Source organism: Centroberyx affinis, unplaced genomic scaffold (assembly GCF_046629955.1).
Source record: "Centroberyx affinis isolate AG114_WGS23_722 - 3 ecotype Tasmania unplaced genomic scaffold, CSIRO-AGI_Caff_v1 ptg001080l_1, whole genome shotgun sequence".
NCBI classification, from domain to species: domain Eukaryota; kingdom Metazoa; phylum Chordata; class Actinopteri; order Beryciformes; family Berycidae; genus Centroberyx; species Centroberyx affinis.
Window position 1 is genome coordinate 184,286 of NW_027279627.1, and position 72,089 is coordinate 256,374.

A 72,089-nucleotide genomic window follows, 5' to 3' on the forward strand; every position below is an offset into this window, starting at 1 on the left:
AATAAGCTGCATAGTAATGTTCTACTTTGACGGTATCAGAATTAGCCTACAGCACTTATGAATTTTATACGAATTAGAAAATTCTCTAAAAGCTCTGAAAGTGAGGATGAAGGCGATGTCTTATCTTGCCGATTTCCACGGACAGCCATTTTTAATAAGCAGGCATGGAATGCGAGTTGATCTCTCTCTCTCTGTTCTCTCTCTGTCTGATCGCCGTTGACGCCACAGCTTCGCATTCATGAGGCTTTGATCACTGACAGGCTTGAACTGTGCGGTAAAGACCGCCGACTCCTCAGCGGTAGTAATGGGCAGATGAAGGCCGATGCCCGTCTCTGTGCCTCGTTGAAGCGCCTATGTAAAGCCGGAGCGAGCTAAAGTTAACAGTGGCCTTCAAGCTGTGATCTGGCTCTGCACATACGTCACATTGATCACAGATCAGATGCAGTCTGGTATTGAACGGGCTCAGTCAGATGGAGGCCGCCTCTCCAGAGAGACTGAGAGAAGAGGAGACGGGAGTAGCTTCTTGAGCATTATTGATTAGCGAGCAGGGGAATTCTCCCTGACCCGCACCGAGCCGTAAACGAGGGCTGGCAGTCAGACAGGGAGAAAGGAGCTCCTGTGCCACAAAAGCAACACATCACACACACACATGCACAGGAACATACACACACTTCATCAATCCCCTTGTTGGATGCTGCCTATACCAGAGGCAATGTTTATACACCTGGGATCAGAGTGCTTTCTTCTGTGGCGCAGGAGAATTATCAGCTCCAGCACTGTAGAGAGTCCCAGGATTTCCTGCTTGCCTCCTTCCTCGTGACTGAACCCCGCTGAGGCCACCGACACATTAAGCCTGTCAGTCAACTGTTTCTGCCTCGCACTGCAGAGGTTCCTTGTAGGGTCGGGGACATGAGGGGAGAAACGCCTCACCTTCAGCAAGCAACTCTGGAGCAGAACAACTCAAAGAAAGTGAGAGAAAGTCGCAATGTGCCATCAATATGCTACGCATGTGAGAGAGAGAGAGAGGAAGAGTTTGACAGAAATTAATTTTTAATGTCAAATGTGAATGTTAAGAGAGATCATTAATGTCGGGGTGTTAAACAGTGGAGATAGAGAGCAGACAGCTGATGCTTGTTCCCATTTGATCACAGAGAGACCAAAGAGATGGAAGGGAACTGAGTCTGTGTGTTTGATGAGTCTGAGATTGTATCGTTACCTGATGGTAACAGCTAGCAGCTCTGATTTCCTCAACTGCACCTGTTTGAACACTGTATTTGAATCTCCTTCTAGCCAGGTCTAGGAGAACAGTTTCTCCCCCACAATTAGTTCTGAAATGATTAGTCGATTAATCGATTAGTCAATCAACAGAAAATTGATTATAATTTTGATAATCCATTAATCATTTTAGTCATTTATCAAGTAAAAATACAAAAAATTTGCTGAATACAGCCAATAGGTAAAGTGACACATGCAGTTAATTTTCATTTCAATAGTAAAGGGGAAAGATATTCCTTTGAACATCTGCTCTCATGACTTTCCTCTGTATTAGTCGGTGTGCACGGTCACATGAGTGAGCGTCTAACCTTGCTCTTCTCTGGATGGAATACCAAAATTTGTCTACTTCTTGACACAGTAATAATTCAGGTGAAAAATACATGACCGCACACTGTGGCACTTACTCTGTCATCTGTGACCCTTGTATTCATGATGAAAAATGACAGTGTCATTTTGTCAAACTCAACTGGCTCTAACACATAGACTGTGGATAAAAATCAAACAAAAAAAACAAACAAAAAAAACAGATGAATGCTGAAACTGTTTAATCCTCTTTATTACTTTCATTCATCCATGTGTTATTGCTGTTTTATCTCCCCGTTACATGTGATGTTGAGAAAAGCCTCTGTTTTGGATGTAATAAGTGTTAAACACCCGCACCGTGACACCACCCTTCTTCACTCCTGACACCTCATCTCCTTTTCCTCTCCCTTCCATCTATTGTCACTTCTACCTGACATCTATGTAGGTTACACCAGTGCACTTAATTGAAAAAAACACTATTAACAGATGCAGTGATATCTTGCTACTTGCATGTAATGAAAAAGAGCCCTGGATTAATATTGTGGGCTTTGAACAGCTCCATGCAGTCCATGTGTTTCCCACTCTTTTTCATCAGCATTCATGATTACAGGCAGCAACTGCTGATTTTAGTCACTCAGTATTTTTAAACTTGCACTCACTTTCTTTTTCTCTTTCTGTTTTCTACACTCAAGAACAACAGCAGTTAGGATGTCTCATGATATGTTCTGTTTGCAATTGGATTTGCAAAGCAATTATTGGTTTACTATATTATTTTGTCATAATATTAGGAATGAAGTTAAAACAATGTTGCCAAAGTTTAGACTAGGCTACTTACACCAACACAAAATAGTGCATGTGTTGCAAGTAGTAATATTGACTTGACTGACACTGAGAGCTGTAACTCAAGAGGATTTGGTGTCAGTCAGGACCTCACAAAGTGAGAGTCAGAAAAGAGAAAATCCATCAGCGAATTTGTCTTTTCTACCAGGACCTCTTTGATCCTCCAATTATCTTTCCATTCAGTCTGCGTGTTCATTTTATAATGGAAAGTCAGTGAATGGACTCACCATTCAGACAGGTGCAATCAAAAGCTTTCATAGTGGTTCACTGATTCTTATTTTAACGTTAGAGGGTTCACTGTGTTTCTGTGCCGTTTCTCAACAAAAAAAAAACATATTTAAAATTTTCAATCTGGAAATCTCTTTGTTCTGAATGGTTACAGCCATGCTACGTACAGTACTCCCCATACAAAGTACAAAATGTCTTCTGCCCCCATTCCAATTTTTACAGCACTGCATTGAAGCCCACAAGAAAAACCCAGCTGCCAAAAGTAACACAAAACATTCTCAAACCAACTCGACCCTGTTAATACGAAAACACACACAGCCACAAATGGATGTGCATACACACAAACAACTACATGTGCTCACTTCTCTTCTCTCCTCCCTTTTTCCATTCTCTGACTTTCTTGTTCCTTTCTTCCCAGTCCTCAACCGGTAAGGTGCTGCACAGGGGGCGAGGCTCTTCCCAACACCACAGCATCTCGGCCCCACAAGGACCGTGGCGTTATGCTGAAGCAACATTCATGATAGTCATCACTCCATGAAGTCTGCATGTTTGTACCACAGCAAAGCATCATACAAAATAATGTTTTAATATTGACTACTAGCAAAAATAAAATGTGTTCCCTCATTGGCTTTGAACTCTACGGTACAGTATTATTATGTGACTTTAACAGTGCAAGAAATGCTACATATATTCTGCTTAACATTCTAATCACTAAAATGTAAATCAGATCATTACTCTCTCTATAAAAATACTAAAATCTGTCAATTGCCTAATAATTTATACAATAGATTATTTTCCAGTAACTGGTATATGTTATGTCTGCGGATAGAATAAGTAAGAGTCCTGAAATCAAGCCCAATGCACACACAGGAGCCGGGTCTGGAAGTGAGTATTGCATTAAAAGGTGATTGAAGAACATAGTGTAACGTCTCCAGCGGCCCATCCAGCCCATCCTCCTAACTCCGCTGTGGGACACTGGGGTCTTCTTGGCTGCTGTCCAGCAGCTCATCCTCAGAGAAACTGATGTGAAGGCAGGTATCGTTGATGGCGGAGGAGAAGGTCAGTGTGTGCTCAAAGCGGTCCGAATGTGTGGCGAGGGCGGGGGGAACAGCGGGACACAAGGAAGAAGAAGAAGAGGGAACCATTTCACTTCTGTCTTCCAGAGGACTGTCACAGCCACTGGAGGCTGTTAGAAAAGTCCCACGGTCCCCAAACGGGTCCTCGTCGTCGCGCAGCGGCGACACCAGGGACTTGGTCTCGGAGCGGACCCCAGAGTCCTCGCTGGCTGAGCAGGAGCTGCTCTCCCCGTTGCTGAGGGAGTGGAAATCAGCGGACGACAGCGAGCTGGGGGTCATGTCTGGGAAGGAGAGGCTGCTGCTGCGACTGGGAGCCACGCCGTTGCCGCCGACCTCCCCGAGCATGGGCATGGCTGTGACCTCTGACCCCGGAGACAAGGTCCTACTGGCTCGCTTACGGTTCAGGGAGGGTGGAGGAGGGTCCAGCTTGGGGATCGTCTGTTTACACCTGCCAGTGAGAGAGCAGAACAACTGCTTAGTGGAGTTCGACAAAATAGCTTTTTGTTCTTGAAATTAGATGAATGAACCAACACAAGTCTGAATGTAATGATGGTGATGGATGCAGTGAATGGGCCATCCTATCCATACTGTGCAGTTACTGTATGTGAGGGTGTGTGGCTTCCTCTACACTAAGCAGAAACATTTAAGAGTGTGGGAATAAGCCTCGAGCCAGTTCTCTCCAACACTCGCATTCTTAAACCCAGCACACTTTGACGTAAGCTGTTACTAGACAGGACAGTAGCTCTGTCTCTCTTTCTCTCTCTCCCTCTCTCTCCCTGTTGTTATGGCTGTCTAGGCACTTATCTACATCCCACAGCTCCCCTGTTGAGAGAAAAGAGGGACAGAAAGAGAAAGAGAGCCAGAAAAAGACAGCGGGGGAACAGAATAGAGGAGCGAGCTTCAGGCTTTCCCCTCCTCTGCTGATCGCACCAAAACACACACACACACACTATAAATAGCTACACTGCAGTCTCTCTGATTGTACCACAGCAATACCATGACAAGCACCGACACACACACACCGACACACACACACACACACATAATCACAGTCTTTCTCTTGGAAAACAAGCCCTGACACCAAGCCACTAACAAGCCCCGGTTCCTCCCTGACTCCTCCCATTTACAGTATACTGGTGGCTGCTAACTTGGTTCCCTGGTGAAATCTGGTTTGTGGTTGAATCCTGGTTTCAATAATGAACTTATGGGCTGTGACTTGGTGATATATTTAGTGTGCCTCTGTAGGATGCTGGTGTTCACAACAACAGTAAGTACAGCCTTGTTATAATGGTGCAGCATGCGACAGCGCAGGGAAACTAATTTCCTCCAGGAATGATTATCAGCGGTTTCCCCACTAACACTTGATGTCACAGCTCCCATTTGCTGGCATTTTGCAAACAGCCATTTTGTGTCCCGGCGAGCATTTGTTTAATTCACAGAATTAACATTAGGGACATGAAGTTGCGTGAGTGAAAGCTGCAATTGTTGTTTTATTATTTCTAAGTTTATTAAATGGGGACCACTTACAATAAAAACGCAAACTTCTAAGAGGCTTTATGCATCGTTTTCATGAAAGCTGCCAATAGTGCTTCTAAAACAAAATCAAACACCGTGGACATAAGAATTATATTATTGTTTTATTCCCAGGGGAAATAGTTGCTCTGTAGTTTATATTGATTTACAGTACAGTTAAAAGTTGGATTCTGCTGTGGTTTCTTCTGCTTTTATTTTTAGTCTGGTGGTGTCACTAAAACGAATTTGCAGCCCGATCAAGATTAAAAAAATAGTGTTTTGTTGTGTGGCACGCTGCCTCTCTCCTTCCCAGTGTCATTAACATACGTCTGACTCAGCACTCCTCTTTTCTGTCACAATGTTGACACGCCTCTCTGCCTCATTGCCCTATCTCCCTCTCTGCTCTTTCTTCTTTCCATTTTTCTACCTCTCCCTTTATTACCCCATCTCTGTCTCCTCTCTGCTCATCTCCCTCTAGCCGCAGTCAGCCTACCTGTCATATATCTCTGCTGTTCTCTTACTGACATCTTTCTCGTTTCCCTTTTCTCTGTCTGTTTATCCCCAAGCCTAATCTCTGTCTGTATTTCTGTTTCTCACTTAGTCTTCCTCCAATTTTGCTCCCTCCCTGAATTCTGCCTGACACAGCTAAATAACAAATGCGAGCACAGAGGGATTGATTTAAAGGGCGATGCCACTTTCTTAATTTAATAATTCATACCTTATTTCTATGATCTTTGACAGTTCAATCAATATTTGTGAACAAATATGGCTTAATCCCAAAGATAGAATCAAAAATTGCCAAAAGTCACATATGTCATGTTATCAAAATGGATAACTAGCTTTTCTGTAGCAAAGAATAGGACTCAAATTTTTGTTTGAGCCTTAATACCGAAATTGGGGTTACTTTACTGTATCTTATTCTAGATACTATCACAGCAACCTTTTCCAAATCCTTATCAGGGGGGTTGTACATCAGTGTGGCATCAGTGAAACATACAGTATTCAGGTTAAAGAAGACAGTAATAAATGTTCACTGAAACTCCACAGAGATTTGTGTCATTGTCCATCTCATACCACCGGAGTTCAACCAGCTTGTCTTGGAAATCAAACAGTTTGAATTAGTGTCTGTGACCCCGAATGGTTTGGAATGGTCCTTCACGCCTCTCACACTGTATCATGTGCTCTTCTGTCAGTGCCGACTCCCCCATATCTGCAGAGTCAGCAAAGACTCAGCTTGAGGTTGATCGGGCCTAAAATTGGACTAAAAGTCGTGTAGTGAGAACCTGTCATTAATAAGATTTAGCAGTGCAGAGCATACACATCACAAATGCATGTGGAATAGACCATGTTTACAAATAAACAAGATGCAATTTTACCTTGTGCTGTTAGACTAGGATTAGCACATCAATTACTGTGTATACCTGGCTTGAATGAAGAAGGATGGGTGAGGATGGGTGTGTTACTGGGTTATCAAGTGGGAACCTCCCATCACTAGTGTTGGGGGTAGCCAACCTTACAAAGTAACATGTTACTGTAATCACATTACTTTTTCCTGTAACGGAGTAAAGTAAGGGATTACTGTTTCAATTTCAGTAATCACATTACAGTTACTGATCTAACAGATAAGTAAGTTTACATTCTTTAGCCTCTTTCAGCTGTTGAATCTATTGAAAGATTTCCCTTGTCTTATCCTGCCTTCAAGTAATTTCGGAAATATTGGAGTTACAGTCGAGTGCACATGAACGAGTGGTAAATACAACTCAGAAAGTCTGAATTTAAAGCTGTAGGCCCTATCTTTATCTTCTGTCATTATTTAGATACTTCTGCTGGTAATGTGGGCTTAGGCCTACGATATTTACTGGACCAATGAACACAAGTAAGCCTAGCACAATCATTTTAGGGTGTAACGCAAAAGTAATGTAAAGAGTAGTGTAACTAATTATTTTTCTCTGGGAGTAATAAGTAAGGTAATTAATTACTTTGAATAAACTTGACAAGCAATGTATAATTTATTCGTTTTTTCCAGTAACGACCCTAACACTGCCAATCTTTGTTGAATTAGGTCAACACTCTCAACACTGATCAGACCTTTACTCAACTACACTACACCTATACTACACTGATACAGTCTCTATATACCGAACTGTATGAGAGAACAGTGTAGAGAACAGTGGACTCGACTTTGTAAAAACAATCATACCAGGAGCTGAGCACTGATGCACTACTGTGCCATGATATGATGATATGATGATATGATTGGTCAGAGTCCTATCTTAGTCGTGAGATGGATTTTCTTACTTTAGTCACCAACTGGCATCCAGCCACAGCCACTCTTTGTGGATGGTTCAGAAGCTGCCTTAACGGTCTGAAGTAACCATAAATCCCTAACTCTCTGAGTAAACTGGAAGTGTATTGGGCTGCACATCTATGAAACACCAATTCTGCAACAACTTATTTCACTGTATCTAAGCTTCTTCATTAATGGCTCATCTAAGACATTGCTATGAGTTGGACAACGATATCAGGTAAGTTGTCCGGCTGTATCTGCTCATATTTTCCAATCTCTAGCCACACCCACCTGTCCTCAATTTAACACTTGGATACACCGCCAAGTGTATTGACCTTGTAAATACTAAGTTGGAAGCTGAACAGGATATTGCTAAACGTTGCTGTGTCTGACCACAGGGGACATTCACCTTGCCACTGGTGGAGATTTTTGGGTGATTGCAGCACATCATACGTTGGTCTAATAATGAATCTACTCCTAGATTCCCACACTGTTTTCCACTAAGCCTCTTCCTCTCTGTGCTTTTCCAGCCCATCCATTGTCCCTGTTTAGCTTAAAAACTACTTTGATCTGCCATGCTACTTTCTCTGAATATTCTCTACTACAATTTTCCTCTTTTCTAATAGGGTTACATAAATGTTCCATAATGGTTTGCTTGAGCCAAGACCAAGGCCTCCACGACCCTGCTGCTCTTGCCCTACAAATCCCTATGCCCGAAGCCTTGTTCCTTTTAACTCTGTGTCACCTCCAGTCTTACTTATGTGAATTTGAATTCCCCTGCTAGCCTAGACTTCAAGTACCCCTCCCCATACATTGTTATATTTCTAACACAACGTGGGATTCCAAACTATTTCTTAACATACAAGCCAATAAATTGTCCAAGGCCACATCAGCAGGAGCATCAGCTCAGGCTGTACACATCAGAATTTTGGCTTGGAGAAAGAATCCGAGGAACTTTACAGCTCTATGCCAAGATTTGCTTCTCCCATGCTTCTTTTATGGGCTTCCATTAAATCTCTTGTATCACACTTTTGTATACCCAATAGGGGAAATTAGGCGTTGATCACTAACTTCTACTCTGCTCTCTATTTCAGTGAACTAACATCCATTTGGTGTTCTGGGTCATTGACTGGTGGGATATTTGGAGAAAGCCCTACCTCCCTATGCCTTTACTATCTGTGTGCTCTTCTCCATGGTGATGAGCTCTGCACCTCTATTTACATGTAGTACAGTGATACTTTCTATCTCAACTGTGATGCCTTCCTTCATTACTTTTAAACCTGCTTCTTCTCCTGCACTGGTTACCACTTGCTGGCATCTAAACCTCTTTGGTTCAGAGACTGCCTTTTCTCTTTATTGTAAACTCTAGTATATCCTTTCCTTTTTGCCTTTCTTGCATTATTTTCAAATCTGTATTAGCTGACACCCATTCCCTAATTTCCCTGCAACCTATAAAGCAGCTCTTCTTGACACTTTGTTGTTAGTTGTTGTTAGTTGTTCAGATTCTGCCAGCCACAAAGGCAAACCGTGAGTTGCTTTCCTTCCTACTGGCTGCTGGTCAAACATACAGTAGCATAGTGAGGTCTCTGAAGCCCTAAGCCTGAAGCTAGACGCTATTTCTTTCTCTATCTAGGAAAAGGTGATATAGTGAGATTCGGACACACACACACCCACACTGGACAAACAACCCTGTCACACAGCGAGTGAATGATCAAGACAGGGACATCTAGAGTTGCATCTGTAGTACTTCTGCCGGTCTGTTTTCCTGTTCATGTCCAACTCAAACACCTCCCTGCTGGACCAGCGACTCACACAATATTTGATTCTGAAAGAACATTCCCCATATTCTTGCAAAAGTACAAGAGACAAAACAAACACACACAGTCTAGCAAAGTGTGGCAAACACAGTGTTACAGTATATAAGACAAGGTGACTCACTGATTAAGTCTATGCTAATGTGGTTATGATTTTGCAGAACCACATCCGCACAGAATTGGATGTTATTATGCCGTCATTAGGAGAGAAATCACTCGTGAAACCGACACACAGGCAGACGGCAGCAGACGACACCCACACTGTTAATCCACCACATGCCCAGTCCCATGCTTGTGCCACACACACTGCTTCCACATGCTTGTTGTCATGTATAATACTCACATAGAGGGAGGAGAAGGGGCAGAGAGGAGAAGAGGAGGAGGAGGAGGAGAGGAAAGGGGGCTAGGCAGTGGCAGGGAGCTCCCCAGGCTCCTATAGGGAGAGGCAGGCTGGTGCGGCGTACGATGAGAGTGACAGGGACGCGGACGGGACGATGGAAAACGTTAGCTATGGGTTTAAAGCAGGGGGGCTGCCAGGTGGGGTTCAGTTTGTCGGTTAGGGCTGGGACAGATTGGCTGACTGATGACAGTATTGATTTGCCTGGGAAAGGGGATATCTCATTGGAACATGAGGGATGGTTAGATGAGGAAGAGGATGAGCAGGAGAGGGTCCTCGCACCTGTACCAAAGAGAGGCAACAGTTAGACTAGAGGTACCTATGAAGGGGAATAAGCCTGCTGAATTTAAGGTCTCACGTTTTTTGTTAAATAGAGAGGTGCATGAGGCTAATCACTGCCGAGTACACTTGCCTATTCGTGGGTTAAATCTCTTTGGGGTTTTTTGCAGTGTGCGGAATCAACCTTTTTCCTGTTACCTAACTCAATAGCTTAAAATGTCACACTGAAATCAATACAGACCAAAACAACAAAGATGTGAAAATGGGCAACCTATGGAGTCCGCTGTACATATGACTCATACGCACAGCCTGCTTGTTTACTTCACCATTCAATAAGCAAGAAAAAAAGCACCCACTCAAGAGAATACGATTAAAAATATCAGTCTGGTTCGATTTCTTATTTTTAAAACAATCTGCAGGGGCTCCGCAGACGCACAGTTGGAGACGGATGAAAATAAAAATGGTCAATGAAACACCTGAATTTTCCACATTTGGTCATGTTACTGGAAGGAACTGTTGCCCATAAATCTTTTACTATTGAGTCTTCGAGACAGACGGATGGATGGACGCACGCACGCACGCACACACACACACACACACACACACACACACACACACACACACACACAGAGTTAACATACAGCAGGACATCACACCCTGCTGTTAGTCACAGTTGGAATACCTCTAAGAGGCAGACGTGTCTGATTGGCCAGTCTTAACCAAAACTGACTGGTCTGTAAATCTCCATTAGGTGAGCAGCACTTGGATTGGATGCTTCACTTGGTTACCGAAGGTCGGAGAACTGTTAAGCCACATCATGTGAAAGACAGGAGGGTTTTGTGTAGGTACTACACACAGAAAAATAAAGGTGCCGGAATTGTTTGTTCGGAAGAAGAACCGTTTCTGGTTCCACAAAGAACCGAGGTTCTTCAAAAAAACATTTCTGCACTGCTTTGCTTAGACACCTGCATTGTGTTTTTGTTGGTCTGCCCTTGTATAGCCTCATTTGCATTTGCACAATATCTACTATGGAGGGGTTTGGTTATTTTCTGCATTTATGCCATCACCCACCACCCAATAAAGAATTAAGAACCTTTTAATATCCCAAAGAACTGAGAAAAAAAGTTCTTTGGGATACTAAAAGGTTCTTGAAAGGTTCTTTGTGGAACCAGCAATGGTTCTTCTATGGCATCACTCCGAAGAACCATTTTCGATTCAAGTTTGCACCTTAATTTTTCTGTGTGTACCTCTGGGTAGACTGGGCCGTTGTAATAGCATCTTGCTTTTGTTAAGACATTAACAAACTGCACCCAGCTGAGTGTGTGTGAGCGTGTATGTGTGTGTGTGTGTGTGTGTGTGTGTGTGTGTGTGTGTGTGTGTGTGTGTGTGTGTGTGTGTGTAATGTCTGTGTGGGATGTCTAAGCATGTGGGTGGATGAATGTGAAAGTCTACAGAGAACTGCAAACTGCCTATAAAACTAAAGCTCCAAGCAATTCTATAATAAATGCGGAACCCTGACAGGCAGAGTAACTGTCAAACATTATTCAGAATGACTGACAGGCCGGCTTCAACTTTCCAAATATCACATTCAGTCACACTTGGGTCTGAGAATGCGGGTGAATCTTTGTGTGAAAAACGAGCAGCCGCTTTCTGAACAACGGCGCACAGCGGTGCGTAAGTCTGGCTGACAGAACCAGCGCCGCCACGAACGCTGGGAAACATCATCCATTACGCTCCCATCATATCGCTGTATCCACGCAATTAAATTAGCGGCCGACGGGGCTGCCGGCACAGGAGTGGCACACAGCGGGCTAACGTTAATGATGGAGAGGACAGACAAAAAAATGATAGAGGGAAGATTACAAGGGAATTGGTCAGGAAATACCATTACGCCATGTACAATATTGACATGGGCGGGTGGACGAGAGAAAGAGGGAGAGAGAGAGAGAGAAAAAAAACATGGTACATATCGTGCCGGAGGTTAAAAAAAAAATGACTCACTGGTGAATAATATATACTTGGGCGTTCATGTAAGCAGGTCACCATATGTATCTGTTTTTATACTGTGTAGGCATGCTACATTGTTGTTTGTTTTCATGTGTCAGACAGAGGAGGTTGATGACTCAAAAAGTTGACAGGCCTCGGTAAATTGCACAGTAAAAAGGTATGCCCAAAAAAGTGTACTCCAAGTCTACTATCACGACTGAACATCCGCTTTTGATTTTTGTGTTCGTTCTATGCCAACGTACCATGTACAGCGCTCATATAACAAAAGCTCAGTGGGCCAGCTGGAGAGCGCGCATGGCTATGATCCATGTCAAGGGGATAATGCCCGGGTGATTTAGAGCTAAATTGCACTAATAATGTGAAGGGAATCGATTCCATCCCTCTGTTACTGTGTGACCAAAGCTGGACCCGGGGACTGGCAGAGGGAGGAGGAGAGGGAGGGAGGAGAAGGGGGGTGGAGAGAGGGGGGTGGGAAGAGGGGCGGAGGGGGGGGAGATAGACGGAGATGGCAGAAGAGTATCTGTCTGCGAGCTCTGAGAACATAAAATAAGGCCACTCAGGCTGTAAACATTGATTCGCTGGGGAAATCCAGAAAACAAAAGCAAATGGAGGCAATAAAATATGCTGGGTGTTGGGGGGGGGGGGGCTACAGCAGTCTGACTGTGTCAAAGGTAATGCCAAGGAGTTTGGTGGGGGGAAACGGAAATTACACAAAAGGACTAAACTTTCCATTTCTCCACTCCACTCATTTTTTCCCCTGTTTTAGTTAGTCTGATAATATGATCCAGTTTATTCCCGTAGGCTGCACAACCCTAACGTTTCCAAACACCCTAACCAAAGGTCGCAGTTTTTGCCACACACAGATAACACACGCTCATGCCCTTCTAGAAAATATCAATTTCTGTGTGTGTGTGTGTGAGCTTGTGTGTGTGTTTCTCCGTCAGCCAGGAAAATAATTATTAGTGTTTTTCTCTGTGCGGTAATAACCTGATGATGTTCCCCTCACTTTTCGTTATTTTTATATGCCATTGGTGGATAAGCGCAGCACAAGATTTTATGATTTTCATTTACATAAGTATGATGTCACTCAGGGGAGGAGGCAAACATACAGACGTAAAGGAGGGGGAGGATGGCATAGATGGAAAACGAATTCAGGAAAAGAAGTAATAATGCTCCGGTGGTAGATTTCTAAGCTGTAGCCTTTGAGACAGAAAATAGGAGATGCGGTGGGAAAGTCAGGAGGAAGAGTGGCAGAGAGAAAGGATGTGCTGGTCGTAATATGATTATAAATGAAGGGGGACAGGGGGTTTAAGCCTCTGCTGTCTCCTTCAAGGCAGGCACACAACACACTCCCAGATGAAACTCATGTTAATTTGGAAATGTAAAGTAACAAGATGCCTCTCTTTGGGAGAAACAAAGGAGGTTTGAAGTTTCCCTTCGAGGTTTCTTTTGTTTTTCCTCTGAAAACCTTTTTTTTTTTTTTGGTCATAAGCTGACATATGCAAGGGGGTAGGGTTTCAGGTTGTGTGGGGATGTGAGCTGGGATTGGTTAGCAGGCTGTGCTACAGGAAACCACAGGATGTGAGTCTGGCCGTAGGGGCTAAGCTACAGTCTGAGAAACACACAGCCACTCACACACACACACACACACAAAGATACGAGCACCCGAGCAGACACACAAAATGACACAATGATACTATATACACACTGCACAGCCTAGTCTATTCCAAATCCTCATTTCTCTCCTTGCCTCTTTTGTAATCAGCTTTAACATGCCCTCCTTGGAGATTTAAGTCCTCGCTTGCTCTCAGAGAACGAAGAGAGACAAATTAAGTGAGAGAAAAAGAGAAGAGAGAGAGAAAGAGAGGGTGTCAGGGGAAAAGAGGGGAAAAGCAGGACTAAAGAGTCTGTTCTGCTTGAGAGCGCTGCTTGATCTCATACAGTAAATGTTCTTACTGTAGCTGCTCTTTGCGATGGAACCGATAACAGGAGATTAAAAGCTCATTAAGAGGCAATTATATAGCTCCCGTATATGCATTCAAGGTAGAGGTTGCTTGTGTGTGTGTGTGAGTGTGCGCACGCATGCCTGTGAATTCAGACGTTACATCAAAGTCAAAGGCAGGGAGAGCACAAAGACTGCGTGAGGAACAGTGAGAAATATAGACTCGGGGTCTCAATACAACACCCTTGAAATGTTAAAGGGGAGCAGAATGTTTCACTATACAAAACACACACATTCATCACAAATAATTCCATTTTGTTCTCTTTACTCTCTCTGCATACTTCTCTAATGCCTATTCAAAATGAGTTATTTCATTAGGTGGGAATTAGAAACACACTGGGATGGAGTCCCGAGGGGAACCCGCCACATGTTAAAGCTGATGGAGTTCCAGTGTTTTTCTAAATCCCATTCTCTCTCACTAGCCTTTCTCTTTCCTGCTCTACCTCTTTCAACCCCAAACCCAATCTCCTCTTTCCCACTAACCCCACCTTTTTCTCTCTTTCTTTAAGGCTCTTCTGTAATCCCCTGATTATAGTCGCACTTCCATTAGCTGTAGGCTGTTTCTGCTGAGTTGAGCTTTCTCCACTAATAGCAGTAATAGCTAGTGGCTCTGTCTGTCATTCTGTAGCCTGGTCCCATAGAACAGCAACTGACTGGTACCACACTGGGAGTGTATGTGCGTGTGTGTTTGTGTGTGTATGTACTGTGTGTGCACACATGTAGGTTAATGCACAATGGCTTGATTTCAAAACGATGTGCCTAGCCAAGTGGGCAGACTTTGTTGATCTCTGTGGTATAAAGTGTGGCAGTTGTCATAGATGAGGATGGTTATCAACTCAAAGTTTAGTCTATGAGTGTCTTCTTGTGTGTTTCTGTATAAGAGCCTGACCACAGTGTAATTAACGTTATCGCTCGCTGTGTAATAAGCATTCAAATGATCATCTTACTTCTCATCCATGTTGGCAGAGTCTTTCGATGTGAACGGGACAATCTCGTTGCAGGTCACTTCAGAGCCCTCCTTGTCTGCTTTCCCATTGGTTCTGATGAAGGGGTCCAGCTCCCCGTTTACGGAGGCAGGTGGTTTGGTCCCGTTCTCCAGGTTCAGCAGGTTGAGATAGGACTCGGCACAGTCCACCTGGGAGGGGGAGAGGGGGGTGTTTTGGAGAACCCATGCGGGCGTGGAGGTAATGGGCTGGTCCAAGGTCTGGCTGTAGTGATTCTTCAGATTCAGAGACAGAGACCGTGATGATGTGGAAACTGAGCTGCATGACGACTCCTGGCCATCTGGAATAAACAAAATCAAATCAACAAAATTTCACAATTAAAGACAACAGTGAGAGACATGCAGAAGAGGAGGGTCACAGATCCAATCACAGACCACTTGTGATCTATTTCTCTTTTAAACATTTGATGTCTTTGTAAATCTCCCTCTTGTTCTGGCCTACACTAACTCTCATTACAGAAAAGAGGAGTTGGCACAGCGCCAGTCGCAGCTATTAAGCCGACCATGTCTAAGATTAGCAAGATTAGCATTTTCTAGCAGAGGGGCTAACATGATTAATACAAGCGTGAAACATGATGTGTCACTTTCTAAACAAATACACACACAAACACACATATAAGAGCTACATACATAAACACTGATAGATTCACACACATAAACACACTCACAGACACACTCACATATACACACATCACATATGCACACATATGCACACCCACGCTAACACATGCATCCAAGCACACACACTTACACACACACACATGCAAAAACACAAACTCGCACACACCTCTAGCCTTTGTGGCTTTTCATTATTTTGGCAAGAATGGGAGTTCTTTAGCTACTGTAATTACAACCCTCCCCAAATAGCTCCCCTTTGGGACACTGTGTGTGTGTGTGTGTGTGTGTGTGTGTAAGTGTGTGTGTGCACTGCGCCGGCACGGATATATCCAACATAATGGTAATGGTGTTAACACAATCAAAGGTCTCTCCTTGAGCACAGTCTGTGAGTGTGAGAGAACAGCACCTAAACCCATATTGTCTCTTAGTTTAGATCTATATAGCTGAGCTGATTATAATAACATAGTGTATATGCTGTCAGTGACTCCATTCACAGTATTATGCTATGTGCTGATACTGTGACCACAAAAGCTCAAGTGATCTCTCTATGTTACTGACAAAAGTCGCCAACTGTTAATGCATGGTTGTTTTGATTATCAGGGTTATATATCATCTACATAAACATTTCAAAATTAAATCTTTAGATGAAAATCCACATAATTACATTCTGAAATGTTTTCAATGATCAACATAATTGTAGTTGTATATTCAGTGCAACTCATTTAGTGTGATAATATAATATAATATAATATAAAGACTATATATCACCTGAGAGCACAAAACCTTTTTTTTCCTCAAACTATTACATGCGGCCAGTATACATCTTCCGATTCGTTCAGAAATACTGTAACACATGGTAGACCAGTTAGCTCACTATCAATTAGCATGCATTAAGGCATTGAATTAGTCTTCATTACCCTTGACTTAAGTGCAGCCTTTGATACTGTGATCAAAGTATTCTCAATGTTTAAAAAACCTTGCTGGCATCCACAACACTGCTCTAAACTGGTTTCGCTCATACCTGCCTAAAAGATCCTAACTTGTTCCTAGTTCCTAGATCCTAGATGGTAACATGTCTGCCTGTTCTGAGGTCTAATTCAGCATCTCCCAGAGTTCAGCTCCCCTCAGCAATATTATCTGCAAGTACAGAGTTACTGTGTCACTCCTTGCAGATGATACACAAGTTTACATAGCAAGGAAATGTAATGATACACAGCTAAATAAAAGGGAATCCTTTATTTAGAAACAGATGGACTTTTTTCTCCTAAATGCAGATTAAAGTAAAATGCTCATTTTTATAGTCGGCCCTAAGCTGCAACACACTCATATATATGACCTCTCTTAATTTCAATGACTGTACAATTATCCCAAAGGATTCTGTCAAAAATCACCCCTCCTTTGAGGCAGTATCCAAAGCAGCATGTTTTCCCTGAAGAACTATCTCCAGGATTATTTCTCCTACCTTGATGACCTAGAAAAAACAATTATTGCTTTTGTTCCCTCCAGAATCAACAACTGCAATTGCAATGCATTACTCTCTAGCTGCCAAACAACTTCTAATTCTAATGTGAACCAGAAAACAAAACCATACTACTGCTGTCTTAGTCTCTATTCACTGGCTTTCTGTGAATGCTTGTATTGATTATTAACTCTTAACTTACATTGTAACATTGCATGTCCTTATGACTCATTATATCACTGAATTACTTACTCCCTGTAAGCCTACCCACACCCTCCACTAACAGGAGGCAGCATGCAACTCCTTGTCAATACATGCAAGAAGGCTGAGCCATCTCTGTATCAGGGAATCAGACACTGTCTCAGTAGTTAAGTCCAGACCCATTTATTCAGCAAAGCCTACAACTGAACTCCCACCTTACAGTAACAGCTATTCCTTTTTCTTACTTTCATTCAGTCTGTGACTGACTTGGTGGATTGCTGACTGTGGATTGCCTGGAATAGTTGTCATATGGAATGTTCTCATATCCACTCAGGCACACACAGAAAACACATAGGCATGCTCACACACACACACACACACACACACACACACCCTATTTCTTGGTGTTTGTGATGTACTTGTTCTGTGTATTGTTAGAGGTGCCCAGTAGGAGTGAAAAGCCATAATTCCTACACTTTAAGTCTGACTGACACACAACTTCAGGACAATACACATATCCAGCTGTCCTTGATCTACAAATTTATCTGAGGGACCCACAGAGTCCGCCATATTTTTTTTTTTTGCTGATTTGTATCTTTTGAAATTTAAATATATTTTTTCCCCCTAACACTTTTTCTGTTTTTGACTGATTAACAGCAAAGTTGATACACATGCAGAAGAGACCTAAATACACAAATTAACAAGTTCATTAACCAATGAACTTCACAAAGGTGTGGCCTAATACATACAAGGCCATAACTCATCAACTCTTTTTCGAATCATCACATGGTACATAAGTTCAGCAGAGGTACAGAGCCATGTCTATAAACATACTTTAAAATTGGCCCATAGGGAGCACCACAACAACTGATAATGTATATCTTCCATTGATTGATGAAATTTCATGAAATTTGGTGCACATACTTAATAGTCATATATGATCAAAATCTAAAGTTTGGTTGTAATTGGCATGTATGGATGTAGCCTAGGTGCATTTGGTGTGGTCTTTCAACTGTTTCTACCAGTCAACTAGCCAGTCCCTTACTCTGTGTGTGTCTTTTCGCTTGAGACTCCTGTTGTTGCTGTCCTGGTTGTGTTGACTGTGGGGAGTGGGCCTCCAGCTCTTTGAGCTGCTGCACAAGCAGGGCAAGGTGCTGAAGCAAATCCCTGTTCTGGAGCAGCAGCTGGTGCACACGAGCCTGGGCCTCCATACGAGCCGCAGTCTCCGCCGCCATCTGATCCTTCAGCAGCTGCACCTGAGGTGTGGAGAGTGAGCCAGGAAAGTGGAGGATTAGAGCAGGGCTTAGGACACAGTAGTGTGGGTGTGTGTGTGGTGTGTGTGTCTGTGTGTGTGTATGTGTGATTTGTTTTCTATGCAAAAACTAGATGTGACATCCATTAGTGATGGAGAGACAGAAAGAAAGGCCGACTAAGAGACAAACACACAGGGAGTGACGATACAAATGTAACAAACATACAATACAAACACTGAGAAACTTTACTTCTGTTTATGAGTGTGTTTGTCAGAGTTTGTGACTGTTCTGTGTCTGTGCCTTTGAAGGATTCCTTTTTCTATTTCATGCCTCAGTTCCACCCTGGCTCCCCCCACAGAGTGACTATAATCCTCATTATAGGAAGAAAAATGTCCTATCCCAAAACCTGAAATTGAAAATAATCATGGGCTGGCGCTATTTGTGTACATAATTCACTGTGTGGTGGATTTTGCTCTGACAATGGCTGTCTGTGAATATAATCAATTGGAATGGAAGTGAAAAAATAAATAACTATGCATTTGGGTTGAGGATCCTCAGTTGACCTTAAAAGTAGGATTCAATCTTCAGTCTTGAGACGTATTGTTACAAACTTCTGTGCATTCATCTGTGTTTCTGGCTTCTGTTTCATCCCAGTTTGTGTCTTCTACCACTGCACTGACTGTGCCTCCATAACTGCGTTGGCACTGCCCCCTAGTGGTATAGCATCATAAAGACAAATACATCGATAGGGAGGGGGAGGGGGTGGGGAGTTTGCCAAATGAAGCCCGTGCTGCAGCCTGCCCTGTTGGCCCTTGACTGTGAATAACAAACTGAGACTTGATAGAGTGTGTTGTACACTGGTAGTGAAGGTAAAGGTCGTCTCCAACGGTTTCTATCCTGCTGGACAGTGAGCGCAGTAGCAGGGCCTCAAGCATATAACAAGTGGACTATGTCTACTGTATATCTTGTCCTAAGTTAAGCACTCTGCAGGAGGAAACCTAAATAGCTGTGTTGTATGTGTTTAGGAAGATTAATAAAGAACTCTAGGCTCTGCTTTTGATTTGCCTGCATCTGATCATTAAACCAGGGATCCCCGTTTCTGGCATGTTTTTAATTCTGTCAGAGAGGCCCATAGATCTGCACAGATTTCACAAAATCTGACAATCTATACAAGTACGTCCAAAAAGTATTATGGAGTTTTGTGTCCCTTCCCTTCCTGGGAGACAGCATTACAAGTCCAGTTGATGATTCCAGTTTCATGTTATACCATAATCCATGTAGGCTTCCACAAGCTAACTGAAATAAAAATGAAATGGTGCAACATAACAGGATCTCATCATATCTCATCAATGCTAGCATAACTGAAAAAGCCTGGAATTGTAGTGAGCCAAATAATAATTGCGAACTTTAACTCTTGTTTGGATGATCCAATGACTGAATCCATGACCCACTGACAATGTTAAGAGTCAAGTTCAGCTGTAAGTACTGAAACCTGCCAAATTGGAGGCTGCAAAGAGCCAAAGCACTTTGCAAAATGGAAAGATACACATGCCATGTGAGTGGCTGGCTTTCACTAAAAGTGGGTGAGTATGGAGTTCAATTTGTTTATGACTTTGATCTCCTCACTAAAGAGAGACTATTGACTCTGCAATGAACCTATCAATGGAATAAGAGTAAAAGAGAAAAAAGTCAGAAGAAGCAAGCATGCAAAGTGTCTCATTTGTAATGCATTGAAATAGTGAAAAGGAAAATAGGAAAAGCAATGTAGGGCTAACAGAAGGTTCAAACTCACTTTCAAATTTGGTCATACTGTTTTTAGAAGTGCAAAATTGCTCCAAAAATCCCCACACGGCATTGTTTTACACAAACTGCACAGTGTTTAAAATCGTCTGTGCATCTCTCTCACCTGTGCCACGGCCACCTGTGTGTGCTGCTGTTGCTGCTGTAGCTGGTGCTGGAGGAGCTGGAGGTAGTGTTGCGACGCCAGCGGTGTGACAGATGGAGAGCAAGGGCTGCTGGGAGAAATGCCTTGGGATGTCACCGTGAAGAGGGACCTCCGATCAAAGTCCTGGCCACGCGAGGAGACACACACACACACACAAAAAGTGCTATTTAATCTGGCATGACTAGGACTAGGACATAATGAACAGGCAGGTCATGGACAGTCCCTGGACCATCAGTTGTACTAAAAACAAGCCTGGTGGGAAATTTCACTCCATCTCTTCTTATTCTTAAGATATATATATATATATATATACATATAAATATAGATGTATATATATATATATATATATATATATATACACACACACATATATATGTATGTATGTATGTATGTATGTATGTGTGTGTGTGTATATATATGTATATATATATATATATATATATATGTATGTATGTATGTATGTATGTGTATACGTATATATATATATATAGTAGTCCCAGGTTCTTCCTCTACTTTATTTTTTCTCTCTGTAGTTCTCTCTCTTTCTCTCTCTCTCTCTCCATCCATTGGTTGGGAGCCTCTCTGCTAATCCCTGAAGATAGTTTTATGTTTATTACATTGTGGGTACATGGCACACTCTCATACTTCAATGTGGGCCTTTCCAAACAGCTAAGCAATCAGACAGTTTGGTTTAATTCAGCAATATAATATGTAAAAATAGGCTCTATGTGTGACTGGTCTGCAGGTCTCGGCCTTCTGTCAGCTGCTGCTCAGATTTCTGTATGAATTGAGTTGAAGAGGGAATACCAATGCATTTATTTAAGCTCATACATTATTTCTCTTCTCTATGACAGTTAATATAATTTGTGAACTTGAACAACTCTCCAACAGAGCCAAAAAAATATATAACAATAATTAATGTGGTGATGTCATGAAGCTCCTCCATAGAAAATGAATGAATGGAAAAGAGAAAGGTGGCTGTGAGGAGGAGCACCCAGGGGGATTTTCTGAGGATAAGGGTGCAGTTTCTAGTCCATAACAGATCAGACTCAAGTGCGGTAGAGCACATTTAAGTATAAAATCTCAAATAAAATTTTAATGGGTCCACAAAGTCTCATTCATTGTGAATCCCATCCCATTCGCCCCTTATTGTACAGAATTCTTATTTCTCTTATTTCTATATTATTATTATTATTTTTATTCTCACTGTTATATATTGTAGTATAATGCACATATTTTACATATTTCTTACTTTCGTATTTCTATTTTTCTTATAATTTCTTATAATTTCTCTACGCTTGTATATATTCACTTCTACAATGTGAGCAGCTGCAATGTAACCCAATTTCCCCTCGGGGATCAATAAAGTATTTCTGATTCTGATTCTGATTCTGATTCTGATTCTGATTCAGAGTCACTGTCAACACAGAAGCTACAGATGTTGTGGAGATGTTGCATCTTGATGACATCACAGGTTTGAGTCTTGGTTCTCTGGTTTCCGGCTCTGGGAGAGAACTGCTCAAGTTCACAAATTTTGACTGGACTTTCCAAGGCACCATATGAATAAATATTCTTAAATTGAGTGGTATTCCCCTTAGGTATAGCCACGTCCTCACCATATTCCCTGAGGTAGGTTCCTACCTGTGGTCATCTAGAGCAGTGCTTCTCAATCCTGGCCCTCAGGACCCAGAGCCATGCTGGTTTTCATTCTAGCCATCTAATCATGGACCTGGGATGCCAGGTGAGTGCAAATAAGCAGGATTGAGATCACAGATCTAGGGACCCCTGATGTTAGTCCTAAATCTCAAACCTCACACACTCACTTTTCTCCTGTCTTGTTGGTGGTGTGTTGACCTTGTGTCAGTGTCATCATCAGTCACTGAAACTGATGAAGCCCTGATGAGCGAAACATCTGACAAATAAACCAGACTTTTTTTATCTGCATTTCACTTCTCTTGATAAATTACCATACAGAAAGCATCAAGAAAGTATCAAACCCTCCACAGCTTCTCCAAAACATTTGACTCAGCTATCTCCCTCTCCCCAGTCTCTTTCTCTGTCTGTTTCCATTTCTCTCTATTTCTCTCCCTCTCTCTCGCTCTCCTCCCTCCCTGCACTTCTCCATGGACGTTTAGATGATTTTCCAGATGATCTCTAGTGGCACAAATGTTTCCTGGAGAAATAGGGCTTTCCCTAAGCAGCTTTTCCCCTCATCTCCCACTTCCCCAGTGTAGGGATAGAGCTATTGCATTTGTGTTTCTGTCTCCAGGGATATCAACACAAACCAAGAGAGATGGGTTTAGTGTGTGTGTGTGTGTGTGTGTGTGTGTGTGTGTGTGTGCGTGCACGCGCCTATGTGTGTGTATGTCTCTAGTGAGATAAACAGGAAAAAGTCATGTCAAATGTGATCAAGTCATAGGCAAACAAATAGAATTCATGCAGGTATCATCCCTGTTGATATTGCTGTCATGAAAAATAATACTGCATATTGTAACTCCTAAATCACACCTCTAGAGGGAGGACTAGCACACTGTGAAATGCAGCAACTGCAACTGCAAGAGAAGGGAGGATATCAGAGAGAGAGGGCCAGTCAGGGCACCAATAGTTGAACATGACTTAAAGAAAGAGGAGTGAGACAGATGAAGAGAACAGCAAAGAGGAGTGAGACAGATGAACAGAGGAGAACAGCTATGATGAAATTAAGTTTTAATGGAAAAACTGTTTTGTGAAGTGAAATTTCTTGTTTGGAAATTGACATTATTGTCATTACAGAGACTAATGATGTAACTTTAAAAGGGAGTAAAAGGGAAAACTTAAATCAACATGAAAATAAGTTATAGCTTGTTGTAATATATCTATAGGAGAAATCACTGCGCTCACCCTTGCTTTATCTGGTGCGTAAGAACAAATCAAATATCTTCAGTGGAAAAAATGGTTTGCACTCAAAAAAGGAATTATATTATATTATATTCTTTTATTTTTTTTATTTTATTTTTTTAAATAAATGCAGAAGGGAAATCATGCACAGACATTTAGGCACTTTTCCACTGTGATATTACCATGAAATTACCAAAAATGTTTGGACCTGAAATTTACATAATGATGATTTTCTGGGTTGTTTCAAACAGAAAATACAACACCAAAACTGATTTAACTTGATGGAATCTAGTCTTAATGTGCTTCAAAACTGACCTGATAATTAAATTTAACATTAAATCATATTCATCCAGTTTCCCATTGAAACTGAGGACCTTATAGAACAAAAACCATACTGACCTTACATAATTATACGGTTCTATCTGTGTTTGATATTCTGCATTCAGAGTGCCATGGGGGTGCAGGCCCTGTTGAGCTACAAAGATAGATTTCACTAGCCTACATAACAGTTTTGCCAGCTGGGATGTCAAAACTTTGATGCTCAGTATCTCAGAACTGCACTCCACCCAGATAGAGCCTCATAACTCCAAGCTCAAGACTATCCCTCTGCTGTGGGTTTCCACTTGAACAGCTCTGTCTTGGTCTTAAATGATGACATGTGAGCAATGTTTTGCCGCAACTGGAATATTCCCTTCTGCTTACACAGGAATGGCGTTAGGTATATGGAACTGGCATTTGGCTTGCATGCAGCCTTTCTAATGCTGGTATGTTGGAGGCACCAGACACAAGACACGCTCCCCTGTCTCTCAACACTGCCAGTTTTCCACCTGTCTCCCCCCCTTCTTTGCGTACTCCAGATCTTTCTGACACTCCCTCTTTCCTCTATCCTAGTCTCTCATTCCCTCCTTCTTTCTCTCTCTCTCTCTTACCCATTCCCTTGCTCCTCGCTTATCTCCATGGAGCAGATGTTCATGAACCTCTCAATGGGATTATGGTGGCGTTTCTCAAAAATCAAAGGGAACGTCCTGGGTTTTGGGATTAGGTGTCCTGCTTTCACAGCCACCAGGAATATTCAGGTTCTCCGCTCCACTTCCACTCTGTTCTACTCATTTCTAGCAGCATGACAGCAGCTGTGCCACTGCGTCTACTGCACTGACTCCGGTGACAAATCCAAAGCAACACACCGTGGCTTGTTCGCATCTTTTCATCTTATCAGTGGCAAAATATTAGTGAAAGGTAAGCGGAAACACAGAGTTAAAAGAGCATAATAGTCATAATAATTTAACATTACGTCATAAGGATTCAAAGTCTGCCAACCCTAAAACACAGTGGAACAAAAACGCATTACCTGATGCAATAGGGTTGAAGTCATTTTGCTACTTATCAGATGCCAACTTGGAACTGTGACTAGATATGGAGAACAGCAGCCAATGATCTAGTCTGGTACTGCAGTAGATGACAAAGCACTGTACTGTATTTCCTCAGGCTCAATGAGCCCTTTGGCAGCACTATGCACAGATAAAAGCATCAAAACGCCGCTACAGTCAATGCAATGAATCAAGGCAGAGCCAGTGTCCTGTAGCTAAGGAGAGAAGCAGTCTAGAGCAAAGACAACTCTAATCATTTAAGTGTGGATGGATGCTACTGCTACCTCGTCCCTGACCTGCTGCTGGGGTGAATAATGGAGGGGAACCTTCGCCACAACTGTAATTTGTAGGCTCCACAGGGGAGTTGAGAGTGAACATGACACAATTCCACCATTACGCACACTTTCACTAATCAGGAAATCACAGAACTATTTTTCTCTGCTGCAGCACAGACTGCTGTGGGGTGAAAGTGCGTTGCTGGCAGTGTGATCTAGTTTTGTAGACGGTCAGGTCACATTATAAACAGTAGAGGTTGGTAGAAGACTATGCAATGAGTGGAAATGGTGCGGTGCTGCTGCTTTCCGGGCTGGGAATATAAATATACCAGGTGGTCGCTTCTCTTCAGTTGGCATTATTCATCCCAGTGTGTGTGTGTGTGTGTGTGTGTCGTGCGTGCGTGCATTCTGTCTTACTATGATGGTTTGTCCCGGTTTGACCATGTTCAGTTCAGCCAGACTCTGGAGTATTTCACTGACTGCCTGTTCACACAGCGAAGCTCCTGCTGAAGGCTCTTCTCCTCCTCTTCTTCCTCCTCCACCATCTTTTCCACCCTCCTCTTCCTCCCCTCGCTCGGCTCCCGTCAGTTTACGACCTGGAGACACAAACACCACAGTGTTACCATCATCTAAAGCGTTTACTGCGTGTAAGAGCTGGTGAGTTGCATGGCTGGATTGTGTTGGGAACAGTAAAACTAAAGATACTGAATGACACTAAGGCCTGAGAGAAAAACCATTAAATCTGTTTACAGTCCAGTATAACTGGACAGCTCTGTTGCAACTGTTTGATCACCAGTCTAAAATAATGAGCCAGTGAGGTTGGACCGTTCCATTTAAGCCGTGAATTGGCATATAATTGCGGTAAACCGGGGCAAGGTCAAACATTGGTCAGGGGGCGGAGGGAGGTGAGGGACGGCCCGAGGAGACAATGAGGGGAACTCGATACCCAGTAACGACCCTGGACGTGTCCCCATGTGTCCCCACTTGAAAATGACCAATGAAGGCTCATGAAAACCACACGTTCAACAATGACATTGTTCAGCTCTGATGTTTATGGGGCTTATGGGGTTTGTGGGGCAAGCGTTACCTTGTGAATTTGAAAATGCATTTTGTGCAATTATTGTGATTATCGAAGTGATTATTGGTTTTACTTCGCTATTTGTGTGAATCGCTATTTCAGAGAATTTCTTAAAGTTAGACCATGAAGAGATGGGAGATGAGAAAGATGTTAAGGTAGTTTGTTTCGGGAATACATGAAACAGATTTTTCTTTGCTTGTTATCAACCCAAAATGCCACTACAATCTGAGAAAATGAGCAAATATCTTAGCAGCAAGACAGCATTAGTAAAGCAGTTTGGTGTTTGTATGGTATTTCTTCTGTTTGGCCTACTTTGTGTTTTTGTCTAGGAAGGATTAGCTCAACTCTTGGAAGGCTGAGGGAAGCAGCAGATACAGGATTTGCACATTGCTGAGCAGCAGCACAAGTTTGCAAAGGGACTATGACTCTTAAAGATAGCTGTGAACAAAGATGAAATATTGGTTGGCTGTAAGATTTGAAGATTTTAGCTTTAGCTTTTAAGGCTTGCGCTAGATCTCAGACCTTTTAACCCTTTATAAGCCAGAACGCAAGCAAGGCTCTCTTGGCAGCTCTTCAGTCCAGGCTGAACGGGCTTTCGCTGTCAGCCTGTCAGAGTCCCCAGGCTGTGAAATGCCCTGGTTGATGAGGTTAGACGGGCTAAATCAGTGTCACTTCTCAAGACCCCTTTTCAGAATTTTACTTGCATGTTTTATACCAAACACAATTAGCTTAATTAATTGTATTATATTGTTATTCTTACCAGGGTTCCCACACTCAACTGGCAACCAAATTCAACGATTTTTCAATTACTTTCAAGGTCCGGTTAGTTGAAATTCAAGGACTCAAAATTGGCGTGTTTTGAGGTAAGACATTAAACTGGTCAAAAGTAGACATCACAGGTCTCTTTTTATACTCATGATACTGTCATGAAATCATGGTGAAATGCATTTTAACAGCTGCTATATCAACACAAGTCTCCATCGCATGGTTTTCCTTCCTTTTTTTAATCAAGTCAATCAAGGCTATCCATTTATTTAAAAAAAAAACTTTTAAGGCCTTATTTTATTTTTCTCAAATCTACAAACTTTCAAGGAATTTTAAGGCCCATGGGAACCCTGTTTTACTTTCCTGATTTTTTTTGCTAACAGGAAGTCAGTGTTTGTTTTGTAACATCTATTTTGCTATATAAATATAAATATAAATATAAATATTTATTATTATTATTATAAATAACAATATAAATCTAACTCCACATAAATATGCCAAAACACTTGGTTTTAGTCATGCAATTAGCCATGATATAAGCAGGATAATAACCCTTGGTGTGTACATAATGATTTGAATGGACTCTGTAAAGGCAACACTGTGCATCAACCATTCAAATAATTTAATGTACAGTTATCTCATCAGGTAGGCCTATTATCCCTTACTTATGTCTTGTCACATACAGCCTAAATGTGTAAGAGAAGGCATATGTTTGTGTCTGTGTGTGTGTATGTGTGTGTGTGTGTGTGTGTTCGTGTGTGTGAATCAATCTCTCACCATGACTGGTGGCCTCCTCTGTGGACTTGTCACTCTCTCCATCCGCCTGTCCGTCTGCTTCCTGCTCAGCATGCTGCAGACTGAGCTTATGACAAACCTCAAAGGCCTGACCGACCGTCCGCACAATACGCATGGCCTGGGTCTGACAGAGAGAGAGAGAGAGAGAGAGGGGGTGGGGGGGGTGGGAGAGAAAGAGAGAGAGAGGCAGAGAGAGAGGTGGAGCAGTGGAGTGATTGAGGACAAATGTCAAAAGACAGTCTGGAGTGTAATCCTATCCGTCTCATTACAGCTCACTGATAATACCAGGCTTCTGGGCCAAAACAGCCAGACGCTTGCAGGGAGAAACACAGACAGGTACTGTACATATCATCAGTTTAGAAGGAGGCAGAGTGAGAGATTGCTGATAACGGGTCTGCCTCTCTAGAATATATAGTCGTAATCATCTTACTATTTACTCTGTATTCGCTGCAGCCTATGCATTCTCAAATTCTGTAGTACTGAAGTGTTCTGAAGCACAAATGATATCAGAAGCAGATAACTGTCTTATTTCAGAAAGTCAAATTTTTTAAAACCTTGATAATAAGTGGAATTGAAAAATAAAGAATCAAAGCTGGCAAAACCAGTCTATTGCTGACTGAACATAGCTAATGAAAGTTCTGAAACTATAAATGGTAATATTTATATTTTGTGATTAAAAGTGGTAATTTATCTTTTTGCTGCATCTACTTTTCCTCAACCTGACTCATTTTCTAGATTTCCCAGAATTCCTTTTAGCCACAGCTGAACTTGTTCCATTCAGCTGTGGTTTTCACATGTAGGTGGAGAGCATTAGTGAAAGTGATAGCAATAGAATGAGCAGGCGAGAACGTTTTTTTTGATGTCCAATTATGTTTAGTAAACCAGATATATAATAAAAAAGAAAAAATTGCATATTCTATCTGTATTAGTGTAAGAGTGGACATGCAAAGACAAGAAAACTGTCATTGCATGGTAAAAAAAATACCTTTAACAAAACTAAAAAACCTTAAATTTAGACAATTTATTTTAGATTTTGCATGGATGGACTCTTACCTTCTTTTTGGATTTGAAGACATTACACCTAAAGGAATTACTGGAGCCGTCTCTAGCAATGTAGCTGAAGATCTTTAGGTCCTGGGAGTCATGAGACACGTAGAAAATCCTGGAAGACATTTTTCCTTTACTGACATGACACCAATCTTAACCATTCAGAAAATGTTACTCACACCTCAAAACATAATTCATCCCTTTCTTCACTATCGAAATATCTTCTGCTCTCAGGAATGACAGAGATGATGCAGCAAAGTGATACAATTAGATGACCACAGCAAAATTAGGGAGGAAAAACTGACTTATTTCTGATTTATTTCAGTTAATGGGTGACCATGTGGGCAGAAGGGTCCCCCCACTGAACTCTGTTTACCACTATATTCGTGCCATCGCTGTCTGGCTTTGTCCTTGCCAAGCCTGGACTGAGACAGTCTGCAGTAAACTGGCAGAGCGAAGGGTCAGACCTGCATCTCCATCGCTGGCTACGCTGCTATAAAACTTGTCCACTGGGAACCAGCCAAACAAATTATGACCATAAAAAGCTTGGCTATTGAAAGCCACATGATGGAGAGCATACATCCCCATTGCAGTCCCATCACACACACACACACACACACACACACAGACACACAAACACAAGCCTGTGTAATTATATTTACATGAACACACACGCAGTCCCTTGATAAGGTGTGGCTTTGCCAAATGAGATCCACCCACAGCAACATACATTATTTACAAACACACGCACAAATCTCAAAGTGCACAGAATCACACACATGCTGGTCAGGCACTCAACGTTAAGACACTTTTAAGTGGGAGGCTGACTACTACTACTTGTGCTCTGTATACAGTACAATGCTTTTTTTGTTATTTCTATATTATTTTACAAAATTGAGAGCTTGCTTTAGAGGTAACTGCTTGTTTTTGGAAAATTACATGTACCTTGGACATATTGTCTGAAAGAAAAAAACAATAATAAATGCAATAGCTAGATTTGGTCTTTATTTGTATTTGGAGCATGAAAGTCATCATCAAATGTCATCATCTAAAGTAATATTTTACTGGGGAAGAGGACAGTGCAAATAAACAAATAAACCTTTTCTGCTGAAGGAATCTCTACTTCATATTTAGAATAGGCCTTTCTTTTATTTTAGAAATTGTTTTGAATAGTACAAAATCTTACTGGGCTCAGGTTGCATATGCCTGTAATTAAATTCATGTAGACACACACTGGTAATATTGTGCATAACTTGAATTATAGCAGTTTGTCAAACAAGCGGAAACCCCACTGGACACTTGGTCTCAAAATACCAAACCATTGGATGGGATATACACACAGTTGAGTGACACATTCCCTATATAAATAGACTTTGTAAAGCGTTGGCCACTAGGTGAACACAGTGTGAGAGCAGGACGGCCCTGGAAAGTCACACACTTTACAGTTCACATATGCTCTACCAGCGTCATGCATAAGTTATAGATAATTCATCAGGCTGTCTTATGAACGTAATTGCACTTGGCACATACATTCAAGCACATTAGTCCTGTATGGTCAAGTACATGGGAAGGCCTTTAGAGTAATGCAGCCACCAGTGTAGCACATTAAGCTCTACAGCACTAAACAAGCCTCAGCTTCATCCACAGGGGCTCAGCCAGCAGATTTAATTTCCACTGAGAGCCATGTTACCTACTGTACACTCAAAATAATGCATGTTACTACGGTTAAAACTAACAAGTACATGACATAGAGGAAAGAACTGAATGTAATTTTTCAGTTAGAGATAATTTGATCCTCTGGGTTTAGGAAGCAAGGGGCCAAGATAGTGAGATTTAACACATTACAGGTGATACAGATTCAGATCCAGAGGCCAGACTCACCTGTAGATGGGATCATGCATGATCATCATCTTGCTCTCATCCCAGGTCCACTCTTTCCTCTGTATGAGAAAGATAATTATGATAAAAAATTGAGCTCTTACCGCTTAAAACAAAGTTACACACCAAAAACAGATTTTACATGTTATACCTTTTAGTAGTAGACAGTTAAATCTGTATTTGTGCAATAACTAACACATAACAGGAGAGAGATGCTTCACAGTAAATAGGAAAATGACTTTAGGAACCGCAGTGTTGTGACAGGACCTAATGGGTCAATTTTCTGGTTAGCACAGCTGTGAATTAAATGTCATGTAAAACCCCAAACAATCGTTCTATGAGTCCTTCATGGTCACAAACTGTCTGACATCACAGGACAAATATAACGCTAATTCCCTTTTAGTGGGGATTTTCCCTTTAAGATGAAGATCTACATTAAATCTGTAGATCTGTGGAACTTATGCAACTACAGTCCATTCAGAGCTGAAAATCTGTGTTGACAGTAAACTCTGCTGAAGTATGTTTACTTTCTCAAGCCGGTGTTTCTCACATGGCAGTGTTTCTCGTTTCTTTCAGACTGTGTGATCGGTGCAGCAGCCGTACCTTCTGTTTTTTCCTCAGCATCACCTTGACTCCATCCACAGAAACCACGATGCTGACCTTCTTCTTCTTGATGTTCTTGGCCTTGAACTCATACTGGGAAAAACACACGGACAGACAGAAGCACATCAGCATAACGGCCTGTGGACTTCACACCAGTTCAAGTTAAGTTTATGATCTCCAATTGAGCACAGTCTGTCACAAACAAATAAACACACAAACAAAAAAAACAACATTCTGCTAGTTGATGTTACCATCATCAATTGGACTCAAACCCTTTCCGATATATTTATTATGTAATTTAAGCCCCTCCCCCTTTCATGATTGGCTGTATTTCGATCACCTACGTCTATTTTTTTTAAATCATATTGAGATCAGTGATGGCTCGTCAGACTCAGGAAAGAGCTTCCCATTGATTGGTGACGTCATTAATGATACTCCCTCTTTCCAGATTGACTGTTTTTCATTGTCTTCATCTATTGATCCAAAAGTTACATTAATTACTATGATGAACCCAGTATGCAGGACTTCACTGATAAATGTCTTGTTGTTTGTCACGCTGTATGAAAAATTAAGATCTAACAGTTATGTGATGCATTGTTTGAAGTAAACAATAAACTGTATTAAGCTTTTGTTTGGTTTCCTACAGCCAAATAGGTCACAGATAATCACAAATGACGTACTTTCAATTATTTTTTCAAAAAGCACATGATCAATCCACTATGATCTTAAGAAAGGTCAGCAACCATCATGACTTTATAAATTCCCCCTAACTACTTTATACACCCACACACACACACACACACACACACACTTTGGCCCTATCTCTTCTTTGCAGTGAGAGTGACCTGAGTGTGTCCTACTGTACGTTTGGCATGCTGACAGAATTTTAAGGGCATAAACGGGACAATCTGTCAGTATTAAGAGATGATCCGCACTGCACTCTAATATATCAGCTTCTTTAATAGCTTGGCAGCACTCGATGAGAACAGTGATAAAAAACCTCTAATTCATATCAGCAGCAAAGCCAACCACCGAACTTCTCCTCACCTCTCTGATGCCAATCAAGAGAGAGGGAATACTCTGAACACGGGATGAGAGAGACAGATAAAGAGTAATGGTGGAGTGAGTGATTTTCAGTGGCCATCTACAATATTGTGTCGTAAAGATGGCTCTGTTTGCGAGGACAACTTCAAGCTGACTACAATGTGAACCAATACCCAGCATCCATAGGTCAAAATACCCAATTCAACTGTATTCTGACTCATCATAGGCCGTCTAGTCCAGTTTCACTTCAACAACCCTGTATTGATGCACTGGATCATCATTTGACCAATTCTTGGGAATGAGTACAAAGGCTGATAACTAACATCATGCCTTAGAGTGACAGTGACAGCAAAGTATCATTTGGCTTTGTGTACAGCTGAACCATGTGCACGACGGGCACACACACACAAACATACCCAGACACACACACATCCTCACACATATGTGCAGATTCTCTCTCCCTTACTTTCCTTTTCCCTCCCTCGCTCTCTCTGTCTCAGTCTCTCAGCGCCGCACACAAAACACAAACCGTCCAGCCCTACTGTATATTTCAGAGCTAAATAAAATAACAATCAGGTGAAGCGCCCAGAATAGGGTTTTGTCTCTCTTCTGTTTGCTGAATGGCACAGCTGCGTCTGCACTGAGTGACTAACACATTTCCACCTTGTTAGCTGGCCCGGCTCTCTGCTGGGGAACTTAGCAAGTCTGCCACGTCGACTCGAATTAGCGTCACTTTTAAACATGAAGCAGGGTTCGGCTCTTGTTTGCTACCAGTTATCAAGCCCTACAGAGGGACTGCCACGCCACAGCCTCCATGATGCAACAGTACTAAAAAAAACGTCCTAAAAAAAAAACCGTCAAACGTCAGCAACACAGGATGTCAGTCACCTGCAAAAGAAAAATGCCTTCTCATTGCTATGATGATTGAAAAAAAGGAGGCGTAACCATTTAATGCACATTGAAGTAATTGAAAACAATCCATTAAATGGCATTGTGTGACTGTTCAGTTTCAATATTTCATTTCATTTCAAAATGTCTATTAGGTTGTATTTCACACTAATAAACTGGAAGCCCCAAAAGCACTGGAATAGTGCACCATCCTTTTTTGTCTTCACTGTCAAGGCAGACAGTAAAAGTCTGGAAAATTCAACTTTTGTCACTAATTCTGTCTGCAGGCACAGTGAGCCAAACTTTCCACCAGTGAGTTTACCACAAAACAACAAACATCTACTGAATACCACCAACATGTGAATACAGCATAAGTTAGTTGATTTGAGGGGAGGAGGGGAAAGGAGAGGAGAGGACAGGAGAGTGAAATAGGGGAGAGGAGAGGAATTGAGAGGAGAGGAGAGTAAAATAAAGGAGAGAGGAGAGGAGAGGAGAGTGAAATAAAGGAGAGGAGGAGAGCAGAGTGAAATAGAGAGGAGAGGAGAGAAAATGGAAATAGAGGAGAGGAGGATGGAAGAGAGGTGAGCAGAGGAGAGGAGACAGAAGTAGAGGTGAGAAGAGGAGAGAACAGATGTTATGCAAGGACCTCCTGCAAACTGTGACCTTTTACTCCAACTACCCACAGCGCTGCGACGGTACAATTACCCGAGCATTGTGAACAAGCCAAGACCTGCCACACGCCATAATAACATACTGCACTGATGTCCTAAAGTGTGAGTGTGTGTGCAGACCTCAAGTCATTTTTTCCTCACTATCACAATGCTAAGCTGTCATATTTGTGTGTTCCTATACACTCCTGCCTGCATATGTTTACACTGGGTATTTGAAATGCCGCGCTCTCTCTGCCCTGGATCCATGGTGATTAAAGTTTCGGTCTCTAATTATACAGAACAAAGTCCTGAGAGAGCTGATTAAATAGAGAATGGGCTTAGAGAGGGAGAGAGGAGAAAACAGACCACAGAAAGAGAGAAGTTGGCCAGGATATAAGGAGGAGAAATGGAGAAATGTTCATACGGCAAGGAAAAGTCGTATGGTGAGACGAGGGGAAAAGGGCGCATGAGAGAAAAGAGTCCTCATGAAAACTATTACATGTTATTCTAGGAGTAGAAACAACCACACATCCAAAATGCCAAAACTTCCCTTTAGCACTAACACATTTGGAAAGCAAGATTATAGAGTATGTTGGGGATCAAGATCCCAGTGTGTAAGGTAAGAAAAATGTTTGCACAATAAGTGCAATACAAAAGGAATAGCATTTATATTTAGGTTATTAGTACTAGATATTTTAGAAATGTCATGTATTCAGTTTTGTATTTTACTCCTACAGAACAAGGGTATAAACCAGGTATTTATTTGAGCTTGTCTCACACACTTGTCTAATGTGGCATTGCAGAGGGGTGAAATAATGTGATGAGGTAATTTAAGAAAGGCAACTGAGCAGAATGATGATTATCTGACATTAACCTGCCAGACAGGACATCTGAAGCGAGACAATAATTTGTCATCTTGGCAATACTAATGTGAGACAAGGGTAAAAATCAATACTAACACACACTAACTTTACATGCATGCACGTTTGCATGCAAAGAAACACACATCCACACACCACACACACACAAACACAACGTCTAATACACTCTGTACTGCAAAATCACACGCATACCTTCTGTTACTCAACGCTATTTGTGTCAAAAAACACTTATACACTAGTCTTTTATAATTCAGAGTTTATGCCAGCGTTCTGGTGGAGCAAAAAGGGATTTTGCAACTTCATCCAAGTATGAAAATTTTATATTTTCTTTGCTTAAGTGCAAAAGTGTTTTGAAATATTCAGACTTTAATGCACTTGCATTGTTATGTTTTTTTTTCTTTATCAACAGTGGCGCAAACAATTAAAAGCTCATGACACAAGATCCCCTGAGCCTCAACACGTAAAGTTACGTAAAAACCCTTCAACATCAAAAAATATATTTCAGAGTAGAGCTTAGTTTACTTTAGCTCAGCACCAAGGATGTTTCTGAAAAGAAATGTAGGAAGACAGACTTTGAGAATAATACATGAGTGCTAATGAAAAGTGCATGACTAATATGTGGATTGAACAGTCATGCAAGGGACATGGGCTTAAGTTCTAAGATGCACTCTGCAAAAATGTGTCTTAAGACCTTGAAACTATAAGCCAACAGTGATGCAGCGAGTTACACCACTGCAGTTAGAGGAGCAAAATTTAAGCTTAAAGCAAATACAATGAGAGAATATATAGTTCAAATCTCTCTCAGATTGGATGCGGGCGCTTCTAAGCGGTCAGACTCATCAGTCTTCCCAGACGGCGAAACAAATTTCAGTCAGCGTTCCGCTCTGTAATCTATTAGAGAAGTGTCAGACAGAATGGTGATGACTTTGCGTTTGTGTTCGGGAAATGATGAAGGGGAAGCTGGCTCTCAATACAACATTTGATCCCATATGCAACACAGCAGTAAGTGCACCTTTAATAAGTCTACCTTTAGTTGTACTTAGTCAGTCTCTTTCTCTCTCTCTCATTCAATTCAGTGAAGCTTTATTCGCATGTTTTGATAAAACATTTTGCCAAAGTAGAAAGCCACAAACAATGACATAATAGAAATGAATAAAAGCAATATTGAAAATAAAATATGAACAATGTCCAACATAATGAGTAAAATTGACAAATACATAACACATAATGGTAAATAAAAAGGTAAAGAAAAATGCTCATTACAGTTCTATACAGTGTATAAGTCAAATAAATACTTGTCTTACACTGAAGCATATCTTGCTTTGTGACTTGATTTGTATTTTCTTTCTCTTTCTCTCTCTCTCTCTCTCTCTCTCTCTCTCTCTCTCTCTCTCTCTCACACACACACACACACACGCACAAACAAACATATACACTCACACACACAAACAGCCTCGCCAGGTTTGTTCACTGACAGCACTGGAGCACTGGATGTATGTATCTATCACTTCAGCAGTGAAAATGTTCTAAGTTGTTAAGTCCGCCCCTTTAAACAAGAGCAGACACAAAGACATTACAAGATCAAACTAGAGGCGACAAGAAGCCATTTATTTTTTAATGGTATTATCTGAGCAAGGCAAGACAACATAATCTGGTATGACATTTTCAAACAAGTCTCTCTTTGTGGCATGAGTAATCAACGAAGTGCAAAGCCGCCTGTGATATAATCACTCACTATTTAATTACAGAAACTCATTAAGGGTTGAAGGTGGCAGCTTTGCTTTCAGCTCTTTCAAATCAATTATTTACAACAAAAAGAGGCCGACAACTGGAGACAGAACAGCAGGTTAACACTAAGTGTGGAAAAGATCTACAATATCTCTTTAAAAATCTTGCAAGACTTACTTTCCACATTGGTTGTTATGTTACCAAAAAGCCCCTCTCCGGATCATTTCAAACAAGGAATATGAAAATAAACACCGCTTCAGTATAAAATAGGTTATATGCCCACTTGGGAATGAAACCATTAACTCTAGATCTAATAGGAAGAGCTATTACAGTAATATCCCTCTCCAGTGTATCCAGCAGGTAAGATTATGAATGGTCTGTTTACCTCCATGGGGCCCTGGACCACTTCTAACCACAGTCTAACCAGCAAACCCCTGAGTCTAGCAGAATCTCTGGGTCTGATTCATGATCCCCAGACACGGATTGGGATCTGACTGCATCCACAGAGCACCATTAAGGACGAGGAGGCCCCCCGAGTCTCACAGCCAACTGTAGAGGGACCCCAGAAAAACAGAGGTAGCATTTCACATGCACACTGTGGCCTGCAGAGCAAGACTGAACTTCAGTGTTACGGTGTTGACCGTCCTCGTTCCTACAGACAGGGAGTGTAGTGCAGGGAAGAGAGGGGGCCCCCAGCCGTTACGCAGGAGTAATTATTCTGTGCATAAATAAAACCTCCCGGCTTCAAAAGATACCTGTCAACGACCCCTTAATGAAAGGCCGGCGAGTCTTACATGGTCCGTTAACGTCATTTGGTCCGAGGCAGATAGACTGGCTTTAGGAAATTTAGAACAGGAAGGTGGAAATGGACAATTTTGTTTTCCCCTGCTGTTTTTGTAGTTTTTAGAGTGAAATCAATGGGCAGGACTTAGGCTTTGCAAACCAGATGATGGAATAAGAAATTATGGACAACCCCCAATCCCCTTTGACTGCGCTGAAAGGCAGCGGAATGCAGGGAGCATTGTGGGTCGTCGATGCTCCCTGTAGTACCATTGAATCCATACAGGACTCCACAATGGGCCCTATAGATTGTATCCTAGCAACCACTTCATTACAATTCTCAGGATTGGGGAGTTTCAAGGAATTTCACTTTTTTTTTCCCAAAAGAACATACAAAGAGATGACTGTTGAGAGCAGAACTGGGCTGAGAAACGCAGCAGCTGTCCAACAGCCTGGCATTTAACTTGAAAAGAGACTTCCGAGGTATCCAAGGAGTTGGAAATCAAAGTGCCGGGAAACAATTTGAAATTAAATCAACAAGTTTCTTTTATTACTACGTTAAAACTCCAACTGAGTGCTGAATTTTTAAGAGAAATCATGTTTTTGCCAATAAAGCAGCTGCATCTTACAATGTCCCATTAGTTTAACAAGGAATTTGAGCTATTATCACTGTTGCTAGCATTCTGTCTCTCCCTGCGAGTGGTATTTTCAGACGGGCTTCTCTTCCCCGGGCCAAGGAGGGAGGACCGAGTGACTCCCATGATGTAGGAGAGGTCCAAACCTCCTGAGTGAACTTGCATGTTTCACCATTAGTCAGCAGGAGTGTGTATGAGGGAGCAATTACCTCGAACAGTCGCTATGGAGGACGACCTTGGCCTAAATCTGGAGTCTGTGTTTGTGCATGCTGGCTGGTTTGTGTGTGAGATTGAGAGAGGGAGAGAGAGAGAGAGAGAGAGAGAGACAGAGAGAGAGAGAGAGAGAAAATAAGGAGAAAGTGTGTGTGTGTTGTGCTGGTGCCTGTCTGTGCCTATGTGAGCGACTTCCGCCTCACTGCAGATACTATTGATTGGACTCCTGGGCTCCGGTCTTGGCAGCCCACAGAGAGTGGCAGGCGAGCCCTGTGGGAGAGACGGTGCTAGTGGGAAAACAGCTAGCTAGCAGGGCCGCTTAATGGGGGCTTCATCGGTGACAGCAGGGTTACACACAACAGGGGAATTCACTGCAGGGATGTAGAAGAACGGGGGCTTTTATTATGAAAATAAGAACCATCCGTGGCTGTTGTATACGCTTACAAAAACAATTTGCAGCAAAAGTTGTTTTTCCAAACGGATTGGCTTCAGGAGGAAAGTTAGAGTGTGCTTTAAGTGATTATTTGATTTGTTGTTTGATTGCATTTTGTGGTGTGTGAAAAAGCTTTGGCTTCTGTTGTTGAAGAGTGTTTTTTATTGTGAATGCTTTATTGTGTTTTTTTCTCAGTGTGTTTATTCTTCATTTTTGTGACAAAATGCTAGTAGACAGGCTTGCACAGCTGGCACTGACACTGCCTCAGCTCCATCTGGGAGCTACAGCTGCCTCTTTTCTAGATAAATGACTTTCACTGCTTACGCTGCAAGTGCGTTTACAGAGGCTGACAGACAGAATTTGTTAATATCAATCTTACTCTGACTTAATATGTCTGCACAGGAACAGGGAAAGAAGCAAAGCACCCTAACTCTGGTAACCATCTCAAGAGGCCAGTCGGATACACTTTGAGCGATTATCATAAAGTCTTTTCAAAGCAACAAGGTCACAAAGAGCTGCCACAGATAAAAACAACGAACACGATGTGCAGTGAGTGAACCCGTAGCTTTTTAAAGTCATCGAATACACTTCAAGCAGTCCTGACAGAGGAAGCAGCTAAGTCGTAGTGCGGGCCCTGGCTGGCAGCTCCTTGAGTGTTTGTGTCCTTGCAGTGAGAATGGACCCGCGCTTGAGTGACTCTCTGACAGGCGCAGTGAAAGGACAGCCAGTCCCAGAGCGGTGACGGCCGCTACTCAGAGTTACTCACATGGGGCGCACAGGAAATACAAAGGAACAACCTGAGCGTGCCAAACACTCACACTCAGTGACACACAGATGCAAAAACTGCACGCAGAAACACACACAAAGTACATGCATCCACATGTGCACACACGGGAAGAAACACATACACACACACACACAAACTACACAGCACAGGCACTTAAAAGACAGAAGAGATTTGCTGTCCCAGAATGGGCAGAGTCACTGGGGAATTGTTTTCATTATTTCATAACTTTCAAAAAACCCCAAACCCAAAGTGATGTAACACATAGTTATAAAATAATCCGTGTTTCAGTCATGAGAGCGGGGAAACTTCTGAGAAAACAGAAGCAGACCTTCCACCAATCGTTTTTTTTTTGTACCATGTCAATCTTCTCTGTTTTTATCTAGACAGTCTGACAGGACATATCAGGTAATTGCATGGAGAAAGGACACAGACCATGGTAGTCTCTCTTTTAAATGTTATGAGCAAAAATATGATGTTTTGGTCATTTGGACTTCATCAGACATAAAGTATATTCTGTAACAAAGAGAATCTGAAAACAGGTGACAGTTGGTTTACAGTAATTGACAGTAATTAGGTGATAATGAGGCAAACATTTCTTTCATTATGTTAACTAATTACTTTTGTTTCCTCTTACATCACCACCCCAGTGTTTACAGTAACTTGACTGATGAGACACCAAAGCACTGTCAACTGATTGTCATCACGTGTTCAAACTGAAACATCATATTTCTCCCCACTACACTCTAAGCCAACCACAAGCAAACCAACAGCAACAACACAGCTGCCTCTTTATGGTCTGTGGGTATGTGCACGCTAATAATCTGATCATAACCTGACTGATAACCTGAGTGCATGTGTCAAAAGGTAACAGTGACTTAATTCACTGACAGTGTGTTTGTTTACACAATGTGGCAATGCATGACTCATTCATTCTGTGTGAGTAGATTATGATGTCTCTCCTTTGAAATAACACAGAATAATATAGCTTGCATCAGTGTGTCTTTAAGCTCATCATGAACAAAGAATACCAAAAAAATGACAAAATGTCCTGAGAGTGTTCATCTGACATCGAGATGGCTGCTGGCTGGATCTCATCCTTCTCTGAGTAAACCAATCTATCAAAAGCTGGTAGGAAACTTTCTCTTTGCAATATTTGGTAAAAATTTCAAAACACCCTCTGAGCTATCAGTAATTCAAATGGTCTGAGAGAAGATCAGGCCTCTCTGACCGCTCCTGCCTCAGCCTCTACAAAATCTCATCGCTCCCGGTAAATAGTCATATCATTTATAAAGTGCTTCAGGTTTGCTTTATTGATTTTATTGATTTAATTTCCCCCATTTTACCTTGGCATGACAAGCGAGGTTGTCTGGTCATCAGTCAGGATTCACTCAGACAAAAAATGTGCACAATCTAGTGAGACATGAGTGGTAGGGTATACAGAAGAGGCTTTTCCTGCACTGGTTAGTAATGTCCAAGTGGCTAACATCCCTGCAGTATGCCTGGATTGGTTCTGGCCCATTTTTTAACAGATGAGTCAAAACTGAAAGGATGAATTAAACTCCAGTGTCTTTCGTCAAAAAACGTGCCTGTTTGCCTGTTTTAACAAGTCACACCAGCATACTGTGAGCTCAAAATACACACATGGTATGCAAAATGCAGCCAGGCTGGCAGGTGTGCAGGAGTGAAAGAGCCAGAGAGAGGGAGGAAGGGATACAGGGGGGGATAGAGTTAGACGCAGAGACAAAGGGGGCCCCAGAGCATCCTGCAGAGAGAAGTAACACGGGGACATGCACATGGTGATATGGAGGTGCTGAGAGCGCCTCTGTCCAGCGCAGTGGTCTGGCAAAGCAACAGTCAGAGTAATAGGATTACTAGAAAGAACCCCGTCAGATCACAGGCCCCAAAATCCCCTCAGCACCCCTGCACTTCTAATATACAGCAGGAGAAGTGATCACAGGTTAGGGCAGCGGCGGACTTTATACTGTGGAGGTTCTACACAGAGACCAGTTTTATGGCCAGGAGCTGTTAAACACATCACTGCTAGTTAAGCATGAGCAACTCAGGGCATCTCATTTAAGGGAGTGAAGAAGAATGGAAAGGCTATTAGGAATAAAGTAAATAAAGGTTCAAATTCTCTCCAAAGATCTTTACATAGCACCTACAGCAAAAAGAGACAGGAAAATAGAATATTGATCATGCATACTTATTTCTTTCAGTGCACAAAATGATTAATGACTTGGAATCTGTTAGAAGTGGTGTGTGTGCGTGTGTGTGTATGTGTGTGTGTGTGTGTGTGTGTGTGTGTGTGTCTTATTAACACAGACACAGCTCCCTTTTCTTTAAAACTAGTTTCCCTCATTTTTCTGCTGCTTAACTGCAGGTCTCCATGTGTGCCATTAAGGGAAAAGCAATGCGAAAGCAAGTAGAGTATTGGACCTAAACAACACAGAGAAAGCAAGAGACAAGGGCAGAAATATTTAGTTAGGACCAAATATTAAATAAAATTGAGCAAAGTTTGAGGCCCTATAAAGTCACACAGCCCAAGGCAATAGCCCGGTTAACTGCCAGTGTTTTAGGGGGGTAGACATGGGGTGCGAATCAGGGGCGCCATCTGTCCCTTACATGCGAACATGTCCCAAAAAGCCCCTTGGAAGAGGCTTTAAGAGTGTGTGAGAGAGCTTTCATAAAGCTCAATAATGAGTAGCCTAAATCCTTGTCTGAAAAGGCTGAGACAGTCCTCATCATGTAGCCCGCTGTACCAGCAGTGACCTTGTATGACAACAGCAGGTTGGGTGAAGGGGAAATGTATGTCGCCACATGCTCCACACACTGACTGATGACAGCCACCTCCATTTCACTGCTGTCTACGCTTTTTTTTCCTGCCTAACTCCTTCTCTTAAAGAGGTCTTATGCTTGTCAGTGTAAATATGAATTTGTTCTTAGTTGAGTTGCAATCGTGGTAAAATTCATAAAATGTTTCTAAAAATCTGCAAAGCGTGACTGCAATGTAACTTGGTGGATCAGACAGAGAGAGAGAGTCAGAGAGAGGCATAGAAAGAGAGAAACATTGGACCTGCCCTGTATTGAATTGAATTTTATGAATGAAGGAGTTTACTTTGTGTCTTTATTTGGTGGGACTCTACTGTTGAGGCTCTGTGAGTCACCATGGGTAATGGTGATTACAGTCAACTGAATGGCTCAGAAACAATGAATGCCTTTTGTGCAACACTGATTCCAGTATTCATCTTGCTCTTAATAGCTGTCAGTTGCTGGGAATGTACAGTATGTTGCAATGATAATTAAGATCCTGTTCTGTATGGGGCGCCCGATGGCTCACTGAGTAGAGCGCATACCGTAAGGCTCAGTCCTTCGTTCGAATCTGGCCCACGGTCCTTTGCTGCATGTCCTCCCCGCTCTCTCTCCCATACCTTCCTGTCTCTCTCTCACACTGTCTCTATCAAATAATGCCTAAAATAAACCTTAAAAAAAAAAAGATCCTGTTCTGTATTTGAAAAACCTTGATTCCCTTATAACCCTTATTGACCTGCAAACAGTCATGTAGTAACAGAAGCTGTGATAGGCTGGTGGTAGTTATTTCCTTGGTATGTATGTTGCTGTTGTTCCACACAATAAATTACACAATAACCAACAATACCACAGCTGACAGTAATATAAAAGTCCACAATAGTAAAATCACAACATATCAACGTTTAAAATGTGCTCAAGAGTTGTGTGAGTTCAACAATTTGGCGAGGACTGCAGAGTTTTGATATTTGCAGTCTGTAAATTACATTTATGGCTGTTGATGACCAGACCTTTAGTGATTTTTTGTTGTAAAGAAGCAATTCAGGAGTCCACAAGCTGAAGTTTGGAGAGTTTTGGTGAAGGAAACCACTATTTGGCACATCTCCGGTCTTGTTATACCGTTGTAATTTGGACCAAAGCTTATTGGACGGGCTCTAATAGTTTCAGCTGGAATAAGAGAGCCAGGATGATGTCAGAAATCCACTAGATACTCCTGTATTGGTTTAATGTAGCCAATGCAGATGGTCATAAGGAGAGGGAGAAAAATGGAGAGAGACTCAAAGAGTAAGCGAGAGAGAGATTTGAGGAGCTCAGGCTTTACCATGGGCATCCAACTACACACACACACACACACACACACATACACAGAGCGAGAAAGAGACCAATCAAAGGCTCAAAGGCTAAATAGTCGCACTGAAATCCAAATGCGATCAAACTGTGCAAGGAAAGCAAGAGAAAACCTGAAAAAGGAAGGAGTTTGGGAAATTCAGATTATGTTCCAAATATATGCTAATGCCTCAAGTGCATACGATTAGACGGCTTATGGGCCGTCTCATCCCTTATAATCGATTCAATTTTTCTGCCCTGATGGCTTGATGCAACTGGAGATAACAATGATGCAGCAAAATAGTTTCTCTGACAGTGGGTTATATATACAATACAGAATCAAATGACACATCATGTAAGCCATATTCCTGTTCTGTTCAATCAACAACTCAAAATACATCTTTGACTTTATTTTTATCTATAAAAAGCTTACACCGCCTAAGTGACATACATTAGCCAAAGATAAATGGATGGAGTTTGACAGGCAGGGGGATTGCTCTCTGTTAGACCAGCATGCCTTCAGTATGAGTGACAGACACATTAGCGTGTCATATGGATAGCAAAGAGTACATTATCTTGTTAGTGGCTGTCTGGATGGCAGTGGTAAAGTGCTTTAGAGTCATTTGGCTAAACAGCAGCGGTTCGCTCGGCTCATTCATCCAATGAGAGTGAGCCGAGGAGCAGCCGCTTTGCCCCACTGGACTAAAGTAAAAACCACAGTCTCCTTGAGGAGCCTTGACTTTCTAAACGCATGAACCCCGAATCAGTCATCATACAACGTGGCACATGTAGATCTAGACTGCACTGTGGAAGTGTGTTCAGTATACTGGAGCATTTCCCTCCATGTCATTATATCAGCTGTGTGAGTTATTAGTAACAGTCAGTAGGACGATGTACGTCTGAGGCTCTGAGCTATAAAAGGAGAGTGGAGGAAACTGGTTAATGGAGGTGTCGCCTCCCAGCAATCAGCAGCAATTTAATGTCACAGAGCTCAACTTGAGCCCCGGGCTTTTGCACCGCGACTGCTGCCTGCAAGCACAAACCAACATAAACTTGCGAGAAGAGAGGGAGAAAGTAGAGAGGAGTAAATAGAGCTATGATGAGAGAGAGAGATGAAGGGAGTGCAACAAAAAAAAGAGTATCAGAGTGAGGGGGGTTTGAACGATAGAGGCTGGAGAATAAGACCTTGAGGCTTTCTATGTAGCAAGTTGGAACAAGATGAGAGAGGTGAGATGCACACACACACACGCACGCACACACACATACACACACACACAAAATCACATTTAGAAGTAGGGCAGCCTATCTGCCAGCTCCAAAGCCTGCAGCACTTTCCTCAATCATTATCCAACAAGCGATACGATAATACAATGGGCCTCGTTTATTTACCTACTCATGCTAAGACACACTGCTCACAGACAGGCAGGGGAGTACATGTTACAAACCTGGCACATAATTATATTAAGTTATCTGGAGAATGATTTCCAAATTGAATGAATTTTATCAAAGTAGACAATGATAAATTGTACCAGTTCTGGAAAAACTGTGGTATACTGCTTTTCAATTTAGGTATATACTGTATATTTGAATATGAATAAAGGTAAAGTCTGAATATATATAGGCCGATGCCTTTCCTAGAATATCTTTTAGCCACTGTCGTCACATGTTACAAGATGAACCTTACATGTAGTCTTCACATCAGCCAGACTTGGAGCCCATCCCAAACCTGAAGATTAGCTGGGAAAAGGCATGTTTTGGCGGCAGAGCTGGTTGTCAGGGCGACCTGAGGAGTGGCCTGACATTTAATTCGGAGCTACAGAATAATAGAGAGAGAGAGAGAGAGAGAGAGAGAGAGAGAGAGAGAGAGAGAGAGAGAGAGAGAGAGAGAGAGAGAGAGAGCATTTCACACCAGTACCATTTATCAAATACAAACCAAATACAAACTAGGGCAAACCCTATCACTGAACAAATTACAAATGTAATCTTTCTATTTGGATGATCTGAATAACCAAACCAAAGTGGCAGACAATCTCTTCTCTGCCAAAGATAAAGAAAAAAAACAAAAAAAAACAGACTATTATCCTGACCAAGTCTGGGCTCATTGACCACCACATACAGTAGATACCCAAAGCCGAGGACAAACTGTAGTGGTCACTGCTTGACAGGAGAGGTTGAGACAGATCCACTAGTAACTTGTTTTATTGATCTATATTCAATTATATTTTATTATATTGAATCACAATTACTCCCTAATTACTTTACTTGTGCCTGGCTCTTACATCTTTACCTAGCACAGGAGTATTTGTTAACTCCACCTCTCCACCTCTTAGTTATTCTAAAATCACTGTAAAGCACAGACTCTCATGGCTTATTGCTTCATTGAACTGAACTGAACTGAGCCAGGGTCTGTGTTTGTGTGTGGGAACGGGGGCGGGGGGGGTAGCTGTCTGTCACCTTTTAAGGCTAGCAAACAGCTGTAAGAAGCTTGCATCACTGTTATGATGTTTACTTCATAATGTGATCAAATTATTCCAGGGTGCTTCATATCATTAATTACCAGGGAAGCTGATTTCCTGAGTAGGCCTAATTAACAACTTTATGCTGCAGTTATCTCTAAAGCTGATTAAGATTAAGGTCGACTGCTCAGGTAGATCTGTGTCTAGAATGAAAAGCAGCTACATTCAGAATCAAACATTACTTAACTGTCAACTTTATAACTGCCTCCAAATCTGATTTATAGTCCTGTTCAATTAGATGGATCAATGACACCTGCTTGGTTGACCCATACACATGTCTGACTGGAAGACTGGTCCATGTGACTCCATGTACAAGACTAGTTTCAGGGAAAGGTTTGTCCATCCAGATCTTTGTACAGCCAAATACCACTGTACAAACAGAGGCACACATACACACACATGCACACGCATACATACACACACACACACACACACACACACACACACACACACACACACACACACACACACACACACACACATAAGTACAAACACCCACACACAAATGTCCAGGTCCTGGTCTGAGATGGCCTTAGGTAGTTGAGTTTCTACTTGAGACGGGATGCTGACAGGTTTTCGGCAGACAGAAGCCAGCAGATAATAGCAGATAATAGGACAGGGAGGGAGCACAGTGGTCAGTTCAGATGGATGTCTGGCTATGGGACTGGTAACTATGAGCTTGGACCTGCTGACATACTCCAAAGCGTGAACATTCAAAAAGTAAAGGTCTTCTATGATTTCTATACCTTTATAGTTGAGTTCCACAATAAACTATATAAATGAGCACATAACTTACACTGGGCTTCAAGCCCACTTTGCTGCTGCTGAGGCTGCAGAGAGCAGCGGTCAGGGAATGTCTGCAGAGGAAATGTGCCTTCAGGCAGAGGGGGAGGACTGAGTCGGTGGCTTTAGGACGGGCCCTTCCTTTGGACGGGGCTTGTTTTGGTTGAGGGTGGGGAGATCATCAGAGTGTAAGACTTGTCTCGTTAATCTAGGCACTGAAAGACATGGGATTGCCTCAGGGAGGGCAATGAAAGCAGTAGCATGTGTGTGCGCGTGCGTGTGTGTGTGTGTGTGTGTGTGTGTGTGTGTGTGTGTGCGCCCATGTGCGTGCCTGTGTGTGTGTACATATGCTGCCGGTCGTAGAAGCAGGCACCACTCACCACCTGTCTGTCTATCCATGTGAGCAAAGACCTGCTGCCATGTCCCTGCAATATAGCCAACCTAACATCATGATGATGGCACACTAGTGGGTAACAAAGAAGAGAATACAACCGAATAAAACTCAAAAATAATGAATACACAATGACATCACACAAACTGTACATACATACACTACATACGTTAATTCATTGGCACAGAGATGGAAACACAAAACAGCACCAGATGAACATTTTGAAGACAAAACAAAACTCCACATGAGCATGGAGAGACAATCATCTCGTTGTGGCTATGTTTCTGTGAGTCAGAAGTCCGTTGGTAAAATCTGATCTACTGTAAGAGTTTCTCAGTGTGAATGAGTCTGAATGTCAGGTCCCTTCCAGTGGGGAGCACCTAGCTACAGAGCGGATAAAAGCTCTTTGGAAAAAGCCTGCGACTGTTCCACGAGAGCCCAAGCTACGATTAACAGAGAAGATCACACAGAAGTATTCTTTCAAGCATCACTCATGGATTGTTACTTTTTAAAATTTAGAGAAACAATTGTTAATCCACAAGAACGGGAGCTCCACCAAGGGGTTTGGATAAACAAGGGGCAACTGTACTCTAGATCACATCTAATCCAGTACACATGTAGGTCACCTACTATGCTCTAGTACATCTGCTATTTAGCTAACATGAATACAAAGTGAAAACAATGTCCCCTATTATCTACCATTCCTCCCCAAATACCCCCCCCCCCCCCCCCCCCCCCCCAGCACACACACACACACGTACATATACACAAGTCCATACAGAGCAACACCCGGCCAACCACCCCCCTTTTGCCATAGATCTGTAGCCCCCCAGGAGTTAAGCTGTGCTCTCATTTCTCTCTTGGTTTTCTGGGACAGGCAGAGTGTGTTATTGTTATGCAAAACTGGGATCCACTGATATTTAGACAATGTTTGTGTTGGATCGCGACTCCTGTGCACAGTTATCCCCTTGGTCTATTATTTGACGGTCATCTGTGTTTAAGTCTAACTGTGATTCTGGGCTGTGTGTGAAATGCCTCATTTGTGTAACTACATCAGATGCTGTCAAGATGATGTGTGATGTTCGCTAATCTGTGCGCGCGCGCGTGTGTGTGTGTGTTCTGCAGTCTTCAGGCATGGGTAAGCATTTGCTATGGCTAGCTGCCAAAAGTCTGACCGTAAAGCATGAGACAGGGAGCAACATGAAAGAAGGAGAGAGAGAGACATAGAGTGAGACAGAGAGACTGAGAGAGGAGAGCAAGAGCAAGATAACAAGGGGGAGAGAGATGGACATTTCTCTAGTGGAGGTAATTGAGGTAACTGTCAAAGAAGACTTTTTCTCCTTTCTGAGGTGTATGAATAAGTGACATGAATTAAGAGAAACATGATAGTTTTATCATCAAACAACAATTCAGTTCAATTTTTCAACATGCTTTATTGGCATGAAAGTCATCAGACTTTATCAGTCATCAGACTTTAAGAACAATATTGCCAAAGCATCTAAGAATAATGAGCTAAAAACACATAATCTAACAATAGGGTGTATAGTAAATACAAAATCAGCTCAAACAGAAGCAATCACCTAATAAAACAAATAGATGAATATTACTATATTCATAATTAGTATATAGGTGCATGTATATAGACTGAAAATGCACCATTACAACACTGGTACATTGAGAGGAGAGAGGATTTGGAAGCAGTACAAATCTCACTCTATTATTTTGTTGACAGAATCCTCAGGAACAGACAGAAATTGGAAGAAGTAATGCCTTTATTTGTATGCCAAGATTTACTTATTTTACTTAATCCATTGTGTCACTGTTATTGCTTTTCCAAACTTTTGTTGCTCAATAAATAGAGAGAACAGTCGCACACAAACATGAGCCCATCAATACTTGACCACAGGTGCGTGAATTCCATATGAAAAACTCAACGAACCGTGCCAAGAATCCGCACACTGCTCAACAACGGGGGAAAAAAAGATCCTTTTCACTGAGGCATTGAAAACAGATTTTGTGTAATGATCTGTGATGCTCTCAAAATAAAAGGTGCAAAGTGCGGTACAAAAACTCAATCACATCTTTCTCAGTGACACTCAAAACCTTGGCCAGACTTTCTTTGTCTTTGGTTTGAGTGTCTTGAGTGTAAAGACACAAGTAGCGCACATACATAGACACTGCATTGAAATTTTGCTGCACTTTCTGACAGGGCCAGAGTGTTTCTATTTCCACTGGATCCCTCCACACAGCCAAACCTCCCTAAAAACATCTGCTCTCTGTCTGAGTCATGACAGTTCAGCAGCCTCTCAGAAGACTGAAACAGACACAACGGACCCATATACCAGAATGGCAGAGACAGAAAAACATAAGTTTTGCCCTCCTGTCTTTCTGACATGGTAGACGGAGACAGAAGCAACTCTTCTCACGAGATGATGCAGACACACAGAGGACAGAGAGGGGAGCCATGTAATTTCCAATGAGACTCTTGGCAGTCTTAGGGAGACGACGGCATCCTGATGGACATGTGGGGGAGGCTTAAAATCCCATTACAGCCGATCAAAATTCAAAAGGAAGCAATGCATCCCCTGTCTTCAGCCTCAAATCTATTCCTGTCAGCACTGAGTAGATAGCCAGAGATGGGCTAAATAGAGACACTCTATTTTGGTAAGAGGAAAGTGAGGGGGTGGAAAGAAAACGGCATTGGTGGGGGGGGAATGGAAATGAGGGAGAGAGAGAGAGTGGAGAATGATAGAAAGATAGACAGGAGTGGGGAGGAGAGAATGTCCTTCTAAAACTTGTTTCCCTTTAGAGACAGACACTGGCGTTCTGTAAATAGCTGAGTGTGTGTGTGTGTGTGTGTGTGTGTGTTCGTTTGTTTCCCTGGGGAACTCAGATAGATGCATGTCCTTTTCTGAGGCAGTGAGCTGTGGATGGCTACACCAGCTCTCTCAGTATGGATGCAGCAACTCCTGCCTTCGTCATTCAGCCTTGTTAATTGATTGTGGAGGCTGGTAGAATGCGACGGCTCTGGGTATAGTGGAGCACTGGAGCTCATGCACACATTCATACACACACACACACACACACAGCCGAGGTGGTTTCTACGCCACTGGTCAAACTGAAAGAAACCAATTCTTATAAAACAAGACAGTAAGACCAGCCACCCATAATAGTCTTAACAAAACCTTTGAAAAGAACCACAGGATACAAAATTGTGTCTTTTCACTTCCTCGCTGTGGGAGTGGCAGGTGTGTGTGTGTGTGTGTGTGTGTGTGTGTGTGTGGCTGAGGACTTGACTCAACTAGCTCCAACAGCGCTTCTCCCCTGTCAAACCCAGATTCAATATCTGTTCAGAGATGATCATCGCCGTGTTGTCTGCTCTCTTTCGTCTCATGTTTGTGCCTCTTTTCTCACATTTGCTGAAACTGTAGAGATTAGACGGGGGAGATGAAACAACTCTGGCTCTGCCAGCAACTAGACAACTATTCTCAATTTCTCCCTGTACTATCAGTTTATTCCTCACTCCCTTGTGTTTTTAATCACATTCCACTGTCTGCACAGCCTGGGCTAAAAGGTTGTGATTCTAATTTGAAGACATGGCCTTTGCTCTAGTGAAAAGAGATGAGAGAAAAGTCAGGAAGGCCAGTCAATATTCATTTAGACAGAAACTAATTACATTTGACTTGGCACCGAGTCCCAAACATGCATGTCTGTCCTCTGAAACGCTCATCTGTTTGCATTCATGCAGCGGAGGCAGAGTGGGAGGGTATTAACCCAAGCAAGTAATGGTTGGCACGCAACAATATTCTTCCCATGCAGCACTTTTGAGTTTGAAAGAAAAGTAGATGTAATAATTAGCTTAGTCTCAAAGTGGTTGCGCTCATTAGCCAACTGACTGACTGTTAAATATGTATGGAGTCTGCAGGCTGGGGTGGAGGCTAGTGGAGTGCGGTATGTAAAAGCAGGCTATTAAATAATAAGGTATGAAAGCCATGCTTTACTGTTCTAATGGAAATGTAAAGATGACATGACACAGCATAAATACTGAGACAGACTCTTCCTGGGGTCAGTGTCATAACCTGAATCTATAAATAGTAACATCTCTCTGGTCACTATCAGCATGAAGTGGATGAGATGCATCAGAGACACATGACAGATCAATAATGAAGAGGTTCCTTTTTTTAGTAGATCAGTCCCTCCTGACGGCCAGACTCTCCAGTTTACAACTCGTCATCTGGGACTCCCTATGGCAGCACACTGCTCATCCATTAGCCATCCAAAAACCTGGATCTGAACAATATGCTGCTCCCAAAGGAGAGAGTAACAACAGCCATAATACACTGACTCATTCATTATTGACACAAAGATACTATAAAGCCTCATTTTGCTCTCTCAAGGGAACTTGTATATACAGAGATTCACAAACCCAAAATGTATGCATCCACATGTGAGCACACACACACACCCTAACACACAAATAGGCATAAATATAGGTTGCCAAAGAGATCAACACTCACACAAAAACAGAGGGGGAACTTTGTTCTTGCAGTGATCAAATGCATTTCCCCTGCCTGTCTACCTGCTTGGCAGTGCATCCTTCATCCTCTGCTGTTTCATCCTCTGCCTCGGCTTATGATGTATCTCACTGATGAGCATCTTTGTTTTACATTACTGTCTATTTTGGAAAATAACAGGCGAAATCACCTCACTCAGCTCCACTGGCAAGCCCATTCACACAGCTACGCAGACAGTCATAAACAGTCTGCGCTTTTTCTCTGTTCCATAGACTCTGGAGGGATTGTTTTTCACCCGAAAACAGTCAGCGGGGCACTTCTGATTTCACACACACACACACACACTCACATTTTCACACACACACACACACACACACACACACTATCATAACAAGAGAGCAGCCACCTACAGACCCGCTCTTCGACACTAAGCGAGACAAAACAAAATGAGAATTTTCCCCAAATGGTGAGAGAGAAAAAATGTTAGAGAGTGACGAGGGCCAGGAATGTTGTGCCTTAAAAATCATGCATTTTTCAGAGGATAAATGCACATTAAGGCTTTTTAGTTGTTCAAAAATGAAATTACACATTTCTTTCCTACATATTCACTCAGCCAGAGGAAGAGCCTTGTCATGTCTGAACCTAGCTACTGAGTCACACTTAGATCAGAGAAACACCCTGGCTCTCTGATCTGGCTCCCGTCTCAGTTTCTGAGGAAAATATTGGCCTGCTGGGACAATGAGAGAGAAAAATGATCACATGATTCCCATAGTTACACTACTGGAACGGCTTTAAACAGCAGGCCCGTCTGCAATTTGAGTGTGAATAATGAAGAGTGAACAGTAAATACAGGATGGAGGGAGTGAGAGGGGAAGAGAGAGACTAATAAAGTTGATAAGTAGAAAAACGGTTGATTTGTGGTCCGCTCTTGTCCATTCTAGTAAACTCTCACTGAGCTGCGCAACAGAGCGCAAGAATCATGCCACACACACACACACACACACACACACACACACACACACACACACACACACACACACTGCCCTTCAGCTATCACAAACGTATTCAGAAAGGGCAAGGTACCCTTTAGCAAAGAGAGTCACGCAAGCTTTCTCTCCCCCATTCCTTTCTCTTTCTACAAAATTCACAAAATTCATCCCCGCATGGCGTTCCCACATCGGACTTTTTGATTTGTTGTCCTGCCAGTGCATGTATCGCTCCATTTTAAACAGACACCAGCACACACTTTACATTGTGTGTGTAATTACTGTGTTATTGTTCAGGCTTATGTAAAGATGTCTTCCAAGGAACAAACACAGAAGAGTAAAAATGCATGTGAGTGTGTACTGTATGTGTGTGTGTGTGTGTGTGTGTGTGTGTGTGTGTGTGTGTAGGTGTGTTTCTGATCTTTAACACACGGAAAATGCTTATTGTAAACGAAAGCTGTGCTCTGTGTTCATCTTACCCTGATCCTCCTCATGGCTGCTACAATCTCCATCCGACTGTTGGGCCTGGGGACATCCAGACTCCCCACATACTGTAGTAAACAAACAAACACACACACACACACACACACACACACAAGTAGAGCATCAGAGATTTTGTCACACAAACTAGAGCTGCACAATTAATTGTTCATATGACAAACTTGGTGATTGAAACCCCGGCTGTATCAAGCGCTCCCGCTTACTTTCCTCAGCGATTCTCAATAGGCGCTTTGACCAATCACAGCCGATGAGTGTGCGGCTTATTCATCTCTATTCACATCTACCGTTTCACTGAAGCAGTGGTTCTCAAAGTGGGGTCTGAGGACCACCAGGGGTCCTTGAGGGGGGCTCCAGGTGGGCCCCAGAAAAATCAAGAAGAATCCAGCACAATGAGAGAATTATGTACAAGAATGACTGTTTGGATTTTAGGTTTAATTCTTCCCACTGTTGTTATACACTAGACAAAGTTATAATTCCCTGTAAAGATGCAGCCTGTAAAACAACAAACACTTTCTCAGATGTTTTTTTTTAAGACAAATTGTTATCCAGTGGGGGTCGGCGTGTCTGCACCACAAAATGAACATATCAGAAAGACAAAACTGAGATGAGCGTGCTGCTTGTGTACAAGAGACAAGCAGCTGGTGTTTGAACTTTGGACCAGTAACACTCCCTTATTTTAACCCTTTCTGCCACTGTGCTCCCTGACTCCCATTCTCTCTAGGGTTAATGCTTGTTAAAACAGGTAGTCTGTGCAGTGGAATCACACCAGACACCGAAAGGAAAAGTTCAGATCGATGTGTCTGAATAAATAAATGCCACTGAAAACACTGATTTAGTCCGTTTCTAGCTGCTTCCCTGAGAGGTTAAACTGACTTGGAAAGACTGAAGGGAAAAGTTGAAAATGGTCAATATGCTGACGCTGCTACTTTTAGTCATATTCATACAGCACTTATACAAACGTCTCTCCATTTTGAGGATCACGATAAACAAAAATAACAGGTTGGTCGTTACATCAGTGTTCAAGTCTTAGTTTATGCAAATTAGATGCAAACTTTGTCCTGACATTAAAGCTATCCCGCCAATATCCTGGCAAATGCCATGACATACTGGCGTTTGCGACACTGAAGCCAAACTGCCCATTATGTGTTTGTTTCAGGACGCTGCCATGTGTTCAAATAACTTCCTGACGGGTCGGTTGAAAACGGATTAGGTCCACTGCACATGCACCTGCCATCCCGCTCCGAAACAACACAATAACATAGGCTATACAACTCGAACTAGACTAGACCAGGCGGCAAAGCGGCACCAACAGGAGGGAAACTATTTATTTCACCTTGGCTTGGAAGTGTATCCCGTGCTGGTAAGCCTCGTCGTTGTGGAGCGGCACCCTCGAGTCCGCCACATCGTCCACCAGATTGTACCTGTTCCTCGCAGGCATCCTCGCGCTCGCACCGAAGACCCCGTCGCGGTAAACACCGTTTAACGAGTAAACAGAGAAATACTGAGTAGGCTAGAAACGCTAAAATCCACTGAGTCTGTACGACACGGCTCCAAGTGCGAGTTCCCCGTGGAAACGCAGTCCATTGTTATTGCTTGAGCTTCAAGGGTCCCGTCCTCCAGAGGGACACATTTGAGCGCCCCTTTTTTAATAATAATATAGCCTACCAAGAGGCACCTATGTTATTGTCCCGCATACGCCTCTGGTAATCACGCAAGAAGTGATTTGTTTCAAAAACCCGCGGGAGAAATCCACCGTGAGAAGCGAGGTTTATCCGCAGGTGATGTTGGCTGGTGGTGTGGGTATTTTTGAATCCTGTCCTGTTGGTGGCAACACTGCACCCCTCTCTCCACACGGCAAGCCCCTCATGATTGGAGCAAAGTTCCCGAGCATGATGTAACCCTGTCGTCCTCAAAGGAAAGCCTGGACAAGTTTCCAGGAGGTCCTGCGCTCGTGGAAGTGACGATGAAAAATTGATGCGCTTATTCTATTCCTGTGAAGTGGAGGATGAGTGATGAGTGAGTGATTTCCTGGGAAGGGAGAAACCAATACTGGAACTTGATGAGAAAAAAAATAGTTACTGTCGCAATGCAAATAAGTCTGAAATGTGTTTTATTATCTTTGCTATTAGGTCTATTTATTGTCATTGCTTGTTTTTCAAGTATCAGTTCCATTTTTTTTATTTTGAAATGTAATAAAATCGTTACAAATGGTCATAAATAACAAGAATACTGGCTAACCTTGTTAAAATCATACAACATAGGCCTATTCACAGTGCGACACTGGAACATTTTGTCTTGATTTTCTTTTTTCTGTATTTAACAAGAGTTCAGCCACGAACCAACCATTATTACCTGCTTGACAAATCGTTTTGAAGGCTACAAAATTACATCTCCATTTAAAGAAATGATTCGCCTTTCTGACCATAAAGTGTAAATGCTGTATTATAATTCTCATGAAGGATGCTCATGTAGATAGAGGCCGCTGAGGACCATAACCATAACTTTTACCATGATGTCATATCAGATAGTAGCTAACCTTGACAAAATGCTGAAAACTGATCACGTTGTTGTGGCTCCTGCTGCTGCATTATTATGGGTAAAACCATTAGGCCCATTACACTGCCTGTGGGGGCAGGGTGGCCTAACAGAGAGACCGTCCTGTAAGTGGAAGGTCACAGGTTCAACCCCCCCAAGTGCCACTGTGTCCATCAACAGCCATGTGTCCTATAACAAGACACTGAACCCCTAACCCTCCATAAAAGCGCCAAATGAATACCTAAAATGTGATTTGGCTTCATAAAAATTCAGAATTCATTTTGTGGGTCACTTAGAAAGCAGTGCATGTTTTACAAGTCCCACCATGACTCTTGTCTCAGTTCACAAATCCAGACAGAGGTCAAAGGGAGACTGGGCTTTTACAGTCAGAGCCCCTAAACTGTGAAACGACTTGCCACTAACATAAAGTTGGCCAAGTCTGTATCATCTTGAAATTCCTCTTTAAAGACCTATTTTAACCATGTCTTATTTCTTTTATTATTACATATTATTTTATTGTTTCTTCACTTCTGCACTGGTCTTATATTGTTTCCACTATTTTCCTTCTTCCCGGCTGTTTTCACCATTGTTCAGCTTGACTGTAGAGCACTTTGACTGCCTGCAAAGCACTTAATTATTGCGTAAATTAACATTGTTTATTATCATTATTATTATTATTATTATTATTATTGTTATTGTTATTACTAGGCTACTACTGCTACAACTATCATCTGTAAATGTATTAAGTAGGCTAATAATTAACCACCGAATTAAGTAATTAATTGGTCACTTAATCATTTAATTAATCATTTAATTAGTTCAACACTGAAATTATGCCTCTGTGCTGAAATTATGCCATTGCGCCCTCTGTTGGTCACTCACTACTAGTAGCCTATATTTGTTTGCAAAACTATGAATTAATACGATGCAATGTTCACTGTTTCTAAATGTTTATAGAAGATTAATAGTGGATATAACAGAAGACAAACTTTATTCAGCCTTACTTTATCTTTGTTTATAGTCAGTTGGTTGCCTTACAATTTTATGTTTTTCTAGACATTTTGATGTCACACTTCACAGAAGACAGTGGCTTTGCCTGCTGCAAGGTGTGCAATATAACCTTAACAGGCGAATGTTCTAGGTGAGACAGTATTGATGTGAGACGATTATCAAGTTAACAGTCTGTGATGCTCATAAGTCAGCAGCTGACCTATAAGCGGTCTGGACTAATCCAAATATCACCGCATTAAGCCTGGATAATGTCCAACGGAAACGCAGACTAATCACTTTATACTTCTGCCACAACCAAAGCCCACCAATCCAAACCAAACCAAAGAGCGAGATATTCACTAAGTCAAACAAGCACTAAATGAAAATGCCCCCACCTGAAGACCATGGCGAGGCTAATGTTGGCATAACATTAGGCTAACACCAGTGATGTAGCCTAGTGGTAAATAAAAAGGTGGGTAAACTATGACTTCCAGTTTATCTTAAGGCATCACAACCTACAATTATACTTTCAGAACATGTTTTTTTTCCTTCAAAAACCCTACCCCCATATAGCTTATAGCTTACATCAGTTATACAATGATTTGCACAACGTCAAGATTTATGTCAGCCTTAAACAGTTGGTAAACTCTATTCTGCAAATAAAAACCTTTTTATTTGCAGAATCCCTGATTATCAAAAAGATGCCGGACAGTTCTCTGTTAACTGGAAAACCTTACTAAAGATAAGAGGCCTTTATCTATGGCATTTATCTATTTATCTACCGGTTTCCTCATCCTACATGAATGTTAAGTCGTATTTGTCACTATTGAAGTGAAGTCAGATAGTTCTCAATCTCATAATCTAATTTCTACAGCTGCTGAAGACAAACTCTCCCGAAAGGGCAGCCAAGAAAAAGAAATTTGAGGTGGAAGAGACAAACCCCACAGAGTAAGGATGCAGCACAGCACTTGGACACATGCAGGTCACTGGTTAGAAACCTGTCTGATCACACCAGACCTCATCGCTTTGCTCTCATCTTTCTTTGCCATCTTCTTTCAGCAGTTTGCGGCTGAGTCTCCTGACTTCCTGACTCTTCCTATCCACAGACTGGCCATAGACGGTGGGAGTGGGCCCTGATGAAGAGGACAGCATGGTTGTGCATGTGTCTCTTGTCAATCAGTCTGGAAAGAGCATCTATGACAAATATGTCCACCCACAGAGAGAGTGACAGACTGCAGGACAGCTGTCAGCAGGATCCAGACAGAAGACATCAAAGAGGGTGAACGATGAAATCCAGACAGGTTTACAGCAGCATAAAATGAGACTGGCTGTTTTAATAAACTTAAGGTGTTCAGATTGAGACATTATGAAGAATTTTCCAGCAGACGTGAACTAACCTGAAATCCTCTTTCAGATTTTACTCTTTGATCATTCACAAAAAGAAAATCCGTGACACTCAGAAGTATAAACGTTTTAAGAAGATTGTGGAGGTACTCCTACACGTGAAACGTTCCTCTTGCTCCAAAGAATTTGGTGTTTCTGCTCGCTGGGGTGATTTGTTCTATATAATGTGTTCAGTATAACAATGCAAGCTTTTCTTCTTTTAGAGTGTTTGACCCTCACTGAAAGTCCTCTGTGGAGAAATACTTAGTGTGAAAGTCCAGAACGGTAAACATTGATCTGTGAACAAAACTGTTTAGTTTTGTTCACATATATCAGATATTACCTGGTATTGAACTTTAAAATAGTCTTTCTCCCAGATAAATTGTTGGTGCTTCTACTTTGTATAGCCTCTATGAGCTGTTTCTATTAGTATATTTCATTATCTTCCCTCCTGTTTGCTTTAGAGGCATAATTTATGGACAATTTCTCAGATTACATGGCAAAGTCTGAAAACTTTAAAACTGGATTAAACAAAACCACAAAACAGATAATTTAGCCTAGCCTTATAACTGACAGTCGGCATTTTTGCTTTAGAATTCTTTAGAATGCATCAGCACAACAAAACTCACAGAAGTATAATTACTCATATATAATGAATATATAGTAATTGATAGTATAGTAGTTGGGAGTATCCTACATGTAGCATCTTTAATTCATCCCCTGTCTCTTTTCTTTTGTTTTCCAGGCTTTACATGCTGGTAAAAAACAAAAAACAAAAAAAACAAAACAAAGTGGAAACAAAGATTAAAGCAAATCTTAATAACAGAGACTTTGCAGAAGACAAAGCAACAATATGCAGACTGTCAGAAGTTGCAGGCAATTTGAGGATTTATTTTTTTTATGATAATAGTTTAGGCTATTTCCCCTGTAACACTTCCGGCAATCAGTTCCCAATATTTCTTCTTCATGTCATTATCTCCTTCTTATTTCTCTGGGTAATCAGTTTACAAATCCCATGGTCACAAACACAGTTTCAGGTATGTGTGTGTCAACCTGTATACAGAAGTACAGATCAGGGTTGGAGTCTTGGGGGAAATTTTGCATAGAAATTGTATTTATTTAGCATGTTTTGCCGAATAAATATGAGTGACACCATGTTTTCTTTATATAAAATCATACTAAATTTTGGCATACAATGTAAACACTTCCCTGGGTGTTTCATTTAAATCACAATTTTTCCCATTTTCCCATAGTGTTTCATTAAGGCTCCTGAGACTAAACCTTTTGCACTAAAGTGATGGTCTAAAGTTAACGCTGATACACAACTTAGCCTGGTATCCAGCCCCTATGAATCACAGTTTTCAGCACTCTTCGAATTTGCATGGCGATTCATATTCCTTATGAATCGCCATGCAAATTCGATGAATCGCCATGCAAATTCGAAGAGTGCTGAAAACTGTGATTCATAGGGGCTTGATACCAGGCTATCCACAACTGTCATTCAGGAAATGTTTCTCAGTCAATTCACATTTTTATATTTCCCTTCTTTTTCCCCATCTATTTTTATCTTATGTCTCTATTAAAATTGTTTTATCATGTGTTTGTAAAGCATCTTTGAGCACTGAGAAAAGCACTATAGAAATATAATGTATTATTATTATTATTATTATTAATTGAAAAGAAAAGGTCATATGAGGCATGTTGATATAAAAGAAACATATTATTAAACCATTGCATATTTATTCTTCTGTTTGATTCATATCATACTCCAGGGTCACGGCAGTTACAAGGGAGACAGGCTTCGTCTCCACTGATATACTGTGCAGTGGAAATACATCCAGCCTCTGCTGTTCATTTCTTAAAGTGCAGTGTAAAAACATTTTTTGTCACCGTTTCTACTACAATCTGTGGCAGGTTGGATATGTTAGTCAAGAGATTAGTCACACTTCAGAGGCAATAATGATGTACTTTTATTGATCCCTGTGGGGAAATTCTGTTTTCAGCGTAGTGTCTTTGAAGCCGTCTGGATGGAGTTGCAGCCATGGACCAAAAACACAACACAAGAAGCCAACATGGCGGTAGTAGTATTAGCAAGTTTCTTTAATCCACCAATTCATTACAGGATCAGGATTCACATCACAACACACATTATACACATATCCCTTACAGCAAAAGATGAAACCCTATCAACAGACACTCGACATCTGCAGATATAGGACCAGTCAAACCAGAGGAACTTGGATGCATGTCGCTGTAATAAAATAAACAACTCTGTGAGGATTATGAGGGTTGACTGTGGATTTCAGTCCCTAGGAAAGCAGCGTCACAAAGAATAACCAATCTTTTTGCCTCATGGTTTTTTAGCCTCATCAGAACTATATAGTATAGTATAGTGTCAGACTATAGCATATCGCTGGTATGTATGTAGTGTTTCACCACTCAATTTATGAATGCTGGTTTATGTGCATGTTTTAAATGTTTCGTAATGCTTCTGCATTGGTTAACATGACCTACAGTCCTGTTTATGCTAGTTACCCTGTATATGTTCTCAGTAGCCTGCTCTGTATGCATTAATTCACTACTTTATCGCAGGTATCTGTATGCTGTGCGTTGTTAAGTACGATACCTGAGAGCTGGTGGTAATGTGTGAATAATCAACTCCGTCACTGACCAGCTGAAAACACAGACTTAGGATACACAGCTGTAAGAGGTATGTGCAAACAAGTGTTCCCAAAGCATCCCTATTAACAAAGAGACAACAGAGGCAAGGCAAAACAACACAAACACAAATTGTACATTGCTGACCCACTGCATATCTGATCCGAGTGACAAAGGCAAATCATGGCTGTGACGATCATGTTGGATACACACCAATTAATCCCTGAATCAAGACACTTTCCCTCATTAAATTTTAATGGGTCTGGGCAGAGCTTACTCAATAGATTTATAAAGAGAACAATCAGCAGACATTCAAGTAATAGCAAAACCCCAAAAAGAATAGAAAGTTACAAAGTGTTTCAAAACAACATAGCAAATAAGCTCCAGGTTTTCATCACATACTGTAACACACAACCAGCAGCCACAGCTTGAGTGTTTGGCTGCTTGGTAATGAGGAAACGCACAGTATAAGTTGTAAGAAAGTTCGACAAAAGCTGAGCTCTCCCGCGCACTGAAAGGTTTTAGTGAAATTCTCTCAATACCAGAGGCCATGCTGTCCAAGGTCCAGTGCTGGGATGCCTCAGCAGAGCATGCAATGAAGCTTAAAGATTAAAAATGAAACGTATGAAAGCAGAAAATAAAAATAAAGACAACATTTCTTTATCTTTGGGTATACCGGATACATTCCCAATGGTAAACATGTCCCTAATGCCCATTATGTTTCAAAAGGCTGCAATTCAGAGTCAAGTCTGCACACAGTGAGTATTTACTATAAAACCAAAACTACACACAAGATATTCAGACCTCAGACTTATTATTTGTAAGATGCACCTCTCAGGCACAAGGGGTGCAGTTTCCCAAAATGATTCAGACTGGCAACTAAGGATCTTTTAGGATGCTCAATATTCACTCTTGCAAGAAGGTAAAGTCTATTCTGAACCTAGTGGTATTCTGAGAAAAAGCAGAAAAAAATTCTGTGTAATAACTGGTCCTAGTCTAAAACAAGTTGTGAGATGTCAGTTTGGTTGATTTTGTAACAATTAAACTCACAGGAAATTCTTTGCTTCAACTGATACTCTCATGATTTCTAAATTATTTATACTCCCAGCCTACTAAACGCTTGATCTAGCAAAGGCCGTAAAAAAAACTTTAACACGTACCACATAAAAATGAAATTAATTCCCATAAATAATTATCATCACAAATAATTATAGTAGCTTATGGCTATCCAAATGAGTAATAGCCAAAAGCAGTCCACTAAGATCAAATTGTGATGGTAAGAAATACATTTTTAAAAAAACATCAGGCTATTTGCTGATCGGTGTTGTATTTGTCTACAGTATGATTGAAGATTTCAGACAGTTTCTTTCAATAAAGTTGATAATCTTGTCCCCCACTTCAGTCGATAGAAACAGATCAACACAGCACATCTATAAAATTAAAGGAAGGAAAAATATACAGGCCTACATTCGCCGTCAAATGCCACAATGTGTGATGATGATTTTCTCTTGACCACAATCATATATGCCTATGAGTCCCCTAGTTGACTTTTTAAAAAAAAAAAAAAAAAAGATGGCAGATTTTCTTTTATGAAACCTACACTCAAGGCTATTTACTGCTTAAAGCGGTTTCTTAAAATTAAAGGCAGAGGGTATTATGCTTTGAAAACCACATTCCCCAAAACTGTCCGATGACAATGGGGTTAGGACTGTGAACGTCTGATAAAATACTTTGGATATGCTGCCACAGATGGGAGGAACCACGCAGGCCAGGTCTGAACATGAAAAACAATCTTTACGTACAAAACTTTAGTCAGCCAACTCTGAATCACAGCCTTAAAGTCATCGTGCATGACCTGAAGGTGAAATGTGTACAACATTTCACAATTACATTAATTTCTATTCAGATTCCCTGAAAGGCTCATAGGCAAAGAGAAGACACAACTCCCACTCTGCTTTCAAAAAAGGATTCATCACAACTGACAGCAGCAAAAACAGCAAAGGGAAACTAATAATAAATACAACCCATAAGAATTAAAAACATAAAAACAAAACTTCTAATGTATCAATTCAAAATAAGGGATTCCATTTACACATCACATACCAAATTACGGATTGAATCCAACATCTACCTATATGGATAATACTAGGTCAAGACAACAAGGATGCAGCAGTTTCAGTACATAAATAAACTTAGTGACATTATTAGGTGACAGAAAAGGAGAGTGGGAAGGAGGACGGACGAACAGGTAGGATGGAAGGAAAGAAGGAATATCCCTCTGTGGGAACTGAAGAAAGGAGAGAGGGAGGGGAAGAGGAAGAGATGCCTCACTCTGGAGCCCCGTCTGTCGTCCCCGTCATCTTCTCCTCATCCCCCTGTTTCTGGTGCTGCAGTCTGGCATAAGTCACTGCATCTCCCCTGAGAGAGGGAGAAACAAAGAGCGAAAAGACAGGATGCAAGAGAAAGGTGGCAATAAAAAAGTAACAGAGAGAGAAGTGGGGAAGAACAAAGGAAAAGCAGGTATGACAGGGGAGGTTAAGCACAATGTTAATTGTAAGTTTATTACACGGTTCCACTTGTCACAAGTTAAAATGCATGAATAACGTGGTTCATTAGGGTTGTTAGAACCTCCACGCATAAAACAAAAATCGTATTAACTGATTATAATCTAATTTAATGTGTTTAATATGGGGAACCTATTTTGATATGAACCTTTAGGAGAGTAAGTGTTTTTATGAGTGAGACATCAAGAGAAATGAGAAATTACAAAATGCCTGCATTGTGTAGATTACATTCAAAACTGAAATTATGTAAAATATTTGCTATTTTTTCTGGTGTGTTTTCTTAAGATCTTTTATGACTACTTCATTACATCTTGATACTAAAACAGAAATCTTACTTTTTGCCTAAAGAGGCGAGGCCGTACAGGACGCCTGTGGCAAAGGCGATGCCGTTCCCAAACAAGGTTGTAATGGAGAAACTCAGGAATACGGGAAACAGTGCCATTCTGAAAGCAACGGACAAATACAATAATGTCAGTTTATCTGGCATATTACATATATGCTGTAGATAGAAGAACTACATACCCAAAATGACGTCCAACAGCTCGTGCAAATAACAGAAATTCACACTGCAACATTACAAAATTTTACACTTTGTGCCACAATGTATAGTGAAGTACAGTCTTCGGTGACATAAACGTTGTACAGTGCATGTGTTCTTGGTGTCTCACCCACAGTAGAAGACGGCTTTCTGCCAGGGTTTGAGTTTGTCCGCACGTGCCGCTACTGCATTAGCAAACTCTATGAACTGGCAGCAGAATGGGACTTCACACAGGAACAGCACAAAGGCGTTCAACCTTGAGACGGGAGGAGAAAAAATAAACACAGCCGTGAATGGTCCTGTGTATGTGCGGTACACATGTGCTGGCATACACACAGACAGACACAGGCATGTCAGTGGGCAGGTCAACACACAAGTACATAATGCAAAACATCCGTATGCTTCACAGTGGCAGCTTTGATGCGTAACTGATGCTGTTGAGATAATTTGGTTGCGTTTAGCGATTTTGGGGGAGTAGCCGTTTAGCACAACTGGTGCTGAACCAATATACATTTGTGTCAATGTCCTTGTTTTGTTGCATTTTAGGTCCAAGCCTTAGCCAGAATATAATTGCACAATGAAAGTATTGTCTTATAAACTGAATTAAACAACCATTAGGCTACTTAAGACAATAGGTTCACTGTGCAACTATATTCTGAGCTAAAATGAATAAATGTTGTGTTGATAGAAGACTATATTGTACTTGAGATCTTAGATAAATAAGATGGTTTTGTTGTTTTTGCCACTATATATCAGTGGATATGCATCAGCAGTATTTAAAAAAACATGTTGGCTCATGATGAATTTGAGCTAATCTGTGTATCCTACATAAAAGTACTACATTACAGCAAAGGACTTACACCATCCATACTCCAGCAGCGATGTTTAAGGGGTTCACAGTGACACAGTTCCACACTCCTGAGACAGCACAGGCTGTGAGATTTGGATCAGAGAAGAAATGTTACAATCATCAGAGTGTCTCCACAAAAAAAGAGAATCTACAAAAAAACACAAAGTGTAGGACTGTCATTAGCCTAAAGAGACGGAAGATTGTGTCATTACACTGGGAATATTAGACTTGACCAGGAACAAAAAATACATCTACAGCATTGTTGGCTTCCCTAAGAGAATCAGTAAGGCCTGTATATTTATCACGCATCTCAGAGGAGAGGAGAGGACAGATCTTATTAGGGCTGGGGGCGATAATTCAATATTATTGCTTATAGTCTTTCAGTGGAATCATATCGTCATGATATGGTGATTTTGGGATATCGTGACACGATAAATTAATGATAACAAGCAAATATTATTTACAAACTCTGACAATTAGGTATAAAACATTTTAAGGGATATTTGAAAATTTCAGTTATATCTGACATCACACCTAATATTATCATTGGGTTCAATGGGATGAACATTAATTTGATTATTTAACGTGATTTTACACGTGATCCTTATCATGATATATATCGATGTTGAAAAAAATCCTTATGATTATCGCGATATTAATTTCAACCATATCACCCAACCCTGGATGAAAATTGTTCAAGTGACTGCATCTCTGGTAGAGATCTTATAGCACGCCTATTGTCAGAGACATGATAAATACAGACTCATATTCTCATATCAACGCTGCCTGATGACTGTTGAAGAGCCAACAGAGAACATATGGGACATGTAAATACATGTAGATGCAAATGCACACGCATGCACCGAAACATCCACTAATAGCGGCACATCATGGTTTCACAGCTTGGCTTTACATACACAAATTTATTTCAAAATCATTTGGGAGCATTTAAAAAAAACATTGGCACAAAATGAATTGCTGGAAATCTGCATTCATATCTAGATTTAAAAGACATACAACTTGGGCTGCAAATTAATCAACAATATGAAAATTGAGAGAGCAATTGGTGCTGTCTCGAAATCGCAACAGGCTGCACTTTTCGTGTAGAGAGAAATGTTTCAGACAGCTTCCTTAAAAATGCAATAAAGTCTAGCCAACAAATCAAGTCGCATGTCAGAGAAAAGTTTTCATTTCATTCAAACTGTACAAAAGCATTAGCATCTCCCCCTCAACACACAAATGTTGCTGAGAAGGAAAAATATGTCAAAAGGTTTGTCCACATTTATCATACTCATACCACAGTTACAATATTCAGACAAAGAAGTCACAATATTAGTTTTTGTCGACATTGTGCAGTCCAAAAATACGCCAAGCAAAAGCCCCCATGAATCCCAGACACAATATACTGTAGCTAAGATAACCCACTTTTGCCACTGGCACACACACAAAGCAGCCACCCTTAAACCAGCACTGTAACACATACAGTATACTCTGTGGTAAGTCTGACACACACTAATTGGTTATGAATTGGGAGCACAGTTGGACCACCAATGTGAGTAAAAATGAACTAGGCCAACATGGTATGGCAGATCCTGGCTGGAGCTTCAATGAGGGCAGGTGGGTGAGTATGCCTGGTGCCTACAGTATATGGACTAACTGCTGGGCTAGGCAAATCCACACTTGTGTGACTAGCAGTGGAGGATCCATGTAGCGTATCCTCCTGCCTTGGACTCTCTAGCCTCCTGAATAATACAGAGCCCATTGAATATGCAGTGTTCCAGTGGGTGAATGTGATACAGGCACTGTTACTCTGGTGTCATGGTGAAGGAGACGGATAGAGGGAGAGGGAGGAGGGCTGCAATGCTGCTGGAAAACTGCAATGCTGGCAGAAAAGCACCCCTTTCTCCCACTGAGCTCCTGGGTGAGGAAGTCAAAGTAATGTGGACCTGATGTGTTTACATCCAGAGAGAAATTAGGAATAAGAAAGCTGATATGGAATGAACAAGTTATACTGAGCCAGACAAACAAGCTGTGCCCAACCCTGCTGCTGCAACAAGGGGACAATGTGATGTGGCAAAGCTTTGTCTGGCCTGGCTGAGCACTTCAGTAGGAAAAGTGAGGAGGGTCCTCATATCAAAACGGGGTTTTCAGAATTTAACCTGGCATCTTTCCCATGCTGCCTCTGGTCTCACCCTCTCATTAACGCACAGTGGAAAAGCCCACTAGATGGATAATAACAAGAACACTGCCAAACAATTACCTGTCTGCCACAGCTGCTACAGAAAGCAAAACAATAAATAAAACTAAATGGCATTTAGTTCAACGCCTACAACAGTTATCTTAAATACACATATAAGTTAACCCGATTTATAAGTCACACAACAAAGGAACTTTGCCAACTACTTACATATTCCTCCCAAAACCCCGGCTATTTTGCAGAGCCATCGGTACCACCATGTCATGCCATCATCCTCCGGGACGGTTTTGGTGGGTGCAGCAGCCTCCTCGGTGCTCATTGTGGGTAGTTAGCTAGCTGTTAGCTACCCAAAAACAATTATTCAGAAACAACACCCGGAGTCCACCTAACAATAGCTACTCGCAATCAACTACGTTAAGTTCGCTGGCGTTAACTTAGCTGACGTTATCTTGAGTTACTTTTTATGGCAAAACAGTGCCTGTCAATACTGTTAAATTGAATCTAAACTTTGACAGTAGTTCGTTGCTATCTTATCTCTTTGCATCTGCTCTTGTTCGGGCCAGCTACCTAATGTTACGAGGAGCTTTTCACAAAGACTCCCCGTCTGTCAATACTAGCTAACCGCTAGCTGATGCTAAAAAGCACCGCCACCAGCAGCAGCTAGGACTGGATTTTACCAGCGACAGGCTGCATCAGTCCTCAACTCTCTTACAGTCATATAAAGAAACGCAGACTGTCCCTAACAATATACGGGCTATTGACAGCAGTACTTTCCCTGGCAGTTTCGGTAGTAGCTGCTCCCATAGAAGTATCCTGCTCCGTTGTTCTCCGCTCTCCTGATGTCAGCGGTGCATTGTGGGAGAGATTTTATGTGCGTCATGGTTTGTTTACATGCGGGGTGTGTTCTTCATCTGGTTTGGGGTTGTACGGAGTATTTCCCTAGGCTACTCAGTTGTAGGTATCATCGCAGTTGCCATGTGAAAACCTCGCAACTCCAGTTTTGGTGATTTTCATGTTTTATCTTTAAGATTACCTGGTCCTCTATGGCAGGGGTCCCAGACCCCGGGCCTCAGGACCCTGGGTTCTGCTGGTGTTCTTTCCTACCAAGCACTCACCTAGCGCCCCATGTCTAGGCTACATCTAAATCAGTCCCTATAACGCGGCTAGAATGAAAACCAGCTGTACTCAGTGTCCTGGGGACGGGAGTTGTGAACCTCTATGGGTTTAGAGAATCCTACAACCCTTTGGGTTTATGAAACCCTTTCACAGCCCATTGGATAAACTCAGAAATGCATGGTGTTTAACTGAAAAACAACGCTTCCTAGCTCCTGAAAAGTTTACATTTTTGGAGATACAAGGTTTTCACCCGACAGCAGCGTTATGCATTTTAGGATTGGTATGGGGTCTTAAAAATTCCAATAGCAGACAATGGGAAAACAAACATGGTTTCACCAACATCCCAATAAACCAAAGCAAAACAAAGAATCAACTTTTTTTTCATTATTAAATATCTTATGCATCTTTAATCGTTCATTCACACTTTTATATACAACACAATCTTCCCAAAATCACTCACTGCCATCAACATATGAACCTTTAGTGTTGCACAGAGAGAACATTACTCCCACCATTTAGATGGTGTCAGAAGTACCTGCAGTACCTTGAGACCTTTTTGCAACAGATTTTGGAATGGCGCACACTAAAATGAGGGACCAGAAAGCCAGTATGCAGCGGGATGATTGTGTCTATCTGAAAAGAGAGGTAGATAGTGATGAAGAAGTCAACTGCAGTCAGACGCTACACTTCAAAGCCAATATGTCTAAATGACCCCGTCCTTCCAGTCTTGTATGAGACTCTGGTTGTAGTTCCAGTAGGACGGTACTCAGCCCCCTCACTCTGACAGTAGAGTGGATTGTAAGGGCTTCAGAGTCCTTCGATTGATCCTCCTCTCCTTCATTATTGCTATTGGTTTCCTCTTCCCTGTGGGTGTTTGGCACAGCATGTCATCCAGAGTCTGCTGGGTCACCTGACCAGCTTGTTCAAGCCGAGACACGATCTGCTCCACTCTTGTCGTGTGATGTCCATCCTCACTCCGCAGACGCAGCAGATCCACCTGGAAAAAAGGTCATGAGAGACCACAGAGCTAAAGTCCACAGGCTGAAGGCAGGGCCCTGCGCACCTTTCCAAAAAAGCAAGACCAAAGGTGATCGGGCCTTTGCTGTGAGGTGCCCTAAAAGAGCTTAGGCTAGAAAAATCTGTTTTGTATTTTTAAAATTTCTTCTTAAAACACTGATTTACAGACTTTCAACTAATTTGTTTTCACCCATTTTATTCTCATTGTATTTACCTATTTTGTTCTTCTGTAATCCTGCTGTAATGCATATCTGGCATTTTTATTGTTTTATTGTCACTCTTTGTACCATTCACCTCTTTGCCAAGTTTTTGATGTCACTTGGTGTCTGTTCTCAATTTAGCGGTTTTTCTCTTTTCGTCATCTTCATTTTTTTTTTTTTTACTTTCTTTTAGTGTGAGACATGTTTGTCAGCCACTTGTTTCTTTGTCTCATTTTGTTGTTTCTCTCTTGTATTTCTCGTGTTTTTTGTCTGTTTTTATCATTTGTGTGCACACATAAACTAAACCTGAACCAAACAACAAGAGGACACGGCTCACAATGTGGCCAAGAGGACGCTGCTTCACATCAGATCACACAACAACCATGCCAAAACTGTGATATCCCACAGCCTCGCCAGTGTTATTACTGCTTGAAATGAGCAAACACAATATCAAGTGTTTCACTTACCACCTCCTGAGAAAACTCAAGCTTCTTCACAAAAGAAGGACTTTTAGGCAACATGGCTGCAGACAGGATGGAAATGGTGTCTTTCACTGCTCCAGACATTGCCAGTACAACAACCTATAACAATGACAATACAATGAAAAAAAAACAAAAAAAAACCATCATGGACACAGCAACAATGACAAGAAAAAAAAATGCATATTATGATTATATGATGCAACCTTACTTTCAAATTTTGGCATATTCTGCTGTCTGTGCTCATAATTTGTGAATATAACGACTGTGCCTTTTCAATGTCATTCTGGAAAAAAACAAAACAAAACAAAAAAACAGATCAGGTCACGTAAATATTCTACATGTGCTTATAGATGCATGAAGAGTATAAATGACGATGTAACCGACCTGTCTAAGCGCTAGTGCCACAGCAAAGCAGTAAGCATGTCTGGGGATGGAGTGTCCTTTGATCTCTCCCTCCTCTAGCAGAGCGGTGCAGATCCTGTAGGACTCAGGTGTGTTCTGAGCAACATGAAACAGGGCATCCACTCACTTAGACTGCGGTCATGTCATCTTAAAATAAAACTCCCCACAGATGTAACCCTTGGGCTAATACGCAAAATGATCTTGTCAGTTTCAATTTTAGAGGATCAGGATTCCATAAACAATCTATTCATTTGTTACCAGTTTATAGCAGGTGCCAGATGCCAGTGTGAATGTGTCCTTATTGAATGGCACACCTTGGTTCTTCATGCTTCTTAATACCTCCAGCGCATCTGCAATGCCCAAAGTGTGAACTATTATTAACAGATGATCATTAATTCCAAAAACGGCAGTAGAAATATGTATTCCCAGGTTGTAATTAGCCTAATCTGTCACTTACTCTCATAAGACCCTTTTGTGAATAACATGTCGATGGCGATGTTAAAGGAGGTTGTGTCATTGAAAAATCCTTTCATGCTCTGTTTCGGACAAGTGAGGGGAAATGTTGTTAGTCCAAATATATCACAGTGAGTTTAAGTTCCCTTCACGGCACCTTTTAAATTTATGGTGCTTTTCAGTAGTTAATGTGATGTTATACCTTATCAGTGATTGTAGCAGCAGCCATGTCCTCGAGCCCCAGCTCATAGCACAGCCTCATGAAGAGAGGACCAAACTTAAACTCTCCATATGTCAAGTTCCGGTTCTCTGCATGATACCTGGTGGATTCAAATCACAGGATCACAAACAGGCATCCAGCACAGGACAGGATGATTGACTCATGGAGATACTGTCAAATACACAATCGGAGACATACGTGGCATTGTATTGTGCAAACTGTCAAATAGTTAAAATCGCATTTCCCACCTTTCACTGTGTGTCACTGTCAAAGGCAAAAGGTGACAAATGCCCCAAAATCTGTTCACAAAGTGACACATGCACTTTCTCCGCTCATTGTTTTCATGTGAAGCCATCTTTCACAGCTATCAGGAGAGTGTCAGTTTGTTTTCATGCGTCAGTGCGGGACGTTAGCGGGACGTACCTGTAGATGGCATCTCTGGCTGTCACCAAGTCATCTGCAGACTGGCACAAGTGGAGGAGAAGCTTTAGTTCATCTGTCAGTATCAGCTCATTCTTCTGTAGTTTCTGGCTGAATAGCTCAATGTAATTCCCTGCAAACAGAATTTTCCACTCCCTTGTTATCACATCAGTTTACTGCAAATAAAATGAAATAGGTTGTTGGCCACTTCAACTTGCTCCGGTGTCATCAGTGAGCAGAACTGCTGTACCTTTGGACCCAGTGACAAGATGAGCCACGGCGAGCTTCCTTTGTTGGAAGTCTTGTAGTTTGACAACATCCTCTGACAAGAGATGCCTTTTAGCTGAGGAAAAAAAAACAGTTGTTCAGCCAGCATTGTGTGAATACGCAGTGGTAAATAAAAAGGTGGACCCCATAACCTCCAGGCAGCGAACAAACACCAAAATAAACGAAAATCAATTATACTTTAAGAGAATCACCCATTTAAGCTCTCCCCCTTAAAAAGACCCTATCCTCATATAACTTACACCAGTTGGGTACCACTTACAATGACACATACTATGAATTTATCTCATAGCAATTATATGTCAGACTAAAAAGGTGGATAAACTCTATTCTGCAAAGTGAGGCTAGGTGGGGTTTGCCTACATCCCTCATCACATCTCACTACTCCTACCTCCTATCAGTTTGGTAAGTTAGTTACAGCCTGGTTGGCACAGGTGTACAGTAATATCTTTACACACATGGAGGTTAATAACCAGGTGCTCCTCATGTACTGTAGTGGACTGTCTGACCGTCTGTGAACCAGCCAGCTAGTGGTCCAGCTGTGGACCAGGCAGTACACACGTTTGTCTTACCTCCTATGCAGCGTTCAGTCCAGCCTGAGTGTGTAATGCCACAAAATAGTCCTTTAGCAGGGCCATGTAGTAGTGACCGAGTACATCTAGCAAACCTTCCCAGCGCCATAGTGCCCACTGACTGTACCATGACAGGGAAAACAATGGGGACACTGTTGAAAA

The 72,089-nt window shown here is 41.7% G+C and overlaps 3 protein-coding genes across 4 annotated transcripts; all 3 read right to left on the minus strand.

Annotated features, from left to right (window-relative positions):
* Positions 1–1,828: 1,828 nt before the first annotated feature.
* LOC139647438 (carboxyl-terminal PDZ ligand of neuronal nitric oxide synthase protein) lies at positions 1,829–54,575 on the minus strand. 2 transcript variants are annotated; one of them, XM_071523335.1, is made up of 11 exons: positions 54,379–54,575; positions 53,024–53,095; positions 31,185–31,277; positions 30,585–30,643; positions 28,710–28,818; positions 27,639–27,780; positions 25,436–25,614; positions 20,461–20,622; positions 18,347–18,557; positions 14,968–15,304; positions 1,829–4,170 (listed from the first exon to the last, which is right to left on the minus strand). In XM_071523335.1, exons 1-11 carry the CDS (start codon positions 54,481–54,483, stop codon positions 3,603–3,605), a joined length of 2,037 nt encoding a protein of 678 aa, XP_071379436.1. In that variant the 5' UTR covers positions 54,484–54,575; the 3' UTR covers positions 1,829–3,602. The 2 variants fall into 2 exon arrangements, with proteins under 2 accessions (XP_071379436.1, XP_071379437.1); XM_071523336.1 differs by lacking the exon at positions 1,829–4,170 and adding an exon at positions 9,936–10,014.
* A 5,357-nt stretch (positions 54,576–59,932) lies between these two features.
* Positions 59,933–67,593, minus strand: cacfd1 (calcium channel flower domain containing 1). Its single transcript, XM_071523325.1, has 5 exons — positions 66,971–67,593; positions 64,574–64,646; positions 63,844–63,969; positions 63,511–63,618; positions 59,933–63,029 (listed from the first exon to the last, which is right to left on the minus strand). Exons 1-5 carry the CDS (start codon positions 67,077–67,079, stop codon positions 62,939–62,941), a joined length of 507 nt encoding a protein of 168 aa, XP_071379426.1. The 5' UTR covers positions 67,080–67,593; the 3' UTR covers positions 59,933–62,938.
* A 685-nt stretch (positions 67,594–68,278) lies between these two features.
* ptcd2 (pentatricopeptide repeat domain 2) lies at positions 68,279–72,048 on the minus strand. The gene is made up of 10 exons (XM_071523340.1): positions 71,928–72,048; positions 71,321–71,413; positions 71,074–71,203; positions 70,633–70,750; positions 70,435–70,513; positions 70,236–70,327; positions 69,960–70,073; positions 69,784–69,858; positions 69,561–69,674; positions 68,279–68,873 (listed from the first exon to the last, which is right to left on the minus strand). Exons 1-10 carry the CDS (start codon positions 72,034–72,036, stop codon positions 68,652–68,654), a joined length of 1,146 nt encoding a protein of 381 aa, XP_071379441.1. The 5' UTR covers positions 72,037–72,048; the 3' UTR covers positions 68,279–68,651.
* Positions 72,049–72,089: the final 41 nt, after the last annotated feature.

What these genes read in the sequence shown, in the direction of transcription:
- cacfd1 (XM_071523325.1), bottom strand. Translation starts at nt 67,079, where the DNA reads ATGAGCACCGAGGAGGCTGCTGCACCCACCAAAACCGTCCCGGAGGAT. An exon ending in GCTGCTGGAGTATGGATGGT is followed by an intron (nt 63,970 to 64,573) that starts GTAAGTCCTTTG and finishes TCCCGTCTCAAG; the next exon opens with GTTGAACGCCTTTGTGCTGT. An exon ending in CTCGCCTCTTTAGGCAAAAA is followed by an intron (nt 63,030 to 63,510) that starts GTAAGATTTCTG and finishes TCCCTCTCTCAG; the next exon opens with GGGAGATGCAGTGACTTATG.
- LOC139647438 (XM_071523335.1), bottom strand. Translation starts at nt 54,483, where the DNA reads ATGCCTGCGAGGAACAGGTACAATCTGGTGGACGATGTGGCGGACTCG. An exon ending in AGCGAAAAGACACACACAGA is followed by an intron (nt 15,305 to 18,346) that starts GTAAGGGACTGG and finishes TGTTTATTCCAG; the next exon opens with ATGGCCAGGAGTCGTCATGC. An exon ending in TCTGCCAACATGGATGAGAA is followed by an intron (nt 4,171 to 14,967) that starts GTAAGATGATCA and finishes TCTCACTGGCAG; the next exon opens with GTGTAAACAGACGATCCCCA.
- ptcd2 (XM_071523340.1), bottom strand. Translation starts at nt 72,036, where the DNA reads ATGGCGCTGGGAAGGTTTGCTAGATGTACTCGGTCACTACTACATGGC. An exon ending in GACTGAACGCTGCATAGGAG is followed by an intron (nt 71,414 to 71,927) that starts GTAAGACAAACG and finishes TTTTTTCCTCAG; the next exon opens with CTAAAAGGCATCTCTTGTCA. An exon ending in TTGAGTTTTCTCAGGAGGTG is followed by an intron (nt 68,874 to 69,560) that starts GTAAGTGAAACA and finishes CCTTTTTTCCAG; the next exon opens with GTGGATCTGCTGCGTCTGCG.